General features: G+C 36.6%; 1 protein-coding gene across 1 annotated transcript; it reads right to left on the bottom strand.

Moving 5' to 3' along the window:
- Positions 1–27962: 27962 nt before the first annotated feature.
- On the bottom strand, positions 27963–70447 carry LOC141613239 (uncharacterized). Its single transcript, XM_074431980.1, has 9 exons — positions 70172–70447; positions 69586–69895; positions 31846–32123; positions 31518–31735; positions 29743–29761; positions 29550–29646; positions 28765–29153; positions 28354–28659; positions 27963–28076 (listed from the first exon to the last, which is right to left on the bottom strand). Exons 1-9 carry the CDS (start codon positions 70445–70447, stop codon positions 27963–27965), a joined length of 2007 nt encoding a protein of 668 aa, XP_074288081.1.
- Between the last annotated feature and the right edge of the window lie 1642 nt (positions 70448–72089).

Here is a 72089-nt window from a genome sequence, read left to right as displayed (position 1 = left end):
TTTGGACTGACTTTTTTGGTGTTTTGGACTTGTCGGTCTGGGATTTGGTGTGTTGGACTCGTTGGTCCTGGGCTTTGGACTTGTTGGTCCTGGACTTGGTATTTTGTTCTCACTTGTCCAGGATTTTGTGTGTTGGATGCTTTCTTTGGATTTTGGCCTTTTTGAGAAAAGGGTTTCAATCTTGTTTTGTTTTGATTTTGGCTTGGGTCTTGGCCTTGACGTTGGGTGAGTAGCCTTTGGCTTTGGCTTGTGCTTTGAGTGAATTGACTTTGGTTTTCGCTTTGACTTTGACTTTGGCTTTGACCTTGAGTGAATTGCTTTTAGCTTTGGTTTTTGCTTTGGCCTTGAGCTTTGGCTTTGGGTGAATGGATATTGGCTTGGGCCTTTGATTTTGGTCTTTCGCTTTAACTTTGGGTGAATGGCTATTGGCTTGGGCCTTTGATTTTGGCCTTTCGCTTCGGCTTCAGGTGAACGGCTATTGGCTTGGGCCTTTGATTTTGGCCTTTCGCTTTGGCTTTGCTTTCGATATATTGGTTTTTTTGTCGTCCTTCGTTCGAGGGAGGTAGAGGTGCAGACGGGGATGTACCCGTTAGCGAGAGGTTGATATTTGGTGATGGGATGTTTTTGTGGGGAATGGGCTTGCCTTCCGTCATTGACCATGAACAAAGAGAGGTTCTGGTTTGTTATCTAGGTTCGTCGTAGGATCCCTTTGATTGAGAGCTCGTTCTAGATCGGGTGCTAATGAAAGGTTTTTATTGCCAGACATGGAATATGTAAAGAGAATGGACACAGAGTTTCGAGTCCTCCGCTTACTCGGTACGGAACGTCACTCGAGTGTACTCACATTGAATTGGAACATATTGTTTGTTTTAAATCAATTCTCAAACCAATCCTCGTTGTCAACGGGAAATGGTAAAGGGGAGAATATATGATAGTTGGAAATTGTGCTTTTATTTAGATAAATAAGAGGTTAGCACAGACTCGATGGATACATGTGACTCATGGGGACAGCCCCCAATTGTCATTTAGGAATAAAAGGACAGACGCTAGGATAGATATGAGAAAGCCTAAGACTTGGACTCGAACTCGGACTCAATCATAGATACGGACTCCTAATCATCACTTTCCTCCTCGAAGGTTTCCTTCTCAGCATCCAGCGGCTTGAATGTCTGGTTTTGAGCATTGACCCATTTGAGCACTTCACTCTCGTTGTTGGGGATGATATGAGGATAAAAGTCCATGAGGCTTTCATCTCCTTGCAGAAAGAGATGTTCATTAGGGTTGTTTTCATCACTTGGTTGGCATAGGGATAAAGCTATCAGTTCATGGTTGTCGACCAAATTTTGAATAGCAGGTTTCAGTATCACGACCCTTTCCTTGATAATATTGGCAATAGGCACTGCCATCCCAGAAACGGGTTTTCCTGCTTTCAGACGGGTCCAGAGTGAGCTCGATTAGTTGTAGCTTCCCTTCAGTCACAAGCTTTTGAAGAGCTGCGGCATAGGTTGTGTTGAGGTTGGTGGATGTCCTTTGAGAACGTTCAACCTTGCTGTTTGACTTGAGACATTCGAGAGGATTGTCTTGACTGTGAGGTGCAATTATGATTTTGCCAGCTTCAATCATATCTTGAATGGCATGCTTGAGTTTGAAACAAGTTTCGGTGTCATGGCCCTTGCCTTGATGATATTGGCAATAGGCATTACCATCCCAATATCGGGCTCTTTTGTGTTCGGGTTTGTCCGGAGTCGGACCAATGGATTGGATCATTCCTTCTGAAGCAAGTATCTCCAGAGCGGTGCCATATGTGTTGGAGCTTGTGTCCTCCACAATTAGTGTGATAACATTTATAAATCTCTTATAGGTTCACAAGGGTATACTTAGTATTTTATCAGTTGATTAACGTTTACCTAATAACGGTTGGCTTGCTGGAAAGTTTGACGTTATTATCATACTGATGGCGGTGATCAACTGGTCCCTAAAAGTCACACCTAAAGGATGTGTTTGAGAGATGTGATTATGGAAATGTAATCACATTGATGCCTTATATGACTAAAAGGTTAGTTCATGTATTTGACTAAACAGTTAGTCAATGTGATGATGAGACGATTATTTAATTCAATTAAATAATATTAGTCGAGATTTAATTAATGTCAATTCGTAAATTGAACATAAACAGTTATATTTAATTAATGTATATAATGTTAGCTTAAACGAATTAAGATGTTAATTCGTAATTAAATGTAACCAGTTATATTTAATTAGCAAATTATAAATATGTTATATTTATAGTTAATGTATATATTATGCAAAATTGTCATAATAAAATGTTGACAGACCGGTATTAATAAACCGACTACAAACTAATGTGTGTAGACTTATTAATACATGTCGACATAAATAGACAATTGAGAAAATAATACACATTTATACATTTTGAGAATTACCAAAATAAGAAGATTTTCTCCTCATTTTGGTAGTTGGTAAAAACCGAAAATAAGGAGATAATTCTCCTTATTATTTTCGGTGGTCAAACAAGAAAAAGGAAGGAAAAAAATATCTCCCCTTGACTTCTCCTATTTCGGTTATAGAGGTAGAAGGGAGATCATTTTTAATAACCTAATTTTTGACCTAATATTCTCTCATCAAACAAAACACAAAAACCCTAAATTAATTAGTGAATTTAGGGATCTCATTCTAGCAATTTGAGGGACATTTCTCGGAGCATCTTGGGTGCAACGATTAGGCGAATATCGATTTCGATATTGTTCTTAGGCCATATTTTCTAGGACCGAAGGTTGATTCTTAATCTTATTCTTTTTGTTTATGCAATTTCATTTATGACTAGAAATTTCATAATGATAATTTCGTTATAATCCTAATAATTTTAAAGGAAGTATACCGATATTTCCTACAAGTGGTATCAGAGCATAGGCCACGAAATTATTTTTGATGATTTTCATAAATTGATTTAAACAAATTTGAAGAAAAAAAAAAATATATTCCGGCTGTTTTGAAAAAAAAAAAAAAATTGCCGTATGAAATTTTTTTAAGCCGTGTTGTTTTTTTGCTTTGTTGTTCTTGTTTCCATTTGATTTATTAATATTGTTGTTTTAATAGGTTAAAATTATAATAAGATAAATTTGTAGATATTTTGATTTAATAAGAATTAAATTGAAATGTAAATGGAATTGTTTTGATTAATAATGATTTTTGTTTTTGCTATATAGTTTTTGGCATACATGATTAAATTGTTGTTTAAGATCATGATTCATTAATATTGATGATAATGAAGAAAAGTAGATCTATATATACCAACATACTCATATATGTTATAATTTAATTTGTCATAAAATTAAAGATTGATCTTATGCATGCAAACTTTAAAACAAAATAAGGAAGAAGCATTATTCTTACATATGGATTTTCGGTTTATGGGCACAAGAGAGAGATCACCTTTCTCTCTTGTTCTTGAGCTTTCCAATAATGGATGAACATACAAAAATTCCAAAGTAGAGATTCTCCAATTAGTAGCACCCAAGACAATCCCTTAATCCCACAAACTAACATGTACTAGATGTTTATATTGTGGTTTACCTTAAATTTGATTACTAATACTCATATATTACTTTGATAATTTTAGTAATCTTTTGAACAAATTTTGATTAAAATCTCATCTTTTTTATGAAGATTAAAGAGAGAGAAGAGAGAAAAGCATGAACCTTTTTGCATGTTTTGTAAGAATGAATTATCATCATATGAATGTGGGTATATGGAAAATAAAATAACCAACAACCCACAATAGAGGGGGAGTGTCACGGTTGGAAGAGCCAAAATTGGCATCATTTCTTTTCCTTTTACTCTTCTCAAAAATAGTAGGTGTGTAAGAGGTGTAAGACTAGTAGTAGGTAGGCATCATTATGTTTATTTTATCAAATAAAATAAAACAACCAAAACCCACTAACACACCCTCCATTTTCGGTCCATATACTTAAAATGGACAACCATTTTATTTTGTCAATTTGTCATTTGTCACACAATATGTCACATGTAGTATGATACATGTTATAAATTAATTTAATGCATATTTATCACATAAATATCATTTTATGAATTAATTAAGTTACTTTCAACAAATTGACTAGTGATACTTGATCACGTAAATAAAATGGGTCATGTAATTATAATTCACAATGTCTTGTAATTATAATCAACCATTCATTCTTATCTTTATTGTTTCTCAAACAATAAACAATTTTAGTAATAAAGCATTTTATTTACTAAAATAAATCTTATTTAATCCCATTACAATAAGATATCAATATTCTCTCTCACAAATTGAATTTGTTCAATTTTTAAGGAATTAATTAATCAGATCGGTATACAATTAATTAACCTTTTTAATTAAGGGAATCGTCCTTTAGGTGTGACCTCAAGGGATCAACTGATCACCACCGTCGCACGACAGTAATGTTAAACTCTAGCCAGCCAATCATTACCGATATGTGTGGACCAGTTGACTATATATGTAATGTATCATCCCTTCCGTATTCTTGAAATGAGATTTAATAATGATATTTAAATCATGTGATCGCACTATTGTTGAGGACACATTTTCCAACAATCTCCCACTTGTCTTCGACAAGTGTGCGTCACCAATTCTCTTGTCCTATTACTATCTCCCACTCAATGCAAGGTGTCTTTCGGGTCGTACTTGCAAGTGATCATATCGAGAGTGGTTTCCTCGATCCTGGAGAATAATCGATTGACCGGAATTTATCCACCATGGATACCTTCCGAGCGTGGCCACGCATTTCCAGTTCATTACTCCTCGAGTGGCCCTGAGATATTGTTTTAACCCTGACAAGGGGGTGGACAATTCCTATTGCACTTATTCCCTTCGACTAGCCACAACCATCATAACCCAAAATATGCCCATTTGACCCCATTTACGAAGGTCGTAGTAACACAAATCAAAGTTAATCTGAAACTGTGCCATCTTAGGTGAACAGTCTTTAGTCAAAAGAATCGACTCATTAGAATACTATAGTAGCTCTCGCCACGACCAGGCTTTATAAAGTTGCCAGAACTCTATAAGCGGTCACTGCCCGACAAATTGTTCCTAACATTCTGCCTATGTGATCGACTAGTCATCTCACATGACTCTATGGCACTTGAACTTGCCATCAATCGCATCACACTCTAGTCACTTCGAGACGTCACCTCATACAAGTGACTATGGGCGAATACAATGCTAATCCGTGTTCACTTTAACGGGGTTCAATGTTGTCTCTACAACCCGTTTGGATGTAACAAAGTATAAAAGAAGAGTTTTAGAGTAAAACTCAAACGACAAATGCGATTATCACATATGAATAGTCAATGCTTGATTACTACTTCATATTCTATAATCTAATTTGATCTTTTATGTAGTTATTCATCTCAATTTAATTGAAATGACATGACTCATCATGTTAAGCCTATGAGAAGGCTTTGGTTAGTAGGTTTTATCAACTTCTTGTACCTTACTCAACCTTACTACATACTCGTTTTCCTTTGTAATGTATACATTTGCATTACAAAACTTTCTGAGTACGTGTCGAGATCCAATCAAGATATAGGCCCTCTAGCCTAAGAATGGCTCCCACTGTTTTCACAGTGTGCGGGACTCATCCTTCTTGCACATCTCATGATCGCAAGTGTACTCAATTTCCGTTATAAATATCTCTCATTGTTCTTTATTGCCTAGAACGATTCTAGAAAATCTACTTCTTAATTAACATTGCCACAATGGTATCTTAACCATCCTAATGTGTTTTGATTATGGTTTTGTCGAAAACCATGCGCAATCTCAATTGTCAATTGTCACTTGTGTAACACCCTTACACAATATTGCATCATAAACACTTTGCTTTACTTCCTTAATGCTTCTGCAAGCACTTAAGGGTAATATTTATAGCTTACTTGGTAAAGATTACTTAAATTCGATTTTTGAAAACAATTCATCATACTCAAAGTATATGAAGTGTTATACATCATTTCTTTTAATTGATTCGGCAGCGGAAGCAAATGAAATCAATCAAATATGTTCAATTTAATTGAACTAGTCATGAATCTTATCAACATAAGACTTCTTACTGACGCTAATATCATGTGGATTTATCTTCATAAATCCGGATATTCAAGATGTATTATAATACTCCAAAAGTCTTAAATCATTCTCAATGATCAATATGTCATCCACATATCGGACTAATTAAAAATTCCGTAACTCCCACTAAACTCCATGTATAAACACAACTTCTCGACTTATCGAGAAATGTTTTATCACATGATCAAAATGTTGATTCCAACTCATTGATGTCCTACTTAAGATTCTCTCTTAAGTTTCACATTATCTTAGGATTGCAAGAATCTATAAAACTTATGACATGTATTGAATACATTCCTTCTATTGAAGAAGTGGGTTTTAGATTCACTTGTTGTATGCATATCCTCATAATGAAACACAATCTTTAAGAAGATCCAAATAGACTTAATCATTTCAATTAGTGCAAAACCCTTTGCAACTAATCTTGCATTGAAATATCTCTTTATTAGTGCAAGACCCTTTGTCACTAATCAAGCCCTTTCGTTTCGGATTTTCATGGCTCTAAGCCTTGTATTGAGTTGTGACTTTAAACACTCTTATGTAAATCATATGTTCATTACTTTCTAGAAGTAATCAACTTAAATCAAACAATTTCTTTTGTAAGTTATAAGCTCTTTACTTTCTTAAGAGTAGCATGAATTCATCATCTTTAACAAGTGACGAATTTAACCTCCTAGGTTTTAAAGAAACAATGTATAATGTCTTACACAAAACGTCTCATGTAGCCAAGAAAGACCAGTTTCTTGCGACATAACATTCTCTGTGGCATTCTTTGTGGCTCTTGAATAATTTCTCCCACTCTGTCTTCTAAAAATAAACTTTTATTTTAGAAAGACAGCTTCACGAGCCGCAAACCCGTCGTGCTCGTGATAATTGCAAGGGAAAAATGAGCATTTGTTTCTTGTGAAAAAATTACAACCATGGTACCCTTACCATTTCATATCTCATATGATTCGATTTAGTGGAAAAATAATTTAGACAAAAATGATAAAATCCCCAAAAGGATCAAGTAACTCAAAGTAACTTGATTGAAGTCCAAACCATATCAAATAGCGTTTGATTTCTTATCCATCCACACATTATTTCATAATGCGTGCTAAGAGAGATTAACTTGGGATACTATATCACATTTCCTTTGACTTATATCAAAGTCTTCACTTTGATAATCCCATCACGACTAAATCGTGATTCCTTGAACTCTTGAACTTCTTCAAAGATTTCTGTATTTACCTTATTAAGTGAACACACTAGCGTCAACTTAAATCGTTAGTAAAAGAGAATGATCAACCTATTATGGATCAATGATTTATAACCTCGATCTCCTTTTCAACCAAAAGGCACGAGACATCTTGCTTTGAATACAAGATACGCATATACCATTAACAATCTAATGGTTTCAAGAGTACTCGTTAACTCTTTGCGTTCATTATTCCTAAATTTTAAGGTTTAATCTTGGGTTACCAATTTGAGTCTTGCATCAACTTCATGATATATTATTCTAGTTTGGTTTAGAATATAATCACCTTGATGATGGGCTAGCCATACATCAAATCATGGTGTATAGGGTCACAAAAGTGAAACCTCTTTTGTATCTATAACAAATTGTATTCTTATTTAGAGTTTATGTACTTAATAGTCACAATTAAGTACAACTCCAAACCCGAAAACTAGATTTAGTACACAATGACTCTATCTCTTGACTTCATTGTTGCTAGTCGTCATATTCTAATCATCCTATGTATCAAAAATAATGATGAAAATCACCACCGGTTTCTAATATTGACGAAGTAATACTAGCAAAATTTGTGTTTAATCAAATAAACATTTAACGAAGAAGGTCCCATTAGATGTCCCACAACTAAATTGTTGATTCTTCAATAATTTGGGGTAGTTTCCTTTCTCGTGTCCAACATTTAAGACAATGGAAACTTTATCGGTCGGGATTGATAGGTTTAGTATCGTCATTCTCAACAACTTTACCTTTAACATTACCTTGTATCAATTCCATTTACTTCTTGAACCTCGTCCTCATCTTAACAGTTTAAGAGAATGCTCCCACTTATTTCAATGAGTCTTTGCTTTGAGAAGCAAAATTGAATTCACGAAGATCACTCTTCATTTGTTCGTTTTAGTCTTAAAACTTTCATTGAAGTGGTTGCGTTATTTTGGTCAATTACGAATTCTGGACCAAACTAATTACCAAAACAATTTATCGCTTCAAGGTACTTAATTCATTTAAGTACATGGAAAAACAATCCATTGTAAGTAGATATGTTAGTCTAGAATCAAAAACCTGTTTGATAATGACTAACTTTAATCTATACTCTTTACAAGAGATCCTTACCAATGGTTCATATGAGGTTTTAGAAGCAAATTCATATTGTCTTTAGTTACGATGTTTTAATGGAGTTTTGAATCGAAATGTTATCGTATATGAATTGTGGTAAAGAAATAGAACAATATAACAACGGAATAGTGGAAAACTTAACATTTATCGTTTCATTAATACTTGTAAATAACAAGTAAAGCATTTACATAGTGACCTCTACCCAACTATGATAAATGATTCCAAGATCCAAATTCATATTAACTTGGGCACGGTAGGGCCGATTCATCCCTTATCAATATAACTCGGTAGATTAACTCTTTAATCGATTCTAGTTTTAGAACTCTTGGTCGATAATATTACATTAACAATTATTTTTAGCCCAAAACACATTCGACAAGGGCACGGTAGGGCCGATACATCCCTTATCAAAAACTTTTGTTGAGTTCAACCCAAATTTCGAATAAATGTGTCCATGATCCAAATCCACATCAACTTGGGCACGGTAGGGCCGATTCATCCCTTATCAACATGAATTCGGTGGATCAACATTCATCACCCACTTCCCCTACGTAACAAGGTTTGTACCCCGGTAGGGCCGAGTGCACTCCCTCGCGAAATAGGTTTTCATGGTTTCTACTATTTGGTAAGGCTAAGTCTCAATTGTTTATTTTAGCGAGAGGTCATGTCAATTTATTATCTATCACGTTTTAAGTGAACTAAAGCGGTGAACTACGATAATTATAATTGACACGGTAGATAAACTCGATAAGATGATAATGCATGTTTTAGTTATGGCGATTTAGCGATGCATGCAACATAAAATAAAATGCAAGCATAAAAATAAATAAATCCTAGTATGGCCTTTCCTAAAATAGAAAAACTATTTAAATATTACATATTCGGAAACCAACTCCATTGGTCCCTTGAACTTCGGTTGTGGCACGCATCTCGAGGTAACACCGTCTTTATGTATCGCCATTCTTGAAGAAATCCGTCTTTGGGAACTCCGAGATAAATTAAATTACATAACAAATTACATAATTTCCTATTATACATTTGTAACTAAAATAAAATAAAACTATTAAATTACAAAACGGTGATACGAGATCACAATAAAATTACAACCGAATCGATATTCCCATACATTTCGGGAAATACCAATTAAAATCTAAGGCCATACTAAGTAAAATTACATAATTCAAAATTACATAAATTAAAATTATGACAATCATAAAGAAAAATGCATCATTATAATATGTATGAACATGCTCAATTTTATGCTAAATCGCCTTTAATTAGCCAATATCGTATATTACTCGGTTTTTACGGATTTGCGTGATTTCAACATTTTATAATCACAAAAATTACATAAATTCATATTTATGCATAAGTTAATTACCCTAACCTCTTAGGACTCAAAATTTAGTCTTCACTAATAATTTGACCATAATTAACTCATATTTATAAAATTGTTCATTAATGGACTAAAAAATACAAAAATAAGCTATAAACTTCAAATAAATCACAAAATTTCAAATAAATTTGAAATTTGAAATTTAAACTCATGAACATTCTGGAAAAATACCATGACACTCATAATGTTCAAAATCTTAGGTTAAAAATTTCGAAATTTTTCCGGAAAAACAATATTGCGGTTTATCGGTTTTTAATAAAATAATCATAAAACATAGAAAAATTATATTCATTAACTTTTCAATTTTAGATCTGAAAAAGATAATAAAATGCAACATTAGACGTTTTTCCTAAGTCATAGATTATGTTTTTATTAATTTTACACTAATAATGTCACTATTTATGCTATTTTTCTTGAAAAATCCATAAATCATGCAAAAAGACTTATTTATAGCCAATTATTTTACACACATCTTTTAAAATTATATGTGACAACATATTAATTTTCTATGACCAGATTCTAAATTTAACTCATATTAACCTATTTTTCACTTAAATCCGAATTTAATAATGAAAAATCCATTTTTCGAGCATAACAAGTCCAAAAATTGTGAAAATTTACAGGTTATCTCAAAATAATATATTTGACAACATATCCAAAAATCAACTGAAAATTCGAAGTATAGCTAATTTGAGACCGAAAATGACATTTTTACTCATAGAATCATATTTAAATGTCATTATTGTATTATATGAACAATAAAAATCCGTAAAATTAACCAAAATACCCTAAAACATTTTAGGACCAGAAATATTAACATGCATGGATTAATTTCGTGATATCTCATAATAACACAAATTTTACAAGTTTTATATGTTATTCTTATAACTCGGAAAAACTTTTAACCGATTTGCATGCAAACAACCGTGGCTCTGATACCGATTGAAGAAAAGTAGATCTATATATACCAACATACTCATATATGTTATAATTTAATTTGTCATAAAATTAAAGATTGATCTTATGCATGCAAACTTTAAAACAAAATAAGGAAGAAGCATTATTCTTACATATGGATTTTCGGTTTATGGGCACAAGAGAGATCACCTTTCTCTCTTGTTCTTGAGCTTTCCAATAATGGATGAACATACAAAAATCCCAAAGTAGAGATTCTCCAATTAGTAGCACCCAAGACAATCCCTTAATCCCACAAACTAACATGTACTAGTTGTTTATATTGTGGTTTACCTTAAATTTGATTAATAATACTCCTATATTACTTTGATAATTTTAGTAATCTTTTGAACAAATTTTGATTAAAATCTCATCTTTTTTATGAAGATTAAAGAGAGAGAAGAGAGAAAAGCATGAACCTTTTTGCATGTTTTGTAAGAATGAATTATCATCATATGAATGTGGGTATATGGAAAATAAAATAACCAACAACCCACAATAGAGGGGGAGTGTCACGGTTGGAAGAGCCAAAATTGGCATCATTTCTTTTCCTTTTACTCTTCTCAAAAATAGTAGGTGTGTAAGAGGTGTAAGACTAGTAGTAGGTAGGCATCATTATGTTTATTTTATCAAATAAAATAAAACAACCAAAACCCACTAACACACCCTCCATTTTCGGTCCATATACTTAAAATGGACTACCATTTTATTTTGTCAATTTGTCATTTGTCACACAATATGTCACATGTAGTATGATACATGTTATAAATTAATTTAATGCATATTTATCACATAAATATCATTTTATGAATTAATTAAGTTACTTTCAACAAATTGACTAGTGATACTTGATCACGTAAATAAAATGGGTCATATAATTATAATTCACAATGTCTTGTAATTATAATCAACCATTCATTCTTATCTTTATTGTTTCTCAAACAATAAACAATTTTAGTAATAAAGCATTTTATTTACTAAAATAAATCTTATTTAATCCCATTACAATAAGATATCAATATTCTCTCTCACAAATTGAATTTGTTCAATTTTTAAGGAATTAATTAATCTGTATCGGTATACAATTAATTAACCTTTTTAATAAAGGGAATCGTCCTTTAGGTGTGACCTCAAGGGATCAACTGATCACCACCGTCGCACGACAGTAATGTCAAACTCTAGCCAGCCAATCATTACCAATATGTGTGGACCAGTTGACTATATATGTAATGTATCATCCCTTCCGTATTCTTGAAATGAGATTTAATAATGATATTTAAATCATGTGATCGCACTATTGTTGAGGACACATTTCCCAACAGATAATGCCATTCTTGTTCTAGTAGCAACTTTAAACAAACTTGTTCATTACTAATTGGGTTGTTTTCGAAAAAAGAAAATTATTTTTTGATTTTAGGGCATTATGCCGCAAGAAAAAAAAGGAAACTGTTCTTGTTTTTTTCAGCTTTGCCGAGAAAAGGAAAAAGAAAAAAAAATTATGTTTTTGTTTTTTTTTTTTTTTGCATTTGCCGAGAAGAAAAGGCAAAAGAAAAAAAAAATTTGGCAAATATGCCGATTGCAGCCGAGAATAACAAAAAAATAATTTCTGTTTTTGTTTTATTTAGGCCAATGATTATTATTGTACATCATTTCTATATTTTGTATAATTGTTTGTTGTGAAAAAGTTCACATATTAAAGATACCTAATTATTTTAAAGAGGTTTAAAATAATGTTGGATTAATTCATATTATAGCTTAATGTGAATTAAGATTGGAATTATTGTGAGTAATTGAGGAATTGTCACATAATTTGATCAATTAAATAAGTGGTTTGGATAAATTACTCTACATAATTAAGGAATTATGTCTTGAATGTTTAATTTATTAGTTGATGCATTTTGATTTAGTTGAATGTTTTTTTGAATGGTTTATTTACTTATTTTTGCAATCGGTTGTAATTTGTAATACCTAGTGTGGCCTTAGTTAATTATGTTTTCGTAATGATGGAAACATAATTTTAATGTAATTTTGAGATCTCGTATCTACGTTTGGTTTTCTTTTATATTATGGTTTTTTTAAATTAGAATGTAAATAGGTTTATTAAGTATTTTTTAAATTGTAATTTTGAGAAGACTAAAGATGGAGATTGGATTGCTCACTCCCGCTACATGGACCAAGATGGAACATCAAGACAAGCTTCTCGGGTCCAAGGATGGATTCCAAAGTTGTATTTATGTTCATTTTGGTAGATAGGACACACTAGGACTTTTTTGTTTTACGTTTTTCCATTCTTATTGCTTTTCATTGCTTGATAGTTTGTGCATCATAAAACGCCTAAACCAAACCACGTACTAATATGCATGAAAATTGACTCATATAGATTGAATGTTAGTTTTCATAGACATACAGATGTCACACATTTTAAGCCATCATCTTAGTTTATTTATTCACGCATGCTAGATATTAGTTCACTTAAAATGAATTAAAATAAAGTTGATGGTATCTTCCTCTAAAACTGAAATTGAGAATAGTCTTTATAAGGGCAAACAACTACGAATCCCTTCTTCGTCGGTAGGCATATAGGACCTTACTCTCCATATGACCCCTTCTACGTTGGGTAAGTAGTTTGTGTTGACTTAGTTTACCTCAACATTATAATCCGAAGAGTTTCTCGTGATTATGATTGGACTATAGATAGAATTTATAGAAATTTATCGACCAAGAATTCTAAAAGTAGAATTAGCCAAAAGGTTGGCTTATCAATTTACAGATAATTGAGTCTTGGAATCATTTATATAATTCTTGAGGGAGGTCAATTGTATAAATGCTTGAGTCTTCGCGTTATAACAGTATTGCATTAGACTTAAATCATAACGATGAGAATGCTTATTATATTTTTCTTCTTTTCGCAGTGTAGAATACGTTTTATTTTGATAATACTGTTACAACAAATGGCTGGAAATAACGAAATCCCAATGCCAAGTGCCACACTTGGACGCGAGTCCTGGCTAAAAGCTTTCATGGACAACATGAATCAGTTCACTTTTATAAAAAATGATGGGTCCAACTTTGCGGACTGGGAGGCATCATTACGGAATGCTGCCATTGCTGACGGTAAGCTCAAGTACTTAACTGAGCTAATACCGGTAAACCCAGGCCCCAATGCAGGAGTTAACGAGTCACTTGCTTATAGTGACTTCGTCATGGAAGCGGGTGCGATAAAGAACATACTCATCTTTGCAATGGAAACCAATTTGCAAAGACGCTTCATTGCCCAAGGTGTAAACAAGATTTTCACCACGCTCACTAATGAGTTCTCAAAAATACCGAGAATCGTTACTTATGAGCATACCTGTCGCTTCTTTGATGCGAGACTCCAGAAGGGCCAACCGGTTAGCCCACACATTCTTAACATTATTGAGAATGTCAAGAAATTGGAGGCACTTGATTGCAAAATCAGTGAGAGCATAGTCATTGACTGTATGCTTCATTCACTTCATGATGGTTTTGCCCTCTTCAGGGCAAATTACTACATGAATGACATGAAGAAAAGTCCTCATGAGCTACACTCACTTCTCGTACAGACCGAGAAGGATATGAAATTGAGTGGGAGCATGAAGCAAGATGTTCTCATGATTTCCAACAAGAATAAGGGTAAGGGCAAAGCTCCCGACGACCTAACTGTAGGAAAGCCAGAGTTTAAGAAGCCAGGAAACGGTAAGAGTGGGCCTGGTGAGACTAGTGGCTCACAAGGCAAGGCAAAGAGCAAGGGCGGTGACATTGAGTACCACCATTATCACAAGACTGGACATTGGAGGAGGAACTATCCCGTGTACCATGAGGACATAAAAGCAGGCCGTGTCACTCCTGTTGGTATGTCATCTTATATTCATATGATTGAGATTAACCATGCAAGTTTCGGAACTTGGGTACTTGATACTGGTTATGATTCTCATCTGTGTAATCATTTGCAGGGCCTAAAAAACATCACACCTCTCGGAAAGGGTGATGTGGACCTGCGAGTCGGGAATTGAGCTAGAGTTGCTGCAGTCTCAAAGGGAACATACGTAATCCAACTCCCAAGTGGTTTTGAGTTATATTTATATAACTGTTACTATGTACCCAGTTTGTCTAAGAACATTATTTCTGTTTCCGTACTTGATAAAGACGGTTTTTCATTTTCAATAAAGGATAATAGCTGTATTTTCTCTTTTAATGAAATGGTTTATGGCAAAGCAGTTTCCATGAATGGAATTTACATCTTAGATCAAACCACGGATATATTACACATGAATAATAAGAAATTAAAGGTTAGTGACAAAGATCAAACTTATATATGGCATTGTCGAATGGGACACATAAATGAAAAACGTGTAAAGAAACTCGTCGAGAATGGGACTATTCCCGCATTCGATTTTTCTACATTTGGCACGTGTGAATCATGTCTCATCGGCAAAATGAATCGAATTTCCTTCAAAGATGTTGTAATGCGTGCTAGTGACCTATTAGGACTCATACATACTGATGTATGTGGACCTATGTCAATTACCGCTAGAGATGGCTATAGATATTTTATCACTTTCACGGACGATTTGAGTAGATACGGATATGTCTACTTAATGAAGCATAAAAGTGAATCCTTTGAAAAATTCAAGGAATACCAGAATAAGGTTGAGAACCAACTGGGAAGAAAGGTTAAAGCACTCCGTTCAGATCGGGGTGGCGAATATCTTTCAAATGAGTTTGATCAACACCTTAAAGACAGTGGAATTGTTTTACAGTTAACTCCACCTGGAACACCTCAATTAAATGGTGTGTCCGAACGGAGAAATCGAACATTACTTGATATGGTTCGATCCATGATGAGTCACACGGTAGTACCTGATTCATTATGGGGTTTTGCTCTTTTGTCAGCTGCTCTTATACTTAACCGAAGTCCGACTAAAGCTGTCGACAAGACTCCATATGAAATGTGGAAAGGAACAGTCCTTAACTTGTCCTTTATTTGGGTTTGGGGCTGCGAGGCTTATGTCAAGTGGAGACACAAGGATAAGCTCGGCCCGCGATCGGTCAAGACATACTTTATTGGTTATCCTAAAGGAACGTTTGGTCATTACTTCTATTCGCCTACCGAACATCGAGTTTTTGTTGCGTCTAGTGCAAAGTTCTTAGAGAGAATTTCTCGAGAACAAGACAAGTAATAGAACCTTCGAGCTGTCGGAGATTCAAGAACCAACAACCGAGGAACAGATGGAGGAAGTTGTTCCTCCAACTAATGATACGGTTAATATTCCTCAGGAACCTAGGAGGTCGGGTAGAGTCTCTAATCCTCCAGACAGATACATTGGTATGGTCGAGGAGAATGACGTTTTTCTCCTAGAGAGTAATGAACCCGCTACCTACAAAGGTGCCATGACCTGTTCCTACTCAAAGCTATGGCTTGAAGCCATGCAATCCGAGATGGACTCCATGTATGAGAATAACATATGGGAGCTTGTTGATTTACCTAATAAGGTAAAACCTCTACAGTGCAAATGGCTTTACAAAATAAAGCATTCTGTAGACGGGAAACCAGATACCTATAAGGCACTACTAGTGGCAAAAGGTTTCACTCAAGTGCACGGATTGCATTATGATGAAATTTTTGCACCCGTAGTTATGCTGCGTTCCATTCGGATAATCTTAGCGATTGCCGCTTTTCATGACTATGAAATTTGGCAAATGGATGTGAAAACCGCCTTCTTAAACGATTATTTAGAGGAAGAGTTGTACATGGTACAACCCGAAGGTTTCATAGATCCTGAAAATCCTAAGAAAAGGTGCAAGCTTAAGCGTTCCATTTATGGACTTAAGCAAGCTTCTCGGAGTTGGAATCATCGTTTCGACCAGGTGATAAAAGAGTATGGTTTCACTCGATCGGTCGAGGAACCATGCTTATATATCAAGTCGAGTGGGAGCAAGATTGTTTTCTTGATATTGTATGTCGATGAGATACTCTTGATTGGGAATGACATTCCTCTCTTATCTTCGGTTAATGGATGGTTAAGGAACCATTTCCAGATGAAAGATCTGGGTGATGCACAACGCATATTGGGAATCCGTATCTATCGAGATAGATCACGACGGACGTTATCATTGAGTCAGGAGTCTTATTTGGATAAGATTCTTGAAAGGTTCAGCATGACCAACTCCAAGAAGGGGAACCTTTCAATGACGTCTGGGATGCATTTGAGTAAGTCTCAGTCACCCACGATGCCTGAAGGGATTGAGCGCATGAGTCGTGTTCCTTATGCATCAGCCATAGGATCAATCATGTATGCCATGATATGCACACGTCTAGACGTGGCATATGCATTGAGTATGACGAGTCGGTACCAAAAGAATCCAGGTGAAACATACTGGATAGCTGTTAAAAACATCCTTAAGTACTTACGGAGGACTAAGGATAGGGTATTAACTTATGGAGGAGACACTAAGCTATGCGCAATCGGTTACCCAGATGCTAGCTTCCAAACGGATCGAGATGATTCGAAATCTCAGTCCGGGTTCGTCTTTACTCTTAATGGTGCTGCGGTTAGCTGGAAGAGTTCCAAATAGGATGTTATAGCAGATTCTACCACTAAATCCGAGTACTATGCCGCTTCGGAAGTAGCAAAGGAAGCTATATGGATGCGTCAATTCTTACAAGGACTTACGATAGTTCCTAGTTCGAATGACCAGATCACCATCTATTGTGACAATAGAGGTGCCATCTTCCAGGCTAAGGAGCCTAAGTCTAGCAACAAGTCTAGACATGTACATCGGAAAGCTCACCTGATCCGTGATTACGTGGAGCAAGAAGAGATAGTGATTGACAAGATAGCTTCGGATGATAACATCGCGGATCCTATCACTAAACCGTTGAATTATGATAAGCATGAAGGCACGTTATTTCCATGGGAATTAAACGTGTTCCTGAGTTATAGTAGTTGATTATGAATTCGATACCTTATCTTTTTCATATGCTATTTATAACTTCATCGTTCTATTTCATATTTTGTTTTTCATGTGGATTGTACTGGCAACATTGAACGCCACAAAGTGAACTGAATTACATTATATTTGTTTTGGTACGTAATTGCCTACATGAGCTGATAACTCTGGCTATTATTTTGTGAAGTTGATTGATGGTGGGTTCAACGAGCCATAAGTCAAACAGTTGGCTGATCGATCACAGATACGAGTAACAACGATACCTCGTAGGACAATTTTTTGTGACAACGTAATGGAGTCCTAAATGTTTAAAACATTCGGTGCCAGGTCGTGGATTGGACTTCCATTGTGTTCCTAGAGTCGATTCTTTTGACTATCGACTGTCTCTTGAGATTAAGGCAGTTTTTGGGTGACTTTGGTTTCTTTCTTATGGTCTGCCGTAACAGGAGGCTAAGCATATTTTTTCTCGGTCATTTCATATTGTGCTTATATCTGCAGGATTCGAGTTGAGGAAAATATCCAACCTTTATCAAGTATAGTTATTTCTCAGGGCCACTCGAGGAGTTGTAAATTAAATGCATGGCCATGCTCGAATGATGATTCGTTTATCAGTTAAGTTACTCTCTAGTTGGGGAAACCACTCTTGATATTGATCACTTGTAAAATACGACCTTTATGAATTCGGATTTTGCAAATTGTTTTACATTGAGTGGGATAAATTTTAGGATATGAGAATCAGTTATCGCACATACACTTCTGAGGACAAGTGGGAGATTGTTGGAGCTTGTGTCCTCCACAATCTCCCACTTGTCCTCACAAGTGTATGTGCGATAACCGATTCTCATTTCCTAAAATTTCTTCCACTCAATGTAAAACAATTTGCAAAATCCGTATTCACAAAGGTCGTATTTTACAAGTGATCAATATCAAGAGTGGTTTCCCCGACTAGAGAGTAACTTAACTGATAAACGAATCATCATTCGAGCATGGTCATGCATTTCAGTTACAACTCTTCGAGTGGCCCTGAGAAATAACTATACCTGATAAATGTTGGATATTTTCCTCAACTCGAATCCTGCAGATATAAGCACGGTATAAAATGACCCAGAAAAATCTGCTTAGCCTCCTGTTACGGCAAACCATAAGAAAGAAACCAAAGTCAACCAAAAACTGCCTTAATCTCAAGAGACAGTCGATAGTCAAAAGAATCGACTCTAGGAACACAATGGAAGTACAATCCATGACCTGGCACCAAATGTTTTAAACATTTAGGACTCCATTACGTTGTCACAAAAAATTGTCCTACGAGGTATCGTTGTAACTCGTATCTGTGATCGATCAGCCAACTGTTTGACTTATGGCTCGTTGAACCCACCATCAATTAACTTCACAAAATAATAGCTAGAGTTATCAGCTCATGTAGGCGATTACGGACCAAAATAAATATAATGTAATTCAGTTCACTTTGTGGCGTTCAATGTTGTCAGTACAATCCACATGAATACCCTTTGATGTTTTCCAATGACTCCCACATTGCTTTTTTTGGGATGTTTTTGTGAGTTTTGTTTTTGTTTTTGTCAATCCTGGGCGGAAGCAGGATTTGGTCGTTGTCAATGGGAAGTTTTTGGGATGTTGATTGATATTTTTAAAGGGATTTTGGTGAGGTGATTTCTTTGTTGGTAGGTTTGTGGATGTGGGAACCATCGGATGACTCCTTATTTTCAACAGCTGTTGGTTGGTGAACCAAGGGTTGGTCTTTTCCTTGGTGGTCAGGTTCATTTTTGGTATTACCCACCCTTTTCTCCAAGTTAGCCACCTGGGTATTCAAATCATCGATAGCCACTTGCAGCTTTGAGAATATGTTGTTGATAGAGATGGAGAGCATCATTATACCGCTTTGTATGCCATCCTCATCAATTGCATGAATTTTCTCATCGTCAGGAGAGATGAGGTGAGAGCAGTCTAGGGAAGATTCTTGACTGTGTCCAATAGGGTTTTCTGGAGGGTTGTTTTTGTTGTTTGTTGAGGGAGGTAATGGTAACTTGCCCTTTTCGGTCATATCAAGGATGGCGGCTTTTAGGGGGAGACACATTTTAGTGCCATGTCCGCGACCTTGGTGATATTGACAAAACAGTTTTCCGTCCCATCTTCGACCTCGCTTGTTTGGTAGAGGGTCTGGAGTTGGACCAATTGGTTTGAGTTTTCCTTGTGAGATTAGCCTTTCCAAGGCTGTGGCATAAGGCATACCCAAATCAGGGAAGGACCTATGAGGTCGTCTGGTTTTGGTTGGTGGAACACCTAACGAATTGGCTTCAGTGGTTTTGGTAGCCTTCCAATTAGGGTTGGTTTTGTCGTTGGCATGTAGTCGGCTTTCAAGGAGCTTAACCCTTTGCTCAATATCAGAAGAGGGATTATTCACGGTTATCATTTTGTCCTCAACTTGGGAGAGACGAGTGCTCAAGTTTTCCAGAGTAGCTAGGAGTCGATGGACCATGTTGTTGGTTTTGGCAGAAGTCATGGCGGATGCAGGTTGATCAGCTTCTTGAGTTTCTGGTTGGCAATTGATGGCAACCAAGGGATTCCTGTTTGACATAACGATAGGCGTTATAACTTGTCTTGGCAAGGGATTGCACAAACAAAGGCAAGTACGACACATATGTATAAAATGCAGTTATGTCGTGAGGACGCGACGGTGTGACTAGGTTATGAGTTCATTAAAGATCGTGAATGACCTCTTGTGTTTGAACTCTTGGTGCATGACGTTGAACTTAGACTCGAGTGTCAACTTTGGCATAGTGATGCCTAGACAGACGACTTCTGACTTAGTTTGGAGGTTTGTTTATGGCGTGACGCCGTTAGACAAGACACGTACACAAACTTGACCTTTGTCCCGTAATGTAGGGGAAATGCGGGTTTAAAACCCGACAGGTTTCGACTCTGCTAACGCCATTGGAGATGTCTCGACAATTAGGCTACACGACCTAGACCATAAGGTAGGTACTAACTTCGGTAGAGGCTCGACGTTATCAAGACCACTGGACTCTAATCGACTCGAGGCTGAATCGGAAAGGTGGACTGAAATTTTCGGAAATAGAAATTTTCAAAAGAGATTCATTTGTCGTTTATGGACAGCTTCCGAAGAGTAGGGATCTTTAGAAGGTCGGCTAGTTGAAAAGGTTATCTTAGGTTTGTTTTCAAAAGACAGTTTAAGTTGAGATTGGGCGGCTCTGAAAACAATGTGTTGTTTCCAAAGACGGTTTTCGAAATTCCGAATCACGTATTTGAAAATTGATAGTTGAAGAATTTAGAATCGTCATCACAATGGCCATGAAAACGATCAAATTTGTTTTCAAATGGTTTGAAATTGGATTTGAAATATGAAAACGGTTAAATTTGTTTTCAAAGATTTGATTTTGAATTGAAATTTGAAAACGGTTAAATTTGTTTCCAAATGATTCGCAATTTGATTTGAAATCTGAAAACGGTTAAGTTTGTTTTCGAAGTTTTGATTTTGAATTAAAATTTGAAAACGGTTAAATTTGTTTTCAAAGAATTGATTTTGAATTTGAAATTTGAAAACGGTTAAATTTGTTTTCAAAGAATTGATTTTGAATTGAAATCTTAAAACGGTTAAATTTGTTTTCAAAGATTTGATTTTGAATTGAAATTTGAAAACGGTTAAATTTGTTTTCAAATGATTTGAAATTGGATTGAAATTTAAAAACGGTTAAATTGGTTTTCAAAGATTTGATTTTGAATTGAAATTTGAAAACGGTTAAATTTGTTTCCAAATTATTTGAAATTGGATTTGAAATTTGAAAACGGTTAAATTGGTTTTCAAAGATTTGATTTTTGATTTGAAATCTGAAAACGGTTAAATTGGTTTTCAAAGATTTGAAATTGGATTTGAAATTTGAAAACGGATAAATTGGTTTTCAAAGATTTGAAATTAGATTTGAAATTTGAAAACGGTTAAATTTGTTTTCAAATGATTTGAAATTGGATATTATGAGGATTGAATTCGTCATTAAGATGGGATAGAAAACCGTTTTAACCTTTGAAAGACGGTATGCAAATCGAAAATTGTGATAATTGAAATCGTCATTATGACGATTTAGAAAAGTCAAATTTGATTTCGAAAACGAGATTTAAAATTGGAAAATTGCAAGGGTTGAAATCGTCATTACGACGGTTTGAAAAAAAACGTTTTTGTTTGAAAATTGATTTCGAATTTTGAAAATTCGAGGGTAGAATTCGTCATTACGACGGCGTAAAATGGCGCTTTGAGAGTGCAACGGTCGGCGACAGACAGAGGTTTGAAATGGACATTATAACGGCATAAAAGGGTATTTTGAAATGGTTTGTGAAAACCAAGGTTTGAAATCGTCGTTACAACGACGTGAAAAGGTGCATTTGAAATGGTTATAAAAACCGGGTTTTGAAATGGCCATTATAATGGCATAAAAAGGGGTTTTGAAACGGTTATAAAAACCGGGTTTTAAAATCGTCATTACGAGGGTATAAAAAGGTATGCAACGGTCGGCGAAAGACCGAGGTTTGAAACGGCCATTATAACGGCGCGAAATATGTGTTTTGAAAAGGTTGTAGAAAACCGGTTTTGAAAGTCGTCATTAGGACGGCATAAAAAGGCGTGTTGAAATGGTTGTAGAAAACCGGGTTTGAAAATTGTCTTTACGACGGCCTAGAAAGGCGTGTTGAAATGGTTGTAGAAAACCGGGTTTGAAAATCGTCATTATGACGGCATAAAAAGGTTCCAATGGTCGGCGAAAGATCGAGGTTTGAAACGGCCATTATAACGGCGCGAAAAGGTGTTTTTGAAAGTTTGAAAATGACATGGAAGGACTTATGATCACATAGCACATAAGCACTCACAGTTTCATTATATTATGTATAATGCTAACACGGGTTTTGGCTTAAAAGGGTGGGTTACACACCAAGCGATCAAACCCCGATTTGCGAGAGGGATACCAATCAAAACAAAATGTGTAAGGAGGGTGCCCTAGACTCATGCTCGAAGGTGATGAAAGCCCTTTGACGAAATAGAAATGTGTAACGTCAATGGTATGCTTGACTCAATCGGGATTCGAAACGCGGGGATGAGAAAACTCACGCCGTTGAGACGAGCCAATTGGTCGAAAAAGGTTAGGTTGTGGGCCCGGACAAGGAACCCGACTTATGACCGTAATATCAATTAATGCACTTTAACCACGACTTCGTTCCAGTTTCACCTCTAAGGATCACAAAGACACAAGTGTCCTAGTTTTCCCCAGCGGAGTCGCCAATCTGTGGACATAGGCCACAGGCCGGCCTGCGGGCGCGATGCCGATCCGTAGTCACGGACCACCTTTTAGCATTCTATGCCTCAAATGACTCTAGTACGCCCTGGATAAGGCCATCCACTATCCAAAGGTTCTGAGTAAGGGGTGAGGGTACGTATTGGGAAGCCCTTTAATCGGACACCCAATCCCGCCCGAATTAGCGGCCTCTACTGATCGATCGTGGTTGTTTAAGTGCAAAAGTTGATAAAACGGTGTAAATGCATGAATGCGCATCCAAAGGTCTTAACCTAACATATGATTATTTGCTAAGTCGGTGTGTTTATCCACATAGCATGAAATTTATGTCAAAAGTTAGATTTATATTGATTTGCATGTGAAAATGGAAATTAAACATCCATTTAGCAAATTCGGGTCATGATGCTTAACACGATCCATTTATTTGAAAAAGTGTGTTTAAAAGACAAAGTATAAAATGCAAACTTGTCAATCTGATCCGTCACGTATTCGGATAAACCGTAATTGGGATCGCCCTAGACAAGTACCAAAATGAGACAGAACAGTGCCAGGCAACCCCATTGGGGCGCGAGCCTATTGGCGAGAGCAGGGGCTCTGCCCAGGTTTTTAAAATATGAAAACAGACGGCCTCTTGGGGCGCGAGCCATGAGCCGACCCAAGGGGGCGTCTCCTGGTTGTTAAAAAGGTTATTTAAAACGGTTTTTGCAATTAATGATTTGCAAGTATGATTTGCATGACTCGGAATAATTACTATTATATTAGTAATATTCGTTGTCGAATTTGCATGTTTGAAAACCATGGTTTACAAATAAAAATGTAAAACGTTTGATTTGAACTAAATATGTTAAGTTCATTTCTTTGTAATTAGTCAAGTTTGTCATCGTACTCGGATTAAACCGACATGGTATAAGGAACCAAGGATGATTATGAATTATGACTAATATGTTTACAAATGTAAATAAATGAGAAAAATGCTTAAATAAAAGAAAAGGGTGTTAAAATACCCATTAAAATGTAATTAACCAACAATATCACCGAGTCACGGAATAAACCGTCATGGTACAAAGAACCAAGGATGATTTTTGTAATGGTCAAAATATATTTATCATAAAAATGAATTAAAATGGTAAATAAAAAATAATAATTTCCTTTAAAATGTAATTAACCAATTAATATCACCGAGTCACGGATTAAACCGTCATGGTATAAGGAACCAAGGGTGATTATGATTTATGGTTAAAAATTTCGTCATAAAAACAATTTGAAACATTTGAAATGGTAAAAACCGATTGCAAATAAGAAATGAAATAAAGAGGAAAGACGAGAACAAACACGTTTGAATCTGACCCGAGAACCCACAAGAGGCGCGAGCCTCTTTGCATAGCAAAGGGCTTATGTCTCGGGCCAAAACTCGGTTTTGGCTCGTCTAACCTATATTTGAATCGTGTTATGCACTGTTCATGCATATAACCTCATAAAAACAGTAAATAAATGAGATATTTGCACCCTCAAACTTACGTGTATTAATGTTTGCGACGTAGACGACTTTAGAGACGGTTTTCTCGTAGCGACTACTCACGATCAAAGAAATTTAAAAGAGTGCCTTAAAAAAGGATTTTGTTTTGAAAATGTGTTGAAAATATGTTGTTGAAAAACGTGTTGATTAATGTTGAGTTGGTCGAATGGGTCGGTCGAATGCACGGCGACGGTACCAAACAAAACGTGTAAGGCTTGTGTTTACGATCGGTAGGTCGTAAACATGTGTCAATTTTGTGACTTAGGAAGTGGGGTCTAGAAGTTTAAGAGAGAGGTGAAGGGGCGGACGCTCGCGTAAGAATTGTGGTGTGTGAAGGTTGGTATTTATAGAGAAATGTGGGATGGTAGGTCGGTTGAGTTTGCTTAGAGGCTAAGCAGACACCCCATTGAGGCGCGAGCTACCTTGTGATATAAATGGGTGTATTGTCCTTTTCAATTTGGACGTGGCCTTTGCTCTATCTATTATTTGGTTGGTTTGATTTGTGGTATTGAAATGAGATGTCGTGTAAAAATATGGGCATCTAATAAGATGATTTTGGTGTTACTTGGGGTAGGTAATTTGTGTGCTTGACTCGGGTTTGACCCGTGTGAGTCGGGATTTGAATTTCGAGTCGGATTTTGGCCCGGTGTCGGTTTTGACTCTAATTAGGGTCATTTTAATGAAAATTGCAAGATAAAACCATTCATGGCATCATTTTCGACATTCGAGATTTGGTTTGACTCGAGTTGCGGGTTTCTGAGTCGGTTTTGGGTCCGAATACGGTTTTGACTCTAATTAGAATCATTTTAATGGAAATGACATGATAAAGGCATTCATGGTATTATTTTTGACATTCGGGATTTGGGTTGACTCGGGTTGACTGAGGTTGACTCGAGTTGCGGGTTTTTGAGTCGGTTTTGGGTCCGAAGACGGTTTTAACTCTAAATAGTGTTATTTTAATGCAAATGAAGTTAGAAAACTTTTGAAATCATTTTTCATATTTGAGTAGTGCATTAAATCGTCTCATGAATAGCCAATCCACGCACGCATATCAAAAACACGTTACAGTCCGATCATCATCGGGTGGTTTTTGGGAGGTGCAGATACTGGGTATCTACAGGTTTGAAAAACTAGGTTCGGGGAAACGGTGTTACTCAAGGTCCTATGGTATAATCATGAGGTTGAGAAAGCTACTTGGGAGGCGGAAGAGGCTATGAGGGAGCGGTATCCGTCTCTTTTTTTATCAGGTATGTGTGGTTACGGAAACGTAACCATGTCTCTTTTAGGGGGTAGGAGATGATCGCATAAGGTTTTCGTGTGGTTTTAAATTAGTTTTTGTACAGTTAGTAGTTGTCTTAAGTCGGTTTGAGCTATGGTTGGAGTTTTGTTTTGAGTTATTGGTTGTGTTGTTGTGTCATGGTTGAGTTAGTATGTTTGCTTTTGAGTATGGGTTTGAACTTCGGGGGCGATGTCCATTTTTAAGGAGGGAAGACTATTATACTACGGTTTTCTGTACTGTTGGGTACTCTATCGAGTAAGGCTTACTCTGTCGAGCAAGTAAGTTTTGGTGTCGAAATAGTGTACTGTCTGATGGGTACTCGATCGAGTAGGTGTCGCTCGATCAAGTAGGGGCACTCGATCGATTAAGTGACTTACTCAATCGAGTAAACCGGTCTTACAGGTTGTTTCGCCGGGTTTCGATAGCAACGTGAGAAGGTTATATAAAGTTATTTTATCAATTCCATTTTACTTTTTCACTCTTTCTAACAATTTACACAAAAGAAAGGTTACGTAGCTTCTTCTCCTCTCATTGCTATCAAATCCTAAGGGCTAGAGTTATTGGATCGTTGTGTTCTTTACGCCGTTGAGACCGTCGTATTGTGGGTAAGATCAATGTGCAGTTTTTATGTCGTTTCATTTTTTTTAGTTGAAACCCTAATTGGGTATTTTGGGGATTGTAGGAGTATTGTGATTGTTAGATAGTAATTATATGATTGTGTGATTATAGGAGGTGATTTTGTAGAAGAGCGAATTTGAATAGTTGATTGTGACGATCTTGGTGATTGCCTTTCCAGGTAGGGTTTCCCTACTCGGTTATTGATTACATTGTATTTGATGGTTCATTATTGTCGGTTGTTGGTTGTTTACTGTTGTTGATCTTATCGTGTTGGAATTGGTGATTGGTAATTGTTGGTGTATAGCTGGTTGACTGTGTTTGAATGTGGTTCGTGAGGCGCGTCCTCGTCTGAGTGGGGTCACTTGCGGGAGTGGCTTCACGCCCTTGATTCGCCCCTTGTGGTTCCCTTCATAAGGGGGATGTGCACATTAAGGAACTTGGGTTTTCGCTCGGAGTTGATGAGCGGGAATTTGGTGGGAACGACTGCGGTCCCCACTTAGCGATGTGGAATATCTGTTGCGATGGATATTCTGGCAGGACTACACACTTTAGTGTGTAGTCAGATGTGTGAAGATGTGACGGAGTTGGGTGATCTGTATATTTGTTATCTTGCTTATCTTGTATTGTGTAATCAGTAACTGACCTCGTTAATTATTTTTAAAATAGTGGTGATCCATTCGGGGATGGTGAGTAGTTATTGAGCAGGTATGAGGTGGATTGCGCGAGGGATAGCTGGTATGGAGTCACCACATGTCGTTAGAGTCTTACGCTCTCTTGTTGAACTTACTTTTCTTTTTAGTTGGTTTTGATATTTGGAACAGATGTATTTCATTTTACAGTTTTGGGATTTTGTTATATAATCAGTTAAACTTATTTATCTAAAGTATGTTTCTTTATGGTCAATTTGATATATATTGCCTCGGGTAACCGAGATGGTAGCACTTTCATGCATTCGATGATCTCGGTAAGGCACCTTGGTGTATGGGGGTGTTACAACAGATTTTTCAACTTTTTTTTAGAATTTTTGTAAAAACGTTTCAATTGCAAAATATTTTGATAGGTAGTTGGGTTAAAACCATTAGTCGGAATAAAATATTTTCATGAGAAAAAATGTAAAAAGTATGATAAAAGGGTAAAAAAAATATTCAAATTTTTCTGTTGTTCAACATTTCAAAAAAATTCACATAAATTTATGTTTTTGGTGGAACTGTGAGAATATATATTGATCATCTAACAAATCTAGCGCACCATTACAAACCGTTTACATACTTTCAAGCCATTTTCCTAGTTAACTATGGAGGAAAACTAGTACAAATTTTTGCATTTACACCATTCCAAAATATGTGGTGGTAAGTAACCTTCATAGGTTACCCTGATTTTCAATTTAATAGCCTCCCTGATGCGATGTATAAGACACTCAGGTCTTGGGACATACAGCTCCAACCTGCAAGAATTCTGCACCATCCAGATTTGGTAATATAATGCCACTACCACAGAGCTTTTCAGCATACGAACTAGAAGAGGTTATCTCCTATCATTGAGCAAGGCTTCACCAGTTTGTAGCCCACAATTTACAATGCCAGCCAAGCAAAAAGGATGTTGAAGCAAGCATTAATATAGGGACAAGTTTCAAAAAGATGCTGATGATTTTCAGGAGCCTGGTCACAAATAAAGGACATACCAGCCTCACAAATGCCCATGTTCTTCAATATGTCTAAGGTAAGCAGCCTCCTCTTTTGAACTAGCCAAATAATGAACATATATTTAGGAACATTGTACCTATTCCAGACCATAGCTTTCCAAGTAACCTTCTGATTATTACTCTTGCTCAACCAAGAATAGCCTTTAGCAATAGTATGTGCATTAGTGTCGAGTTGCCACATACCAATCTCATACGCATCCTTAAACTTCTCTTTCACATCACAGATCATTCTCCACGCCCAAGAACTATTAAGAGTAGGTGTATACATCAACCATGGTCGGCCTTTAAGATATATGCTATCTATCCATCTTATCCAGAGCATATATTTCTTCATTTGTATCCACCAAGCCAGTTTCCCTATGGCAGCCAGGTTCCAAACTCTGCTGTCAGTAAGCCCTAAACCTCCTAGGTCCTTACCTTTGCAAAGAATATTCCAGCCAACTAAAGGTGCTTTGGGATAAGACTACCCCCCTTCCCATAGGAAGTTCCTGCACAGAGCTTGTATCCTATCCATTACCCCAACATGTAAAACAAAAATTTGTGCCCAGTAGGTATGTATTGTAGCCAGCACAGCTTTAACAAGGACCAATCTGGCATAATAGGAGAGTTTCCTCTTGTTCCAACCACGAATTCTAGCTAGCATCTTATCCATCAAAATGTTACAGTCAATCTTGGATAATTTCTTATGAGAAATACCGACCCCTAGGTATTTAAAAGGAAGCACACCTCTTTTGAATCCAGTAGCATCTAGAATAGCCTTAGCCTCATCACTGTCCACACCATTCAGGTAAATATTATACTTCTCACTGCTTATGTTCAGACCAGTAGTGGCAGTGAACACCTTAAAATCTTCCATAAGTATAGTAACAGACCTGACATCACCTTTACAAAAAAGTAAAAGGTCATCTGCAAACATTAGATAAGTCATCTTTAACTGCTTACACAATGGATGATAGGAGAAACTAGGATGCTCCACCACTCTCTCTATTAGTCTGGACAAGTAGTCCATACATATAGTGAAAAGCAAAGGAGAAATAAGATCTCCTTGTCTAAGCCCTCGTTTACCCTTGAAGTATCCATGACTCTAGCCATTTAAACAAATAGAAATGGAAGGTGAGCTGATACACTACATTATAAGCTCTCTTAAGTTAGGAGGGAAGTTTAAATATTCAAGCATTTGATGCACACTCTTCCACTCAATTGAGTCATATGCTTTCCTGAGATCTATATTTATCAAGCACCTAGGGAACACACATTTCCTAGTGTAAAGCCTTACCAAATCTTGAGTAATCAGGATATTACCTAGAATAGTTCTCCCCTGAATGAAAGCACTTTGTGCAGCATTGATTACTTCAGGCAGAGAGCTAGCAATTCTCTCACACAACAATTTGGAGATGATCTTGTACAACACATTACAACAAGCTATTAGTCAGAATTCTTTAACATGTATAGGCTCATCTACTTTAGGAATGAGGATGAGCTTAGTAGAATTAACCTGCTGAAGGAGTTGACCACTGTGAAAAAAAATCCTAGACAGCATGGAAGATATCTTTTTTCAGGATAGACCACACTACTACAGATACAGGCTATAACAACGGTTAAAAACCGTTGTTATATAAAAAAGTGGACGTTGTTAAAGCGTCCGTTGTAGTAGGTTTTAACAACGGTTGGTTTTTCTAAGAAACCCGTTGTAAAAACTATTAACAACGTTTTAAAGTAGAAAAAACCGTTTTGGAAAGGGTGACTAAATTTTGGTGGAAAAGTTATAACAACGGTTACAGTATAAAAAACCGTTGTTATAACTAAAGACAATGGGTTTTTGTTAAATAACCGTTGTTGTTTATTTACCTCCAAAAAAAAATTAAATTAAATATTACTAGATGCATGCATTATTACGGCGGCCCGTTATAATTCCGATGCATGCATTATTACTGCCAATCCCTGCATATGAATGGACAATATATGGAATGAGAAGGGTTATAAGATTTGAAGCAGAGATATGATGGCACAACTTCCTAAACATATATTAATTAAAAAAACAACTCAAAAGACACATTACTTAGTATAAATACATGCATTTTCTCAACTAACATTCCATTATCTCACTATATATCTCCAAACCCTAACTGCTAAAACTAACTCCAAACCCTAAATCTTTCAAACAAACTCCAAACTTCATCAACAATGAATGATACCATCCATAAGATTGTTACTATGACCGAGCACAACAGGAGTTTCATCCGCCGTTTGCTAGACATCGAGGACAGGTACAGGAGCTACCTTGAGGACGCTTGGACCACACTCAAGGACGCCAAAAAAAATGGCTTGACAGAGCAGCAGTTGTTGCAGCTATATGACGATATAGCAACTACTGAACGAAACCTCCAAATAGCTAAGGAAGAGAGGATGGATATCATATAAGAGAATGAGACTCTCTATGCATTTCTACGAATTGCATTTTTATCAATGTAATTCGTTTTTTAATTTATGTATTTATATATATATATATATATATATATATATATATATATATATATATATATATATATATATATATATATATATATATATATATATATATATTAATTAAGTTTATCATGCATTCCTCTCTATCATCTTGCTTCTTCTTTGTTTTATTTTATTTAATTTTTTTTACAAGCTAATAAACAAAGAAAAACAACAGTGACAAAACACATGCAAATGAAATAATTAGAGAAAGAAAATGACTGAGATGACAAAACCCAAATTAAATCATGCATATTTACTTGATAATTAGAGAAAGTAAGAGACGATGAAACCAACAGTGACGGCGAGATGATAAAGCGACGATGAGGAAGAGAAGAGACGATGAGAAAGTGTGTTTGTGTTTGTGTATGTTTATTGTGTTTTTGTTAGGGTTTGTGTGGTGTGGTTGTAGCTGATCTGTGTTTGTGTGGTTTATAGTATGGAAAGTATTGACAACGGTTGTTAAATATAAACCCGTTGTCATTACAGAAAATATTAACAACGGGTCTATAGTAAACCGTTGTTAAAAAGTATAAACAACGGGTTTATAAATAACCGTTGTAATTACTTTTCACTAACTTTGCGCCAATTTTGCACCAAATTATTAACAACGGTTGTGCATGTTTGACCCGTTGTTAAAACCTATAACAACGGTTATGGAACTATAACCGTTGTAATTAGTTTTAGTAAAATTCGCGCCATCCGTTCTACAACGTCTATGGTGATTTTCGTGGATAAGCGTTGTTAAAGGGGCGTTGTAGTTGCCTGGATTTGTAGTAGTGCCAGATAGCTTTGTAAAATTTGCTGGTATATCCATTTGGACCTGGGCGTTTTTCATCAGGGATAGCAAAGATAATAGTCCTGATATCCTCCTCAGAAGGGATTCTACACATGGCAGCCCACGTATCCCTACTTATTTGCGTCCTTGTCATTACAACATGTTTCAGAACATCAGTAGTTGGTAAGGAACTCCCTAGCAGATTCTGATAATATTCCACAAGGCTCTCAAAATCTCATCAGGCTCCTTGCAATTCACTCCTTCTGCATTTTGGATTTGGAGAACCTTATTATGGAATTGTCTCTTCCTTATTACTTGGTGGAATATAGCAGTATTTGCATCACCCTCTTTTGCCCAGGCACACTTTGCTTTTTGCCTCATAAATTCTTCCCTTGAAGCAGCTAAAAGATGATAAGAATCTCTTGCTTGTTTCTCATTATCCATCATCTTAAAATTATAAGGATCCTTTTGCAATTGAACTTCGGCATCAATCATAATCTTATAAGCTACATCTGCATTTCTTTCAATGTCAGAGAAGAGGGAGCAATTTAATTCTTCAGAGTTGGTTTCAGCAACTTCAACTTCTTGCAGACCTGGACCATAGGAGTTCCATAGTGTAGATACCTCATTTCTGCACCTCCCGCAAACCACACGATGATGATTGGGCCGCATGTTTCGTACACAGAACGATTTATGACAATTCGTAAGTTTATCATCAATTGATAGCTCAAACACTTGTGTCTACCTCATAGTTGTCATCTAGGTGTCATTACGGTTGTTTTGGCAGTAATTAGAGTATATTTGGAGTCCGGGTCAAAAACGGTCTTCATTTCCTAAAACCGTCAAATCCCGAGTCAAAGCAATGTGCTTGTCTACCTAAGGTTAGGATGTCATAAAATGTCATGATTATATCTCATTTTGAGTCCCATGTCACTTCATTAGGCTAAACTTAAAGTTTACATTACAAAATGTGCATTTCATTTAGTCAAAATGATAACCCAACCTTTAGGCCCGTTTTACGAGGTGATAACGACTTTGTTGGTTCAGGCCTATTTCAAAGAAAGTTCTAGATCTTTCTTTTAGCTTTCCAACGCCACCAAAATCACCTAATTCCGAGTCTTGTAGAGAAAGTTATGCCTAAAATATGACAGGCTGTCAAACGCACTTTCTTGCGTAGGAGGAAACCGTTGGGGAAAGGATGCAGCAAGTGCTGCGCCTCTTCCAAGGGACGCAGCATCTGCTGCGCCTTTTCTCCAGGCTTTCTTTTTGTCCAGGTTTCCGTGTTTAACCTAAGTCGGTTGTTTCCGGACCTTTCTCTCCTTTACTAAACCCTAATTATGTGATTAGTATAAATAGGAGCATTCGTTCCTCATATTTCTCACGCAAGTGTCCGCCCTTCTCTTCTTCCTTTGCATTCTAAAACCAAGCTGTTGCTTTTTGGCGTCTACGTGCTTGAACTTTCGACCACGTAAGCTCGGATCCTTCTAAGTACCAGCCTCGTTTTGCATGACCGACCAATTTGACCAACTCCACATCAATCAACTTAATCAATCTTGTTTAATTTCCTCTTAGAGGGCACTTTCGTCGTACATTCGAGTCGAGCATCACTAAGCGTTAACTTAGTCAATCTTGTTTCGTTAAACATGTAAGTCTGAGGCTGTAAATCCCATATTTTATTATTGTACTTTATTTTTGTAATCATTATTGTAAGGTTTACGTCGAAAACACATTCAAAACCGATTTATAAAACCTTGTTTCAAACCCTTTTTTTGGATTAACAGGAGACAAATGCCGAGAAAGGACGCAGCAACTGCTGCGCCTCTTCCTGAGGCTGCCGCTGTTCCTGCATCCTTTCTTCTTCCTTCGTCTTTTGTTCGTCTGTTTGTTTTGTTTTCTCTTTGTTTGTTCATGTTTCATTGACACGATAATTCTAGTATAATATCTTTAACATGTAATTCGTTATTAATTAATTCATCTTTTAAATCCCGACTTCAATCCCTTATAATTCATATTTGCGGGTTTTCATCATTAAAATCTATTCGGATTTTTCAGAGGTTTGATTTATCAATATTGAGTCTCTGAAATTCATTCATTGATATATTTTCGTCTGTTTATTATCATTGCCATCAATAGTTTAGCATTAATAATCTTTTTATTAATTCGTTCTAATTAATTTTATCCATGTTTTATTGTTTTTATGACCCAATCATATGTGAATAATATGTTAAATCACTTCTTTCGGAGTCAAATGTCTATAATCGATCCTTAAATCACCAATGAATATTAACAATTTGCAATTCCGGCTTCTGAGCCAGAACTGAACTCAGGAACAGACGCAGCGTTTGTTGCGCCTCTTCCAAAGGACGCAGCTTTGTTGCGCCTGTTCCGGGTTAAGTTCTGTCTCTGAACTCCCGTTTCTGCCTTGACCTAGTTTATTAATTACGTATTAATTAACTATTACTTGTAATATCGCTGATAATCTGTTCGTAAATTTAGTTTTCCTTTCCTTTTCTCAAACCATCCGTTTTAAATGTATTTTCGACGTAAATCAATTAATCAATTGTAATTATTGTAATTTTAATTATTGCATTTATTTATTTATCGTATTGTATGATTATTTACTTGCGCTCACATGAAATTAATTCTAAATCATGTTTCGACCTAATAAGTGCTAAATTAATTGTTAACCGACTTAGTTAATTCTCACATGCTAGGATTAATCTAATGGATGTTGCATTGCATGCATATAACCGACAACATATCGAGTATAGATAATTTTCTCTAATCATTAGTAGAGGCCGCTATCGAGGCGGGCGGGATTAGGTGTTCGATCAAAAGAGCTTCTTAATATGTACCCTCACCCCTTACTCCAGATCTCTGTGAACATCCGTGTTCATTGGCATCCACGAGAGTCATTCTAGACATAGAATGCTAAGGGTAACGAGTTCTTGGTGTTCATGTCACTACTTTGTGTCTTGACATGGCACGAGGTATTCGAACAGTTTCCAATTTTCCACACTAAATTGGTGGCGACTCCATAAATGCAAAAGCTTGCTCGCTTTCTACCCGAGTGACCCCCGTGGGCCCGCGTCCGCAATTTGGCGACTCCGCTGGGGATTAATACACTTACGTGTAGCCAAGGGTGAAACTTGAACAAGGTTAGGGAATAGTTTGTACGAGACAGTTGTTGGTTTTCATAACTCGGTGTTCCTAGATCGTTTATTCGGCCTTCCTAGGCCCAACCCAACCTATTCGACCAATCGTCCCGTCTAGACGGTCCAAATTCTTATTTGGGCCTAAGGATGGATAGCGATTGACGTCAACCATACCATGGTGTTTACTATTGTTTGTAACAAGGGCTTTCATTAGTCGAGGAAATGGACTAGGAATCGACCTTACTCCTATTTTGTACGAGCCTCTCCACAGACCCCGTGGTTTGATTGTTAGGTATGGCAACCCACCCTTAAACCAAAACCCTTTTAAATGCACTCAGCATCCTGTTATAATGCCTGTATAAATGCTTGTATTATATGTGATCACCATTTTCTAAACGAAACCATGACGAAATTTGGTAAAAGCAAAACCTCTTTTAAAAATGTAAATATTTTCAAAATAGCGCAAAATAAGCCGAAACTCTATCCAAATGTTGAGCCAAACTTCGGGCCTCAAACCCATTTCAAAACCAAACAAAAAAAACGTAAAAAAAAAAAACAGTCCAAAAAAAAACGTTTTATTCAAAATATTTTTCCAACCATGTAAATGTAAATATGTAAATTCAATTGGGCTAAGTTAGAGTCAAAATTCAAACCGACTATGTCCTAGTCGGAACTCTGTCGAGTCATAAACCCGTCTTCCTTTACATTTTGGATCTTTTCAAATTCGAGTCAAGTCCTAAGGCATCACGCCGTCATTTTGGACCCCCTACCCCAATTCAGTTAGGATCTAAGCATTTCCACACCTCGACTCACACACTCGAGGCTAACACATCGAGTCAATCCAATATCCGTTTCTTGAATTCTCCTAATGACACGTTCGGGACACACATACCCGAACCTCGAGTCAAGTCTGTCTTAAACACACGTCTTAGAATCAACACGTGTCATCAATCCCGTCAATAAGGTCAATCGTATAAGGACCACTTAGTCAAAGTTAACACTCGAGTCTAAAATTAAAGTCAAGCACCGAGAAGTCGCTCACGACGTTTCACGAATTCACAAGTCAAGTCTAGATTTGTCATCCTGTCCTTTCCTTTGTTTGTTGCCTTGGTATGCGTGATCCCATGTCGAATCGAGTTGTAACGCGCGTCATTTCTGTCAACTAGGAATCCAACAAGTTCCGTCAGTCAGCAAGGTCACGAAGCAGCTCAAGCCACAATCACCGTGTCTCTCCAAGACGTTTACGCCATGGTCCTATGAGTTCAAGCTACAGTGGAAAAATTGAGCATTTGCGTCCTCACCCTCGAGAATGGAATGGTGGAAAAGAACACGCCACCTAGAGAAACTTCTAGCCTAGGCCGTCCAAAGCCTACCTCTTGAAATAACCATCGTCCTAGAAAGCCAAAAACAGCCGAAAGGAAACCTGGGAGGCATCAAAGGGTACTTACCAATTTAGGCATGTCTTATACCGGTGCTTTGAAGAGACTCTCTGCCCAAGGCAAGCTATATCCAATAGGTCCGACTCCGGATCCACCTTTAGAGAAGCAAGTGAACCTATGGAAGGGCAACAAATACTGCTTATATCACCAAGGTAAAGGTCATGATATTGAAGAGTGTTTTCTCTTGAAACACACCATCCAAGATATGATCGAAGAGGGCAAGCTTCCTAAGCCACCTTCTGTCGAGCGATCCAAGAATACCGACCCTCTTGGGTCTAATATCATTAAACATGACCATAAAGAATCATTCCTAGACTGTTCTCACCTCATCGCTCCTCATGATAGCGAAGAGATCAATGTCCTTAAAGACGATGATATCCAAAGTGGAATGCTCATGCTTTCAATTGCCTTCAATAATAAATTTTCCAAAATAGAGGGGGTTATTGATAATCTAAACTAACGACTTTCCAACATGGAGAACCAGTTTGCTGAAATGGGTAAGAAGCTTGATGCCCAACCTCTCAAAATGAAAAGTGTCCAAACAAACCCTCAACTTGACAGTCGTAAGGAGAAAGCAACAAGTGGACAATCCATTCCTAGTTCTTCATATCCAAGAATCAAAATCAACAAAGGCAACCTCATGGAGCCTTCGTCAAAGAAACCTAACAACTCTTCAAGGTCATTCACAAAGGCTTCCGAGAAGAAGGATATGCCTCCTAGGAAATTAACCAACATTGGTATTACATACACGGATGCCCTTCATAGACTCATGGAGCGACGAATGTTGAAACCTATCGGTCCTACACCTGATCCAGAAAAGAAGGCTAAATTCTGGGATAAGAATGCCTACTGCAAGTACCATAGAGGCAAAGGACATGATACAGAGAAATGTTTCAAATTAAAACATGTCATTCAGGATATGATCGAAAGCGGGAAGTTGTCTGTTGGAAATCTAGATCTCTTTACTAACATATTCATATATGTTTTATGTTAATTTAATCATAAAATTAATTTGTGATCTTATGCATGCAAACAATAATAAAATTAGAGAAGAAATCGAATTCTCACCATATGAATTTCGGTCATCATATGGGCACCAACAAGATCTCCTTCTTGTTAGTTCTTGAGCTTTCCAATAATGGATGAACATTCAAAAATCCCAAAGTAGAGATTCTCCTCTTGATTGCACCCAAGACTATCCCATATCTCTACTAAACAATATGTGCTAGATATTTATTTAATAGTATACCTTAAAATTGATTACTAATACTCATATATTACATTAATAATTTTAGTAATCTTTTATGAACAATTTGGATCAAAAATCTCATGTTTTGATGAAGATAAAGAGAGAAAAAGAATAATGGATGAACTTGCATGTGGTAATGAATGAATGAAAATAAGAGAACTCATATTCTCAAATAAGAGGAGGAGGAGCACGGTTGGAGGAGACAAAATGCCAAGGATGGCATCTTTTCTTTATGCTTTTTCACTTCTCCAAATTGTAGGCATGTAAGTCTACTTAGTGTAGGTGTGTAAGTTAGTATAGGTTAGCCATGATTAGGTCATTTTATCTCATAAAATAATTCACCCACTAACACCTTCCACCTCCATTATTTCGGTCCATATACATAAAATGGACTACCATTTTATTTTGTCAATTTGTCATTTGTCACACAATATGTCACATGTAGTATGATACATGTTATTAATTAATTAAATGCATATTTATCACATAAATATCATTTTATAAATTAATTAAATTACATTCAACAAATTGACTAGTGATACTTGATCACATAAATAAAATGGGTCATTTGATTATAATTCACAATACCTTGTAACTATAATTAACCATTCATTCCTATCTCTATTGTTTCTCAAACAATAAATAATTTTAGTAACAAAGCATTTTATTACTAAAATAAATCTTATTTAATCCCATTACAATAAGATATTTATTCTCTCTCACAAATCGAATTGTTCAATTTTAAGGAATTGATCAACTTGCATCGTCATACAATTAATCAACTTTATAGATAAGGGCATCATCCTTTAGGTGTGACCTTAAGGGATCAACTGACCACCACCGTCCCACGACAGTAACGTCAAACTCTAGCAAGCCAATCGTTACCGATTAATGTTGATCAGTTGACTATATAATTGAATCATCCCTTACGTATTCTTTATATGAGATTTAATAATGATATTTAAATCATGTGATCGCACTATTGTTGAGGACACATTTCCCAACAATCTCCCACTTGTCCTCGACAAGTGTGCGTCACCAATTCTCTTGTCCTATTACTATCTCCCACTCAATGCAAGGTGTCTTTCGGGTCGTACTTGCAAGTGATCATATCAAGAGTGGTTTCCTCGATCTAGAGAATAACTGATTGACCGGATTTATCTATCATAGATACCTTCCGAGCGTGGCCACGCATTTCCAAATCATTACTCCTCGAGTGGCCCTGAGATATTGTTTTAACCCTGACAAGGGGGTGGACAATTCTTATCGCACTTATTCCCTTCGACTAGCCACAGCCATCATAACCCAAAATATGCCCATTTGACCCCATTTACGAAGGTCGTAGTAACACAAATCAAAGTTAATCTGAAACTGTGCCATCTTAGGCGAACAGTGTTTAGTCAAAAGAATCGACTCATCAGAATACTATAGTAGCTCTTGCCACGACCAGGCTTTATGAATTTACCAGAACTCTATAAGCGGTCACTGCCCGACAAGGTGTTCCTAACAGTCTTCCTATGTGATCGACTAGTCATCTCACATGACTCTATGGCACTTGAACTTGCCATCAATCGCATCACACTCTAGTCACTTCGAGACGTCACCTCATACAAGTGACTATGGGCGAATACAATGCTAATCCGTGTTCACTTTAACGGGGTTCAATGTTGTCTCTACAACCCGTTTGGATGTAACAAAGTATAATAAAAGAGTTTTAAAGTAAAACTCGAACGACAAATGCGATTATCACATATGAATAGTCAATGCCTGATTACTATTTCATGTTCTATAATCTAATTTGATCTTGTATGTAGTTGTTCATTTCAATTCAATTGAAATGACATGACTCATCATGTTTAGCCTTTGAGAAGGCTTTGGTTAGTAGGTTTTATCAACTTCTTGTACCTTACTCAACCTTACTACATACTCGTTTTCCTTTGTAATGTATACATTTGCATAACAAAATTTTCTGAGTACGTGTCGAGATCCAATCAAGACATAGGCCCTCTAGCCTAAGAATAGCTCCCACTTTGTTTTCACGATTGTAAAGGGACTCATCTTCTTGCACATCTCATGATTGCAAGTGTACTCAATTTCTGTTATAAATATCTCTCATTGTTCTTTATTGCCTAGAACGATTCTAGAAAATCTATTTCTTTAATAACATAGCCATAATGGTATCTTAACCATCCTAATGTGTTTTGATTATGGTTTTGTCGGAAACCATGCGCAATCTCAATTGTCAATTGTCACTTGTGTAACGCCCTTACACAAAATTGCATCATAAACACTTTGCTTCACTTCCTTAATGTTTCTGCAAACACTTAAGGGTAATCTTTATGGCTTACTTGATAAAGATTACTTAAATTCGATTTTGAAAACAATTCATCATACTCAAAGTATATGAAGTGTTATACATCATCACTTATTTAATTGATCCGAATGAAGCAAATGTAATCAATCAAATATGTTCAATTTAATTGAACTAGTCATGAATCTTATCAACGTAAGACTTCTTATTGACGCTAATATCATGTGGATTTACTTCATAAATCTGGATATTAAAGATGTATTATAATACTCCAAAAGTCTTAAATCATTCCCAATGATCAATATGTCATCCACATATAAGACTAATTAAAATTTCTGTAACTCCCACTAAACTTCATGTATAAAAACAACTTCTCGACTTATCGAGAAATGTTTTATCACATGATCAAAATGTTGATTCCAACTCATTGATGTCCTACTTAAGACCATCTCTTAAGTTATACATTATCTTAGGATTGCAAGAATCTACAAAACTCAAGAGATGTATTGAATACATTCCTTCTAATTGAAGAAGTGGGTTTTAGATTCACTCGCTGTGTATTTCATAATAATGAAACACAATCCCTAAGAAGATCCAAATAGACTTAAGCATTTCAACCAGTGCAAAACTCTTTGCCACCAATCTTGCTACGAAATTTCTCTTTATTAGTGCAAAACCCTTTGTCACTAATCAAGCCTTTTTATTTCGGATTTTCATGGCTCTAAGCCTTGTATTGAGTTGTGACTTAAATATTCTCATGTAAGTGATATGTTCATTACTTTCTAGAAGTAATCAACTTGAATCAAACAATTTCTTTTGTAAGTTATAAGCTCTTTACTTTGTTAAAAAGTAGCATGAATTCATCATTTTTAACAAGTGACGAATTTAACCTCCTAGGTTTTGAAGAAACAATGTCTTACACAAAACGTCTCATGTAGCCAAGAAAGACTAGTTTCTTGCGACATAACATTCTCTGTGGCATTCATTGTGGCTCTTGAATAATTTCTCCCATTCTGTCTTCTAGAAATAAACTTGTATTTTAGAAAGACAGCTTCACGAGCCGCAAACCCGTCGTACTCGTATTAATTGAAAAGGGAAAAATGAGCATTTGTTTCCTGTGAAAACTTACAAACATGGTACCCTCACCATTTCATATCTCATATGATTCGATTTAGTGGAAAAAATAATTTAGACAAAAATGATAAAATCCCCAAAAGGATCAAGTAACTCAAAGTAACTTGATCGAAGTCCAAACCATATCGAATAGCGTTTGATTTCTTATTCAACCACACATTATCCCATAATGCGTGCTAAGAGAGATTAACTTGTGATACTATATCACATTTCTTTTGGCTTATATCAAAGTCTTCACTTTGATAATCCCATCACGACTAAATCGTGATTCCTTGAACTCTTTGAAATTCATCAAAGATTTACCTTATTAAGTGAATATATTAGCGTCAACTTAAATCGTTGGTAAAAGAAAATGATCAACCTATTATGGATCAATGATTTATAACCTCGATCTCCTTTTCAACCAAAAGTCACGAGACATCTTGCTTTGAATACAAGATACGCATATACCATTAACAATCTAATGGTTTCAAGATTACTCGATAACTCTTTGCGTTCATCATTCCAAAATTTAAGGTTTAATCTTGGGTTACCAATTTGAGTCTTGCATAATCTTCATGATATATAATGGGCTAGCCATACATCAAACTGTGGTGTATAGGGTCACAAAAGTGAAACCTCTTTTGTTTCTTAACAAGTTTGTATTCTTATTTAGAGTTTATGTACTTAATAGTCACAATTAAGTACAACTCCAAACCCGAAAAATAGATTTAGTACACAATGACTCTATCTCTCGACTTCGTTGTTGCTAGTCGTCATATTCTAATCATCCTATGTATCAAACATAATGATGAAAACCTCCACTGGTTTCTAATATTGACGAAGTGGTACTAGCAAAATTTATGTTTAATCAAATAAACATTTAAAGAAGAAGGTCCCATTAGATGTCTTACAACTAACTTGTTGATTCTTCAATAATTTGGGGTAGTTTCCTTTCTAGTGTCCAACATTTAAGACAGTGGAAACTTTATCGGTCGGGATTGATAGGTTTAGTATAGCTATTCTCAACAACTTTACTTTTAACATTACCTTGTATCAATTCCATTATTATCTTTACTTCTTGAACCTCGTCCTCATCTTAACGGTTTAAGAGAATGCTCCCACTCATTTCAATGAGTCTTTGCTTTGAGAAGCAAAATTGAATTCATGAAGATTACTCTTCATTTGTTCGTTTTAGTCTTAAAACTTTCATTGAAGTGGTTGCGTTATTTTGGTCAATTACGAATTCTGACAAATCTAATTACCAAACTATTTTATCGCTTCAAGGTACTTAATTCAATTAATTATATGAATAACAATCCATTGTAAGTAGATGTGTTAGTCAAGAATCAAAAACCTGTTTGATAATGAATAACTTTAATCTATACTCTTTACAAGAGATCCTTAGCAATGGTTCTTTTGAGGTTTTAGAAGCAAATTCATATTTGTCTTTAGTTACGATGTTTTAATGGAGATTTGAAAAATCGAAATGATATCGTATATGAATTGTGGTAAAGAAATAGAACAATATGATAACGGAATAGTGGAAAACTTAACATTTATCGTTTTAATAATACTTGTAAATAATTTAACAAGTAAAGCATTTATAAAGTGACCTCTACCCAACTATTATAAATGATTCCAAGATCCAAATTCATATTAACTTGGGCACGGTAAGGCCGATTCATCCCTTATCAATATAACTCGGTGGATTAACTCCTTAATCGATTCTACTTTTAGAACTCTTGGTCGATAAAATTACATTAACATTTATCTTTAGCCCGGAACACATGCGACTACGGTCACGAATACTTCTGTTGAGCTCAATCCAAATTTCGAATAAATGTGTCCATGAATCCAAATCCACATCAACTTGGGCACGGTAGGGCCGATTCATCCCTTATCAACATGAATTCGGTGGATAGACATTTATCACCCACTTCCCCTACGTAACAAGGTTTGTACCCCGGTAGGGCCGAGTGCACTCCCTCGCGAAATAGATTTTCATGGTTTCTACTATTTGGTAAGGCTATGTCTCAATTGTTTATTTTAGCGAGAGGTCATGTCAATTTATTATCTATCACGTTTTAAGTGAACTAAAGCGGTGAACTATGATAATTATAATTGACACGGTCGATATACTCGATTAAAAGATGATGCATGTTTTAGTTATGGCGATTTAGCGATGCATGCGACATATAAATAAAATGCAAAGCATAAATTAAATCCTAGTATGGCCTTCCTAAAATAGAAAAACTATTTAACTATTACAAATTCGGAAACCAACTCCATTGGTCCCTTGAACTTCAGTTGTGGCACGCATCTCGAGGTAACACCGTCTTTATGTATCGCCATCTTGAAGAAATCTCTCTTTGGGAACTCCGAAATGAATAAAATTACATAATAAATTACATAATTTCCTATTATACATTTATAACTTTAATAAAATAAATCCATTAAATTACAAGACGGTGATACGAGATCACAATAAAATTACAACCGAATCGATATTCCCATACATTTCGGGTAATACCAATTAAACACTAAGGCCATACTAAGTAAAATTAACATAATTCAAAATTACATAAAATAAAATTATGACAATCATAAATAAAATGTAGCATTATAATATGTATAAACATGCCCAATTTTATGCTAAATCGCCTTTAAGGAGCCAATATCTTTTATTACACGGTTTTTACGGATTTGCGTGATTCAACATTTTATAATCACAAAAATTACATAAATTCATATTTATGCATAAGTTAATTACCCTAACCTCTTAGGACTCAAAATTTAGTCTTCACAAATAGTTTGACCATAATTAACTCATATTACTAAAATTTGTTCATAAATGGACTTAAAATTATAATAAAAATAAGCTATAAACTACAAATAAAACACAAAAATATCAAATAAATTCAAAATTTGAAATTTAAACTCATGAACATTCTGAAAAAATACCATGACACTCATAATGTTCAAAAACTTAGGTTAAAAATTTCGAATTTTATCCGGAAAAACAATGTTGCGGTTTATCGGTTTTAACTAAAATAATCATAAAAACATGTGAAAAATTATATACATAAACTTTTCAATTTTAGATCTGAAAAAGATAATAAAATGCAACATATAATGTTTTTCCTTAGTCATAGAGTATGTTTTATCAATATTTCACTAATAAAGTCACTATTCATGCTATTTTCTTCAAAAATCCATAAATCATGCAAAAATACTTCACTATAGCCTATTATTTTACACACATCTTTTAAAATTGCATATGACAACATAATAAATTTCTATGACCAGATTCGAAATTTATCTCATATTAACCTATTTTTCACCTAAATCCGAATTTAATAATGAAAAATCCATTTTTCGAGCATAAGAAGTCCACAAATTATGAAAATTTACAAGTCATCTCAAAATAATATATGTGACAACATATCCAAAAATCACTGGAAAATTCGAAGTTTAGCTAATTTTAGTCCGAAAATGACATTTTTACTCATAAAATCATATTTTAATGCCATTATTGTATAGTATGAACAATAAAAATCCGTAAATTAACCCAAATATCCTAAAAACATTTCAGGACCATAAATTTTAACATGCATGATGATTTTCGTGATATATCATAATAACACAAATTTATGAGTTTTATATGTTAATCGTATAACTCGGAAAAACAATAACCGATTTGCATGCAAACAACCTTGTGCTCTTGATACCGCTTGTTGAAAATCTAGATCTCTTTACTAACATATTCATATATGTTTTATGTTAATTTAATCATAAAATTAATTTGTGATCTTATGCATGCAAACAATAATAAAATTAGAGAAGAAATCGAATTCTCACCATATGAATTTCGGTCATCATATGGGCACCAACAAGATCTCCTTCTTTTTAGTTCTTGAGCTTTCCAATAATGGATGAACATTCAAAAATCCCAAAGTAGAGATTCTCCTCTTGATTGCACCCAAGACTATCCCATATCTCTACTAAACAATATTTGCTAGATATTTATTTAATAGTATACCTTAAAATTGATTACTAATACACATATATTACATTAATAATTTTAGTAATCTTTTATGAACAATTTGGATCAAAAATCTCATGTTTTGATGAAGATAAAGAGAGAAAAAGAATAATGCATGAACTTGCATGTGGTAATGAATGAATGAAAATAAGAGAACTCATATTCTCAAATAAGAGGAGGAGGAGCACGGTTGGAGGAGACAAAATGCCAAGGATGGCATCTTTTCTTTATGCTTTTTCACTTCTCCAAATTGTAGGCATGTAAGTCTACTTAGTGTAGGTGTGTAAGCTAGTATAGGTTAGCCATGATTAGGTCATTTTATCTCATAAAATAATTCACCCACTAACACCTTCCACCTCCATTATTTCGGTCCATGTACATAAAATGGACTACCATTTTATTTTGTCAATTTTTCATTTGTCACACAATATGTCACATGTAGTATGATACATGTTATTAATTAATTAAATGCATATTTATCACTTAAATATCATTTTATAAATTAATTAAATTACATTCAACAAATTGACTAGTGATACTTGATCACATAAATAAAATGGGTCATTTGATTATAATTCACAATACCTTGTAACTATAATTAACCATTCATTCCTATCTCTATTGTTTCTCAAACAATAAATAATTTTAGTAACAAAGCATTTTATTACTAAAATAAATCTTATTTAATCCCATTACAATAAGATATTTATTCTCTCTCACAAATCGAATTGTTCAATTTTAAGGAATTGATCAACTTGCATCGGCATACAATTAATCAACTTTATAGATAAGGGCATCATCCTTTAGGTGTGACCTTAAGGGATCAACTGACCACCACCGTCCCACGACAGTAACGTCAAACTCTAGCAAGCCAATCGTTACCGATTAATGTTGATCAGTTGACTATATAATTGAATCATCCCTTACATATTCTTTATGTGAGATTTAATAATGATATTTAAATCATGTGATCGCACTATTGTTGAGGACACATTTCCCAACAATCTCCCACTTGTCCTCGACAAGTGTGCGTCACCAATTCTCTTGTGCTATTACTATCTCCCACTCAATGCAAGGTGTCTTTCGGGTCATACTTGCAAGTGATCATATCGAGAGTGGTTTCCTCGATCTGGAGAATAACTGATTGACCGGATTTATCTATCATAGATACCTTCCGAGCGTGGCCACGCATTTCCAGTTCATTACTCCTCGAGTGGCCCTGAGATATTGTTTTAACCCTGACAAGGGGGTGGACAATTCCTATCGCACTTATTCCCTTCGACTAGCCACAGCCATCATAACCCAAAATATGCCCATTTGACCCCATTTACGAAGGTCGTAGTAACACAAATCAAAGTTAATCTGAAACTGTGCCATCTTAGGCGAACAGTCTTTAGTCAAAAGAATCGACTCATCAGAATACTATAGTAGCTCTTGCCACGACCAGGCTTTATGAATTTACCAGAACTCTATAAGCGGTCACTGCCCGACAAGGTGTTCCTAACAGTCTGCCTATGTGATCGACTAGTCATCTCACATGACTCTATGGCACTTGAACTTGCCATCAATCGCATCACACTAGTCACTTCGAGACGTCACCTCATACAAGTGACTATGGGTGAATACAATGCTAATCCGTGTTCACTTTAACGGGGTTCAATGTTGTCTCTACGACCCGTTTGGATGTAACAAAGTATAATAAAAGAGTTTTAAAGTAAAACTCGAACGACAAATGCGATTATCACATATGAATAGTCAATGCCTGATTACTATTTCATGTTCTATAATCTAATTTGATCTTGTATGTAGTTGTTCATTTCAATTCAATTGAAATGACATGACTCATCATGTTTAGCCTTTGAGAAGGCTTTGGTTAGTAGGTTTTATCAACTTCTTGTACCTTACTCAACCTTACTACATACTCGTTTTCCTTTGTATTGTATACATTTGCATAACAAAATTTTCTGAGTACGTGTCGAGATCCAATCAAGACATAGGCCCTCTAGCCTAAGAATAGCTCCCACTGTTTTCACAGTGTGCGGGACTCATCTTCTTGCACATCTCATGATTGCAAGTGTACTCAATTTCCGTTATAAATATCTCTCATTGTTCTTTATTGCCTAGAACGATTCTAGAAAATCTATTTCTTTAATAACATAGCGATAATGGTATCTTAACCATCCTAATGTGTTTTGATTATGGTTTTGTCGGAAACCATGCGCAATCTCAATTGTCAATTGTCACTTGTGTAACACCCTTACACAAAATTGCATCATAAACACTTTGCTTCTCTTCCTTAATGTTTCTGCAAGCACTTAAGGGTAATCTTTATGGCTTACTTGATAAAGATTACTTAAATTCGATTTTGAAAACAATTCATCATACTCAAAGTATATGAAGTGTTATACATCATCACTTATTTAATTGATCCGGCAGCGGAAGCAAATGTAATCAATCAAATATGTTCAATTTAATTGAACTAGTCATGAATCTTATCAACGTAAGACTTCTTATTGACGCTAATATCATGTGGATTTATCTTCATAAATCTGGATATTAAAGATGTATTATAATACTCCAAAAGTCTTAAATCATTCTCAATGATCAATATGTCATCCACATATAAGACTAATTAAAATTTCCGTAACTCCCACTAAACTTCATGTATAAAAACAACTTCTCGACTTATCGAGAAATGTTTTATCACATGATCAAAATGTTGATTCCAACTCATTGATGTCCTACTTAAGACCATCTCTTAAGTTGTACATTATCTTAGGATTGCAAGAATCTACAAAACTCAAGACATGTATTGAATACATTCCTTCTAATTGAAGAAGTGGGTTTTAGATTCACTCGCTGTGTATTTCATAATAATGAAACACAATCCCTAAGAAGATCCAAATAGACTTAAGCATTTCAACCAGTGCAAAACTCTTTGCCACCAATCTTGCTACGAAATTTCTCTTTATTAGTGCAAAACCCTTTGTCACTAATTGACACGTCTGTCGCGTACCTGTCAAAAATAACCAACTGGCTCTAACTAATATAGCTAGGGAAGTCGGGTCGAATCCACAGAGAGGTAGGAAATTGTCTGCTAAAACTAGGTTCGCCAAGGTAACCAATTTGGGGGTTTATAAAATGTGATTTCTAAACTAAGAGAATAAGGAAAAGAGAAATAAAAGGAAGGAGTTTAACAGATAAAAGAGAATAGCTAAGACAAGCGGTTCACCATAATCATCTGGTCGAGTAATCTAGGTCCCAGATCAATGCAGTACGGTCTAAGGGGTAGCGAACGTCACCTTTCGGTCCTTAATTCACCCTAAAGTGTAAACAGTTTAACTTTCGCCCTCGCTGCAATACTCTATTGTTCGCTACTAGTCTGCCTCTTCCAACCTTTCGGTCCAGGTCAAGGTCCACTAAGAATAAGGGTCTAATTGCGTCGACTCAATTAGGCAATTACAATTATTTGTAGCATTTAAACAACAAAGACGGTACTGGTATTAACCTAGTAAATCGATTACTCTCCCTTCAAATTATGGATCCCCTATAGTCTTAGCATAGGGAAATTAGTTACTCATAATCGTCGGATTAACAATTACAATAACCAAATAATTAAAACTAAGCATGATGAATAAACTATTAAGAGACTGATTGAACAATTATAAAGCAAGGAGAAAAAGGATTTAAAGCAGTAAATACGATTAATAAATAAATTAGATTGATAATACCGAATCCGAGTGACAAATGTAGAGAATAGAAATCCAAAGAACAGTGACAGAAGTAGCAGTCGAAATGTACGTAGTGAAGAGATAGGAGTAACGTGATGTTCTCCTCAGTCTTATACTGCAAAATCGTCTTAAACCTAATCTATGGACTGATTACAAAAGCCCATAAAAGATTAGGCGGAAATAAACCAAAAGCACACGAAAACCCCTCGATCGAGTAGAAAGATCACTCGATCGAACGCCAAATCACTCGATCGAGTTAGAACAACCTCTCGATCGAGCACTGCTTGCAGAACTCCCTTGATCGACTCCTTAAACTGGTCGATCGACCAATCTTGAGTGTGTAAAGCATTCTATCGAGCAGCAAACCACTCGATCGAGCTATATAAGCATGTTAGGACTTTGAAATGCTTTCCAAACTCAACTCACGCGTCTTCCAATTGTTAGATTTCCAAGCTCCAGCTCCTTCTTTCCATGAATGCGTGCAATTGGGACAGTTAAGGCTCGAATTAGCTCCTCTTTGGTCAATTCCTGCAAATTACAATAAACGGACCAAAGTAGAATATTCGGGGGCATTTGTAGCCAGATGCTACATAAAAGCACAGAAATGCGTGTAAAAATGAGGTGAAAACCTTATATAAAAGACACGCATCAAATCTCCCCAAACCAAACCTTTGCTTGTCCCCAAGCAAATATGAATGCAACTAATTTGAACAATGGAACAGGACCAACGCATCGCTACAAATCATCCACTAGAACCAATTTAATGCAACAAAATGACAAAATGGCAACTGAAAAGTGCAAACGAGTTAAATTAATGTTTCAAGCTTTCTTTGAACCGTCGACCTTGCAAGATTCAAAGATGTCGGACTCTCACGGGTCGCTCGTCACTCAAAATCAGGCACAAGGTGAGTATATATGTGAAAGATAGGAAGAAGCAAGACACTCACCTAACTCGACCTATAAGAACATGCATGCAGTTAACATGAATAAAGTCTCTACAACCGTACATATGCATTCCAACCATACTAATGACCAAGACACGTGCCGAGGACTTACATTTGGGTTAGTGAGGTAATGGGTAAGAAGGGGCTAAAATGAATTTGGATATGTGGGGTTAATAGCCAGGCTAGCAACAACGGATCCAAATATAGACTGCATCCCAACTTCGTACTCATAACAGCAAGATGAAACGGTGCAAAATTATGCACTAAACTCACAAAACCAAAAGTCGTCAACTCCCCATAAAATATAAATAAGGCATGGGAGTGTGAAACATTGTGCAATTCTCATTCTTTTTTTCTTTTTTTTTCAAATTTTTTCATTTTCCATTTTTCGTTCTTCTTTTTTTTTCAATTCAACATATTTTTTTTTTTCTTTCCCTTCAATCTTTCCACCATCTTCTGAAATCAGATAAAATAACCATATTGCAATAAAACATTCCAAGAACTACTCGTTACTAGCTCAGCTAGGGTAGGAAATATTATAGAAAGTAGTTGATAGGACAAAAAGGCAATTTGGCTATGTGAGACTCATGGGTAGAATGAAATAAGGGGGACTGCCTCTCCTAACATGTGTCACCATCCACAGACCGAATGCATACAGGTATTAAGAAGATTGGACTCATGCTTATGCAAATTGATGTTACATGTCTTAAAGAGAGTACTACTCACATCCTAGATGAAACCGGTCATGAATGTCACCAGTTTATAAAGCTCTAACCTCAGAGTATAATGTAGCTTGCCGACATAATGGATCAAGTCTATTCGTTCAGATAAAGAAGAAACAAAAACTCGTAGATTATGCACATAATCATGCCAATTAAATGTCAAGAAAATGCAGGGCTCAAATAAGGGTTCAAAGCAGCGTCAGTGTTCAAACGTTCTGACTCAAATTAAACATGGAATTTTTTTTTTTTTTTTTATGATTTTTTTTTAAATTAATTAAAACAACAATGCATGCGAAAATAAATAAACGTGCAAGCAAAAATGCAAGAAACATGCAGACACAGATATGGATGCATACCTCCCCAAACCAAACCGTACAATGCCCTCATTGTACCAAAAATAGGGAAAGAAATGCAAACTGAAAAGAAAAGGAGAAGTGGAGTCGGAAAACTTACAAAACGTCATATAGCGGGACCTCCCCAAACCGACCATGAACATGGGAGGTCAAGGAAAGTCAATAAATGGCTTCATAGACGTAAAACAGCAGCTGTGTGTCATAACTGCTCGATCGAGCGCCTGGGACAGCTCGATAGAGTGGACCGGTGTATTGTAAGAGCTCGATCGAATGACAACCCACTCGTTCGAGTAAGCACGGGTTGGGATCTGGTCGATCGAGGAGCACATCACTCGATCGAGCAACAGCTGCATCAGAAAGTGCTCGATCGAACACAGAATCATTCGATCGAGTACTTTAACCTGCAAAAGACGCATAAAAGCAAGGAAAGTACGAAAAAGGTTCATAAAACAGTGTCCAAAGTTCAACGTAAAGCTAAAGAAAAACAAATAGTTCAACAAAAGTACAATTAAAACTGTCCGGGCTGCCTCCCGGAGAGCGCTGGTTTAGGAGGTCCCGCACGACCTTTCTGGTATCAATTAACTGGCGCGTCGAGCTCGTCGAAGCGCAAGACTTCAACGCGGTTGTCCGCTTCATTCGCCTCGTGGTAATGCTTCACATATTGGCCATTCACCTTGAATCTATGACCCTCGGAATCTTCAAGCTCCACGGATCCAAATTTGGTAACAGCTGTCACCGTGTATGGACCACTCCACGGACTTGACTTGCCAGAAACAGATCTAAACCGGGCATTAAATAGCAACACCTTCTGCCCCACATGAAACTCCCGAGGTAGGATTCTCTTGTCATGCCATCTCTTCGTCTTTTCCTTGTAAATGCGCGAGCTGTCATAGGCATTAAGCCTAAACTCCTCTAATTCATCTAGCTGCAAAAGACGATTCTGACCACACAATTTAGGATCATAATTAAGCTCACGGATTGCCCACCAGGCCTTACATTCCAGCTCAACAGGTAAGTGACACGATTTCCCATAAACTAACCTATAAGGTGATGCACCAATTGGTGTCTTAAAGGCAGTTCTATAAGCCCATAATGTGTCATCTAGCTTAAGACTCCAGTCTTTCCGTGATTTAGAAACTACTTTAGACAAGATCTCTTTCAACTCACGATTAGAGACCTCTACCTGACCACTAGTTTGGGGATGATACCCCAAACCACGCCGGTGTTGGACACCAACTCTAGACAGTATGGAAGTGAGTTTCTTTTCCTTAAAATGCATCCCCCCATCACTAATGACGACCCTAGGGACACCAAAACGGGGGAATATGATCTTTTTGAACATTTTTATCACGGTCTTACCATCACAATGAGGTGAAGCAATTGCCTCAACCCATTTTGACACATAGTCTACTGCTACTAAGATGTACTGTTACCTTTTTTGGACGGGAACGGTCCTTGGAAATCAATGCCCCAGACATCGAAAACCTCAACCTCTAGGATGCCGTTTTGTGGCATCTCATGTCTCTTCGAAATGTTCCCTGATCGTTGGCAAGCATCACAAGCTGAAACAAAAGACTTGGCGTCAGCAAACAAAGAGGGCCAGTAAAAACCAGACTGAAGTACCTTAGCCACGGTGCGCGATGGACCGTGGTGACCACCATACGAAGAGGAGTGATAGCCTTCCAGGACTATTTTGGTCTCCCACTGCGGAATACACCGTCTGTAGAGACCGTCTGCACATTCCTTAAACAAGTAAGGGTCATCCCAGAAGTACTGCTTAGCGTTATACAGAAAACGCTTCTTTTCTTTGATGAGAAAGGTCGGCGGCGACTTGCCACCGACAACGAAGTTAGCTATATCTGCATACCAAGGTTCTTGGTCAACAATAGACGATATAACAGCAATTAAAGTATCGTCAGGAAAAGAATCATCAATAGGTAGAGAATCTTCCCCTTCTTGTCGCATCAGTCGCGACAAGTGATCAGCTACCACGTTCTCAGCTCCTTTCTTGTCCTTAATCTGCAAATCAAACTCCTGAAGGAAGAGTATCCATCTCAGTAGCCGTGGTTTTGCCTCCTTCTTAGCGAGGAGATGCCTCAAAGCTGCATGGTCAGTAAAAACAGGGACTTCTGACCCAACTAAATAAGTACGAAACTTCTCTAAGGCATAAACTACAGCTAACAGCTCCTTCTCAGTGGTAGTGTACTTCACTTGAGCCTCATCCAGAGTTCGGCTCGCATAGTAAATACTTCCTCCATTTCATTCAATTCCATACATTTACTTTATACACGTATATCAATGCTCATTTTCTTTTGTTCATATCTTTAGTTACATATTAGTAAAAATTATAAAAATTTGTTATTTACAATGTACTCGGTAAGACAATTAAAACAAGATCTCACATGACTATATTTTTTGCTATATATTAGAAGTTGTATCGAAAATTCTCCCTACTTGTGAATAGTGTTCAAAAAGGCAAATGTATGGAATTGAATGAAATGGAGGAAGTAGCATTCAAGGCTTTGTCTTTCCTCTGGCCTAGCACCGCTCCTAATGCATAGTCACTCGCGTCACACATGATCTCAAACGGCAAGTCCCAGTTGGGAGGCTGTATGATCGGCGCGGAGATTAAGGCCTGCTTTAACCTGTTAAAAGCAGAAAGACAAGCATCAGTAAACACAAAAGGGGCATCCTTAAGCAACAGATGTGTAAGTGGTTTAGCAATTTTGGAGAAATCCTTGATAAACCGGCGATAAAAGCCAGCGTGACCAAGGAAGCTCCTCACCCCTTTAACATTAACAGGAGGTGGTAATTGCTGAATCACTTCCACCTTTGCTTTGTCAACTTCTATTCCCCTATCAGAAACTAAGTGCCCTAAGACAACTCCCTCGTTAACCATAAAGTGGCACTTCTCCCAGTTCAGCACAAGATTGACCTCAATACAGCGCTGCAACACTTTCTCAAGGTTAGACAGACAGTGAGAAAAATCACTTCCATAAACACTGAAATCGTCCATAAAAACTTCCATGATAGACTCAATGTACTCTGAAAATATCCCCATCATACACCTTTGGAAGGTGGCAGGGGCATTGCACAAACCAAAAGGCATTCTGCGATACGCAAAAACGCCCTTAGGACAGGTAAATGTAGTCTTAGCACGATCGTGCGGGTGGATAGGGATCCGAAAGAACCAGAATACCCATCTAAATAGCAGAAAAACTTATGAGAAGCTAACCTTTCTACCATTTGATCAATAAAAGGAAGGGGAAAGTGATCTTTCTTAGTGGCGGCATTCAGCTGTCTGTAGTCTATGCACATCCGCCAACCAGTCACTACTCGGGTAGGTATTAATTCATTCTTCTCATTCTTAACTACAGTTGTCCCTCCTTTCTTCGGGACTACCTGTACTGGGCTTACCCATCTAGAATTACCTACAGAATAAATAATACCTGCATCCAGCAGCTTCATTACCTCAGCCATCACAACATCCTGCATCTTCTGGTTCAGCCGACGCTGACCCTGTCTGCAAGGTTTGTGATCCTCCTCCAGCTCTATCCTGTGCATACAAATATCGGGACTAATCCCCGTGATATCATCCAGTGAATAGCCCATTGCTTTCCTGTTTTTGTTAAGTACAACTAACAAGGAGGTCAGTTGATCATCACTAAGCTTAGCGCTAACAATGACTGGATACTGCTCTGTATCGTCTAGAAAAGCATATTTAAGATGAGAAGGGAGAGGCTTACGTTCCGGTACCTTTACCTCAATGGAGCAAAGTGTGCTAATCATTTGTTCCACCTGCTCTCCCTCATGCTCATCTAAATCATCAACAAGCAAATCCAACGCAGCGTCATCGTAAATGCGGGCTATCTCGCACACTCATCAAAGAGCATAAGAGCTTCTAGTGGGTCCTTCATAAAAGAACCCGACCAGAAGTCATAAATAGACTCATCAATGATATCGACCGAATAGCAAGTGTCCTCTATCATTGGGTGGGCTAAAGTACTGGGCAAACTAAATGTGATAGTGTCATCTCCTATCGCAAGAGTCGACGCCCTTGTATCGACATCAATAACGGACGGTTGTACAAAGGAATGGTCTTCCTAAGATAATTTGGGTCCGGGTGTCCTCATCTATATCCAAAACAATGAAATCTCTTTGGGATGTAAAGCTTGCCTATTTTCACAGGCACATCCTCCAAGACACCTAAGGGTCTCCTAACGAGATCTATCACCATCTCGTAGGGTAATGTTAGTCACTTTGAAATGACTCATCTTGATTTCTTGCGGACGGGAAGGGGCATGACACGACACGGCATCTAAATCACAGAGGGCCTTATCAATAACCATATTGCCTATGACACAGGTAATAGAAAAGCTGCCCGGGTCTTTCATTTTTGGAGGGGCCTTATTTAACAGCAGGTTACTAGACTCTTCCATAAATGAAATCGTCTCAAATTCACTCAAATTTCTCTTACGCATCACAATATCTTTCATAAACTTAGCGTAAGTGGGTACCTGAGTAACAAGTTCAGAAAAAGGGACAGTTACCTGAAGGTTCTTCACGATGTCCACAAACTTACCGTATTGTTGCTCGATCCTTGCGTCCTTCAGACGACTTGGGAAGGGTACCCTGGTGGCGATGAGCGGTCCCGCAACATTTCCTTTACCCTTATCAATGCGTGACGTCTCCACAGCAGGGGAAGATGACACGGTGGCGGTATTAGATACTGAATTAGGATTTCCGCCACTTAATGCACTGGATCGAGTACTTTGATCGCTCGATCGACCATGTTCTTCACTCGATCGAGTGATTTCTTCAGCTGAGTTCCTCGATCGAGTAGTACTATCGCTCGATCGACCAACTTGGAATTCTGCGCTTCTCGATCGACCGCCATTGTCACTCGATCGAGTGACTGGATGATTAGAACCGCTCGATCGAGTAGATGAGTTGCTCGATCAGTGGTTCTTTGCACACGCAGCAAGTATTTCTGCAAAAACTCGTCTAGATCATCATCCGAGTCACCATTAGCTGCCAAAACCTCGTCTTCTTCATGAGGAGGGTCATTTTGAAAGTTCATTGCACCGTTGGATCGCAAATTGGAAGAAACTTGGCTTGATCCGTCGCGTGTGTCAACTGCGCGACTTGTTCTTTCAATTCTGATATAACAGTTTCAGATTTCTGTGACATACTCATCATAATGGATTTAAACTCGGCAATTTCTTCTCTTGCAGTGGGAGAGACCGGTTGTGGTACTGGCGTAGAAGGGGCAGAGACGCTCTTTATCTCTTCATAAAGCTGAGAAAAAGGAACCCCTTGCTTGTACTTCTTGTAAGCAAGAGCACGCTCTATACTTGCTACACATTCGTAAAGGTCATATCCTTCCTCGCCACATCTACCACATGGCTCTGTATGCTCTGTAATCGTAGGCATATTGTCAACCAACTTTAGAAGCAACAGCTAATCTGCAAAACTGATCAAAACTTTGCAGAAAATGAGATCAGCCTCAAGGAATAAATTCCTTGAGACAAAAGACAAACTTAATTAAAGCAACAAAATTGCGCCACCTCCCAACAACGGCGCAAAAATTTGACACGTCGTCGCGTACTGTCAAAAATAACCAAGCGGCTCTAACTAATATAGCTAGGGAAGTCGGGTCGAATCCACAGAGAGGTAGGAAATTGTCTGCTAAAACTAGGTTCGCCAAGGTAACCAATTTGGGGGTTTATAAAATGTGATTTCTAAACTAAGAGAATAAGGAAAAGAGAAATAAAAGGAAGGAGTTTAACAGATAAAAGAGAATAGCTAAGACAAGCGGTTCACCATAATCATCTGGTCGAGTAATCTAGGTCCCGGATCAATGCGATGACGGTCTAAGGGGTAGCGAACGTCACCTTTCGGTCCTTAATTCACCCTAAAGTGTAAACAGTTTAACTTTCGCCCTCGCTGCAATACTCTATTGTTCGCTACTAGTCTGCCTCTTCCAACCTTTCGGTCCAGGTCAAGGTCCACTAAGAATAAGGGTCTAATTGCGTCGACTCAATTAGGCAATTACAATTATTTGTAGCATTTAAACAACAAAGACGTGTGATCTTGGTATTAACCTAGTAAATCGATTACTCTCCCTTCAAATTATGGATCCCCTATAGTCTTAGCATAGGGAAATTAGTTACTCATAATCGTCGGATTAACAATTACAATAACCAAATAATTAAAACTAAGCATGATGAATAAACTATTAAGAGACTGATTGAACAATTATAAAGCAAGGAGAAAAAGGATTTAAAGCAGTAAATACGATTAAGAAATAAATTAGATTGATAATACCGAATCCGAGTGACAAATGTAGAGAATAGAAATCCAAAGAACAGTGACAGAAGTAGCAGTCGAAATGTACGTAGTGAAGAGATAGGAGTAACGTGATGTTCTCCTCGGTCTTATCTTTGCAAAATCGTCTTAAACCTAATCTATGGACTGATTACAAAAGCCCATAAAAGATTAGGCGGAAATAAACCAAAAGCACACGAAAACCCCTCGATCGAGTAGAAAGATCACTCGATCGAACGCCAAATCACTCGATCGAGTTAGAACAACCTCTCGATCGAGCACTGCTTGCAGAACTCCCTTGATCGACTCCTTAAACTGGTCGATCGACCAATCTTGAGTGTGTAAAGCATTCGATCGAGCAGCAAACCACTCGATCGAGCTATATAAGCATGTTAGGACTTTGAAATGCTTTCCAAACTCAACTCACGCGTCTTCCAATTGTTAGATTTCCAAGCTTCAGCTTCTTCTTTCCATGAATGCGTGCAATTGGGACAGTTAAGGCTCGAATTAGCTCCTCTTTGGTCAATTCCTGCAAATTACAATAAACGGACCAAAGTAGAATATTCGGGGGCATTTGTAGCCAGATGCTACATAAAAAGCACAGAAATGCGTGTAAAAATGAGGTGAAAACCTTATATAAAAGACACGCATCACTAATCAAGCCTTTTTATTTCGGATTTTCATGGCTCTAAGCCTTGTATTGAGTTGTGACTTAAATATTCTCATGTAAGTCATATGTTCATTACTTTCTAGAAGTAATCAACTTGAATCAAACAATTTCTTTTGTAAGTTATAAGCTCTTTACTTTGTTAAAAAGTAGCATGAATTCATCATTTTTAACAAGTGACGAATTTAACCTCCTAGGTTTTGAAGAAACAATGTCTTACACAAAACGTCTCATGTAGCCAAGAAAGACCAGTTTCTTGCGACATAACATTCTCTGTGGCATTCATTGTGGCTCTTGAATAATTTCTCCCATTCTGTCTTCTAGAAATAAACTTGTATTTTAGAAAGACAGCTTCACGAGCCGCAAACCCGTCGTACTCGTGATAATTGAAAAGGGAAAAATGAGCATTTGTTTCTTGTGAAAACTTACAAACATGGTACCCTCACCATTTCATATCTCATATGATTCGATTTAGTGGAAAAAATAATTTAGACAAAAATGATAAAATCCCCAAAAGGATCAAGTAACTCAAAGTAACTTGATCGAAGTCCAAACCATATCGAATAGCGTTTGATTTCTTATCCAACCACACATTATCCCATAATGCGTGCTAAGAGAGATTAACTTGTGATACTATATCACATTTCTTTTGGCTTATATCAAAGTCTTCACTTTGATAATCCCATCACGACTAAATCGTGATTCCTTGAACTCTTTGAAATTCATCAAAGATTTACCTTATTAAGTGAACATATTAGCGTCAACTTAAATCGTTGGTAAAAGAAAATGATCAACCTATTATGGATCAATGATTTATAACCTCGATCTCCTTTTCAACCAAAAGGCACGAGACATCTTGCTTTGAATACAAGATACGCATATACCATTAACAATCTAATGGTTTCAAGAGTACTCGATAACTCTTTGCGTTCTTCATTCCAAAATTTAAGGTTTAATCTTGGGTTACCAATTTGAGTCTTGCATCATCTTCATGATATATTATTCTAGTTTGGTTTAGAATATTATCACCTTGATAATGGGCTAGCCATACATCAAACTGTGGTGTATAGGGTCACAAAAGTGAAACCTCTTTTGTTTCTTAACAAGTTTGTATTCTAATTTAGAGTTTATGTACTTAATAGTCACAATTAAGTACAACTCCAAACCCGAAAACTAGATTTAGTACACAATGACTATCTCTCGACTTCGTTGTTGCTAGTCGTCATATTCTAATCATCCTATGTATCAAACATAATGATGAAAACCTCCACTGGTTTCTAATATTGACGAAGTGGTACTAGCAAAATTTATGTTTAATCAAATAAACATTTAAAGAAGAAGGTCCCATTAGATGTCTTACAACTAACTTGTTGATTCTTCAATAATTTGGGGTAGTTTCCTTTCTAGTGTCCAACATTTAAGACAGTGGAAACTTTATCGGTCGGGATTGATAGGTTTAGTATAGCTATTCTCAACAACTTTACTTTTAACATTACCTTGTATCAATTCCATTATTATCTTTACTTCTTGAACCTCGTCCTCATCTTAACGGTTTAAGAAAATGCTCCCACTCATTTCAATGAGTCTTTGCTTTGAGAAGCAAAATTGAATTCATGAAGATTACTCTTCATTTGTTCGTTTTAGTCTTAAAACTTTCATTGAAGTGGTTGCGTTATTTTGGTCAATTACGAATTCTGACAAATATAATTACCAAAATATTTTATCGCTTCAAGGTACTTAATTCAATTAAGTATATGAATAACAATCCATTGTAAGTAGATGTGTTAGTCAAGAATCAAAAACCTGTTTGATAATGAATAACTTTAATCTATACTCTTTACAAGAGATCCTTAGCAATGGTTCTTTTGAGGTTTTAGAAGCAAATTCATATTTGTCTTTAGTTACGATGTTTTAATGGAGATTTGAAAAATCGAAATGATATCGTATATGAATTGTGGTAAAGAAATAGAACAATATGATAACGGAATAGTGGAAAACTTAGCATTTATCGTTTTTATAATACTTGTAAATAATTTAACAAGTAAAGCATTTATATAGTGACCTCTACCCAACTATTATAAATGATTCCAAGATCCAAATTCATATTAACTTGGGCACGGTAGGGCCGATTCATCCCTTATCAATATAACTCGGTGGATTAACTCCTTAATCGATTCTACTTTTAGAACTCTTGGTCGATAAAATTACATTAACATTTATCTTTAGCCCGGAACACATGCGACTACGGTCACGAATACTTCCGTTGAGCTCAATCCAAATTTCGAATAAATGTGTCCATGAATCCAAATCCACATCAACTTGGGCACGGTAGGGCCGATTCATCCCTTATCAACATGAATTCGGTGGATAGACATTTATCATCCACTTCCCCTACGTAACAAGGTTTGTACCCCGGTAGGGCCGAGTGCACTCCCTCGCGAAATAGATTTTCATGGTTTCTACTATTTGGTAAGGCTATGTCTCAATTGTTTATTTTAGCGAGAGGTCATGTCAATTTATCATCTATCACGTTTTAAGTGAACTAAAGCGGTGAACTATGATAATTATAATTGACACGGTCGATATACTCGATTAAAAGATGATGCATGTTTTAGTTATGGCGATTTAGCGATGCATGCGACATATAAATAAAATGCAAAGCATAAATTAAATCCTAGTATGGCCTTCCTAAAATAGAAAAACTATTTAACTATTACAAATTCGGAAACCAACTCCATTGGTCCCTTGAACTTCGGTTGTGGCACGCATCTCGAGGTAACACCGTCTTTATGTATCGCCATCTTGAAGAAATCCGTCTTTGGGAACTCCGAAATGAATAAAATTACATAATAAATTACATAATTTGGTATTATACATTTGTAACTTTAATAAAATAAATCTATTAAATTACAAGACGGTGATACGAGATCACAATAAAATTACAACCGAATTGATATTCCCATACATTTCGGGTAATACCAATTAAAAACTAAGGCCATACTAAGTAAAATTTACATAATTCAAAATTACATAAAATAAAATTATTACAATCATAAATAAAATGCAGCATTATAATATGTATGAACATGCCCAATTTTATGCTAAATCGCCTTTAAGGAGCCAATATCTTATATTACACGGTTTTTACGGATTTGCGTGATTCAACATTTTATAATCACAAAAATTACATAAATTCATATTTATGCATAAGTTAATTACCCTAACCTCTTAGGACTCAAATTTAGTCTTCACTAATAGTTTGACCATAATTAACTCATATTACTAAAATTTGTTCATAAATGGACTTAAAATTATAATAAAAATAAGCTATAAACTTCAAATAAAACACAAAAATATCAAATAAATTTAAAATTTGAAATTTAAACTCATGAACATTCTGGAAAAATACCATGACACTCATAATGTTCAAAAACTTAGGTTAAAAATTTCGAATTTTATCCGGAAAAACAATGTTGCGGTTTATCGGTTTTAACTAAAATAATCATAAAAACATGTGAAAAATTATATACATCAACTTTTCAATTTTAGATCTGAAAAAGATAATAAAATGCAATATATAATGTTTTTCCTTAGTCATAGAGTATGTTTTATCAATATTTCACTAATAAAGTCACTATTCATGCTATTTTCTTCAAAAATCCATAAATCATGCAAAAAGACTTCACTATAGCCTATTATTTTACACACATCTTGTAAAATTTCATGTGACAACATACTAAATTTATATGACCAGATTCGAAATTTATCTCATATTAACCTATTTTTCACCTAAATCCGAATTTAATAATGAAAAATCCATTTTTCGAGCATAAGAAGTCCAAAAATTATGAAAATTTACAGGTCATCTCAAAATAATATATGTGACAACATTTCCAAAAATCACTGGAAAATTCGAAGTTTAGCTAATTTTAGTCCGAAAATGACATTTTTACTCATAAAATCATATTTTAATGCCATTATTTTATAGTATGAACAATAAAAATCCGTAAATCAACCAAAATATCCTAAAAACATTTTAGGAACAGAAATTTTAACATGCATGATGATTTTCGTGATATATCATAATAACACAAATTTATGAGTTTTATATGTTAATCGTATAACTCGGAAAAACAATAACCGATTTGCATGCAAACAACCTTGTGCTCTTGATACCGCTTGTTGGAAATCTAGATCTCTTTACTAACATATTCATATATGTTTTATGTTAATTTAATCATAAAATTAATTTGTGATCTTATGCATGCAAACAATAATAAAATTAGAGAAGAAATCGAATTCTCACCATATGAATTTCGGTCATCATATGGGCACCAACAAGATCTCCTTCTTGTTAGTTCTTGAGCTTTCCAATAATGGATGAACATTCAAAAATCCCAAAGTAGAGATTCTCCTCTTGATTGCACCCAAGACTATCCCATATCTCTACTAAACAATATGTGCTAGATATTTATTTAATAGTATACCTTAAAATTGATTACTAATACTCATATATTACATTAATAATTTTAGTAATCTTTTATGAACAATTTGGATCAAAAATCTCATGTTTTGATGAAGATAAAGAGAGAAAAAGAATAATGCATGAACTTGCATGTGGTAATGAATGAATGAAAATAAGAGAACTCATATTCTCAAATAAGAGGAGGAGGAGCAAGGTTGGAGGAGACAAAATGCCAAGGATGGCATCTTTTATTTATGCTTTTTCACTTCTCCAAATTGTAGGCATATAAGTCTACTTAGTGTAGGTGTGTAAGCTAGTATAGGTTAGCCATGATTAGGTCATTTTATCTCATAAAATAATTCACCCACTAACACCTTCCACCTCCATTATTTCGGTCCATATACATAAAATGGACTACCATTTTATTTTGTCAATTTGTCATTTGTCACACAATATGTCACATGTAGTATGATACATGTTATTAATTAATTAAATTCATATTTATCACATAAACATCATTTTATAAATTAATTAAATTACATTCAACAAATTGACTAGTGATACTTGATCACATAAATAAAATGGGTCATTTGATTATAATTCACAATACCTTGTAATTATAATTAACCATTCATTTCTATCTCTATTGTTTCTCAAACAATAAATAATTTTAGTAACAAAGCATTTTATTACTAAAATAAATCTTATTTAATCCCATTACAATAAGATATTTATTCTCTCTCACAAATCGAATTGTTCAATTTTAAGGAATTGATCAACTTGCATCGTCATACAATTAATCAACTTTATAGATAAGGGCATCATCCTTTAGGTGTGACCTTAAGGGATCAACTGACCACCACCGTCCCACACGATAACGTCAAACTCTAGCAAGCCAATCGTTACCGATTAATGTTGATCAGTTGACTATATAATTGAATCATCCCTTACGTATTCTTTATATGAGATTTAATAATGATATTTAAATCATGTGATCGCACTATTGTTGAGGACACATTTCCCAACATTGTCCCTCTCAACCTTTAGCCCACATGGCAAGTTAGGCAATCCTCATGGATATGCCACTTATCAGGAAACTCTTCTTGACTATTATCCTTCCAGTGTTCCCAATGATGAGGATGAGGTGCTCAAATGGGTGAATGCTCAAAGTCAGATGCCCAAGCCAGTTGCTGAAAGAGTAAATGTTCAAGCATGGGCCGATGATTACGAGTCTAGATCTAAGATCGAGTCAAAGTCTGGGTCCGAGTCCGAGTCTTAGGCTTTCTTTCCCCAATTGTTCTAGTATCTTTCTCCACTTCCATTTCTAGTGACAACCTGGGGCTGTCCCACGAGTCACATGTCTCTTCGAGTCTATGTTTAAAACATTTATTATTCATTTCAATAAAAATACACTTTTCAATCCACATATTCTATCCTATCTCTTCCATTATCCTTTTCCTGTGACAACAAGAATTGGTTTTTTTTAAATGAACAAACAACAACAACGCATGTCAGTCGATGTGAGTGCACTTAGATGATGTTCCATTCCAAGTTGTAGAGGACTTGAAACTCCGTGTTCTTTTCTTACCTATTCCATGTCTGGCAATAGAAGCCTCACACTAACCCCAGTTTAGGACGAGCCTATCTCAAGAGATTCTAGGACGAATCCAGACCATCTCCCTTGTTGACGATTCATGACGGAAGGCAAGCCTATTCCACACAATAAACAACCCATGTTTACTAAAGACCAACCCATTTCACACCAAAGGTGCTAGTCTGACCCAAATCCATGGTAGCAAGAAAATCCAAGACGATACGAGCCATGATCAAAGACAAAGGCTCAATCAAGAGAAACTGGTCAATATCCAAGGCAGCAGTTATGCCCGTAATCCAAGACAAAAGAGTCAAAAGAAGAAGGCTCAGTCAAGCAAGCCATGTCAATATCCAAAGTCAAAGTTATCTTCAAAAACCTGAATCAAGAATCCGAGCAAAAAGCCGAGATATATTCTAGACCAAGAATCTGAGTCTGAATTAAGAACAAGCCTAAAACCAAATACGGAATACTGCTGAATTATATACAGAATCAAGACATCGATGAAGATGGTCAGCTAGCACCCTCACTTAGCCTTTCACATATCACACACCCTAATTCCTTCTCGAGACCGTTATAGAGAGATAGTTGGGAATTTTGAGAATCCTCTCAAGCTCGTCAAGTATACCCATCCTTTAGGGCCAAGACATGGAAACTTAATCCAACATCAATTAACCTACCTTTGTGTGCTCAGGCTACATCAAGCCAAGAGACTCTATTTCCAAGCCACATTACAAGCCATAATCTCATCAAGCCTTAACTCCACAAAATCAAGCTCCAGAGAGTTGCTCATCAAAGCCTCTTATTTCCGAGCTCCACATTCCAAATATCCAATCAAGTTTCACCTTAACCCAGATACGGAGTCTTCAGATACTTTGCTACCTAGAACGGGATATACCCAATATCCTTAGGGTCCACTTTTTAAGTGCGCTCACACGACAAGGAAATTTTTACAAACTTAGTTATACCTCTTTGATCTATGATTAGAGAGAGTTACCTCAAATCGATTCTTCGAGTCACCAAAGGAATATGCTCTCGTGACCCATACACTTTAAGGTCCTGATAACATAAGCATAGGCACACACCTGAACTACGATCTGGTTTGATTTCACCTTTTCAGGTGGATACGTAGGCAGTCCTTTCTTACACAAGAAGGATACAACCGCAACACCCAAATAAAATTAGCCAAACCTCAGAACTACGATCTGGTTTGATTTCACTTCACGTGGATACGTAGGCAGTCCTCATGGACACAACCATCCCAACTTTCAACCTCAATTATCAACCATCCCAATTTTAAACCTTCCAACCTCAATTAACATCCCTTCCACAACCAACACCTCTTTACTGGGGGCTCCTTTTTGTCGCCCAGTCTCCTTTTTCACCAAATTCCAGAGTCATCTTCTCATCCTAGGGGCTTCTTTTCCGAGATGCCACCCTTCTTTTATTCTCCTCTCTAATTTGAGTCTAGCTAGTGCTCGGTCCGGACGATGACAAAGGTCTTAGATCGATTCTCGAAGTTATTGTGCCTCAAGAGGAGTCTCTTTTATAGCAAACGATGTCAAAAGATGTCCAAGTAGACAGATGATCCATGGCTCATGCCTTGCCTTTTTATGTACCCATTGCAATTCTTCTACCCTTTGGAACTGATACGCGTTGTCACCCACACTTGGCTAGGGGTTGCGCATACGTAGGCAAAGTCTGTCAAGGTCATCCCCTGTGTCGCGTCAAATCTATGTTAGTGTCGCGTCAGTCAAACCTAAGTCTATCATCTTGAATCCTAGTGAGTCGATGTTGTGTCAAGTTCTGTGACTAAAGCTCATTGAATATGCATAACGCATTACAAACGACAAATTTATTTGAGCAAGTTTTAAGTAACTTTTATAAAGAGACAACTTTTGCAAAACCTATGTGTTTCCTCATGCGTATGTGTTATTTTTTCAATTAGATTACGTTCTTGTGTGGCCACTAACCATGCAGGTAAGTATCAAAAGCAGATTCAACCTCAAGACTTCGCTTGCATCAACGAGCGAATATTCTCTGACAGGTGTTTTGACACGCCTCAATTATGTTCCCCCAGCGAGAGTTCAGGACAGCCAATTGTTCCTCTCAACACATAGAGTTTGTCATCAATCTCAAGTTTTTACCGAAGTTTGTTTGAAAAACCAACCTAAGCAGATTCCCCAGCAGTTTCTACCAACATCCTGCTACCCTCGATATTATTGTTTCCTCACAGAGTTCGGCAGAGGTGTCGTTCTCCAGAAGTTCCCAAACTAGCGCTCCTTCCTTAGGTTCGTAAACCCAAAATTAGGATTCTTACCCCTAGATTCTTAGATCCCAAAATGGCTGCCTTTAGGTTCATAAACCTTTAAGCTCCCACACCAACATCCTTAGGTGTATAAACCCATAAATCCTTTTGGAGTTCTCATACCTCAGAAAGCTTAAGCGCGCACGTTTAAAACAAGAATTAGTAACCCAGTAGTTCCTAAACTTAACCATAGGATCCCCATTCCTCTTAGGTTCATAATCATTTAAGTTCCCATACCAGACGTCCTTTTAGGTTCGTACACCCAGGTTCATACGCCTAGCTCTTTAGGTTCCCAAAGTTCCTAGAGTTCATACACTTCTATCCTTAGGATCATAATCCTTTAGGATCACCTTTTCCATTTAGGATCATAATCCTTTAAGATCACCTTTTCCCTTTAGGATCATATTCCTTTAGGATCACCTTTTCCCTTTAGGATCACCTTTTCTTAGAGTTCCTATACCTAAACCTTGGTTACCCTTAGGTTGAACTTATATTTGGTCTCCTTCCCGTCGATGCGTTCCTTTAGGGTCCCACACCCTAGCACAATCCTTACATATCTTTTAGGTCTTAACCTTAGCTCCTACGCTTAACCTTAGCTCCTACGCTTAACCTTAGATCCTATGCACCTCCGGAAACATCTCGGGAAAGAAGTCTCAGGTATGATCTCTTTTTATGGCTGGCGAGCTTCCTTATGTAGACTAAATGACTTTAAACGACCCTTCCCGGAAGTCGACAGACTCTAAAATGTTCCCGACGACAGCTCCTTGGCTCAGACCCCTTGAACCGCCTCGCGTCGCCATAGTCGTCAGGTTGTAATCTTCGATTGACCTGATGTCTATACTTTGACTTTCGCCTTGTCCAAGCCTCAGTCAAAGTGGCGGCTCTGTAGATACCTCATTTCTGCACCTCCCACAAACCACCCGGTAATGATTGGGCCGCATGTTTGGTACACGGAACGATTTATGACAATTCGTAAGTTTATCGTCAAGTGATAGCTCAAACACTTGTGTCTACCTCATAGTTGTCATCTAGGTGTCATTACGGTTGTTTTGGCAGTAAATAGAGTACATTTGGAGTCCAGGTCAAAAACGGTCTTCATTTCCTAAAACCGTCAAATCCCGAGTCAAAGCAATGTGCTTGTCTACCTAAGGGTAGGATGTCATAAAATGTCATGATTATATCTCATTTTGAGTCCCATGTCACTTCATTAAGCTAAACTTAAAGTTTACATTACAAAATGTGCATTTCATTTAGTCAAAATGATAACCCCGCCTTTAGGCCAGTTTTACGAGGTGATAACGACTTTGTTGGGTCAGGCCTATTTGAAAGAAAGTTCTAGATCTTTCTTTTAGCTTTCCAACGCCACCGAAATCACCTAATTCCGAGTCTTGTAGAGAAAGTTATGCCTAAAATACGAAAGGCTGTCAAATGCGCTTTCTTGCGCAGGAGGAAACCGCTGGGGAAAGGACGCAGCAAGTGCTGCGCCTCTTACAAGGACCGCAGCACCTGCTGCGCCTTTTCTCCAGGCTTTCTTTTTGTCCAAGTCTCCGTGTTTAACTTAAGTCGGTTGTTTCCGGATCTTTCTCTCCTTTCCTAAACCCTAATTCCGTGATTAGTATAAATAGGAGCATTTGTTCCTCATATTTCTCACGCGAGTGTCCGCCCTTCTCTTCTCCCTTTGCATTCTAAGACCACGCTCTTGCTTTTTGGCGTCTACGTGCTTGAACTTTCGACCATGTAAGCTCGGATCCTTCTGACTATCAGCCTCGTTTTGCATGACCGACCAATTTGACCAACTCCACATCAATCAACTTAATCAATCTTGTTTAATTTTCTCTTAGAGGGCACTTTCGTCGTACATTCGAGTCGAGCATCACTAAACTTTAACATAGTCAATCTCGTTTCGTCAAACATGTAAGTCTGAGGGTGTAAATCCCATATTTTATTATTGTACTTTATTTTTGTAATCATTATTGTAAGGTTTACGTCGAAAACACATTCAAAACCGATTTATAAAACCTTGTTTCAAACCCTTTTTACGGATTAACAGTTGACAAACGTCAAAAAAGGACGCAGCAAATGCTGCGCCTCTTCAAAGGGACGCAACACCTGCTGCGCCTCTTCCTGAGGCTGCCGCAGTTCCTGCATCCTTTCTTCTTCCTTCGTCTTTTGTTCGTCTGTTTGTTTTGTTTTATCTTTGTTTGTTTATGTTTCATTGACACGATAATTCTAGTATAATATCTTTAATATATAATTCGTTATTAATTAATTCATCTTTTAAATCCCGACTTAAATACCTTATATCTCATATTTGTGGGTTTTCGTCATTAAAATCAATTCGGGTTTTTTAGAGGTTTGATTTATCAATATTGAGTCTCTGAAATTCATTCATTGATATATTTTCGTCTGTTTATTATCATTGCCATCAATAGTTTAGCATTAATAACCTTTTTATTAATTCGTTCTAATTAATTTTATCCATGTTTTATTGTTTTTATGACCCAATCATATGTGAATAATATGTTAAATCACTTATATCCGAGTCAAATGTCCATAATCGATCCTTAAATAACCTATGAATATTAACAATTTGCTATTCCGGCTTCACAGCCAGAACTGAACTCAGGAACAGACGCAGCGTTTGCTGCGCCTCTTCCAAAGGACGCAGCTCTGATGCGCCTGTTCCGGGTTGAGTTCTATCTCTGAACTCCCGTTTCTGCCTTGACCTAGTTTATTAATTACGTATTAATTAACTATTACTTGTAATATCGCTGATAATCTGTTCGTTAATTTTGTTTTCCTTTTCTTTTCTCAAACCATCCGTTTTAAATGTATTTTCGACGTAAATCAATTAATCAATTGTAATTATTGTAATTTTAATTATTGCATTTATTTATTTATCGTATTGTATGATTATTTACTTGCTCTCACATAAAATTAATTCTAAATCATGTTTCGACCTAATAAGTGCTAAATTAATTGTTAACCGACTTAGTTAATTCTCACATGCTAGGATTAATCTAATGGATGTTGCATTGCATGCATATAACCGACAACATATCGAGTATAGATGATTTTCCCTAATCATTAGTAGAGGCCGCTATCGAGGCGGGCGGGATTAGGTGTTCGATCAAAAGATCTTCCTAATACGTACCCTCACCCCTTACTCCAGATCTCTGTGAACATCCGTGTTCATTGGCATCCACGAGAGTCATTTTAGACATAGAATACTAAGGGTAACGAGTTCTTGGTGTTCATGTCACTACTTTGTGTCTTGACATGGCACGAGGTATTCGAACGGTTTCCAATTTTCCATAATAAATTGGTGGCGACTCCACAAATGTAAAAGCTTGCTCGCTTTCTACCCGAGCGACCCCCGTGGGCCCGCGTCCGCACATAGATATATAAATCCCAATTCTCCTGAACATTCTGAGAAAATTCTGGGGCTCTACACCACATATTAAAGAATTTAAATGCTCTTTTATTCACACCCCCTTGGGTTCCAGCAGTCACCAAACAAGGGCAGTGATCAAATTCTCCTTCAGGATTAAATTGTGCATAGTATTCACTCCATTCGGTGCATCACCATTGATTCCCCAAAGCTCTATCAATCCTACTAAAAACCCTAGTCTCACTTGGTTGTTTATTATTCCAGGTAAAGATGGCTCCATAAGATTTGATATCCTGCAAGTCACATTCATCAGCAGTGTCCTGGAAGGGAAGCATTTCCTGATCCTTAACAATTCCTCCTATTCTTTCATTAGCATACATAACATTATTGAAATCACCCAAAACGATCCAAGGCTCTTGAACTTGTATTCTGATCAGGTCATTCCACAAAGGTACCCCTTCGACAACTTTATTAAAACCATAAACGAAAGTAGCATAGAAACTTCTATTATTTATTCTCTCCTTCACCTTAACATGGATAATTTGGTCAGTCATCTGAATAATGTCCACATACACTATTTTAGGCTGCCAGAGAAGCCAAATTCTCCCACCAGGGTGACAGGAAATATTAGTAACATAGTCCCAATTATAACAAACATTATCAGCTACTTTATTTTGAGACTGGGCTTTGACTCTAGTCTCCAGGAGTCCAAACAAGAAAATGTCATGTTGGTGGAGAAACCACTTCACATCCTTTTGCTTATTCTAGCTGTTTAGACCCCTTACATTCCATGCACCAAAATTAATCATTAGGAGTGAGAGCTACCTCACCTCCCCCCTCCCTTCTTTATCAACCATTTCAGCACAGCCTGACATCTCTTTATTATAATCAACCAAAAAATTCCCCTCCTTACTTCCAAGCAACCTAGATTCATGCCTAGTAATTCTGGTTAGAATCCTAGCTGGAGTGAAAATAGAAGTAGGACGGGTTGGCGTTGGGGTGACCAAGGGAGCAACAGGAATAACTAGAGGTGCATCTGGTGTGTTGCCCCATGTATTACCCCCTGTATCTCCTTTTTGGCCACCTAACACTGGGAATTCAGTCATATCAACATTAACCACCTCCACAGTTTTAGCCTTAGGAACTCAAGCTTGCTTTGGTTTAGGTTTAACAAGCAGGTTTCACATAAAATTGTTAATTTTTTTTATTTTTCAAAAAATCATACGGAGTTACATACGTATGTAAAAAAAACTGATTTTAGAATGTCATACGTATGATTTAGTATGTTATACGTATATGTGTTCGTATAGTTGTTGATATATAATGAGATTTTTTATTTTGGTGCTATTTATTTTAGGAAAAATTACAAATAACCGGCATGTATTTACATATTTTCACAAATTATCACCACGTATTTACATTTTTACAGATAACACTCAACCTTTCATGTATTCCCCAGTCACCACCGTATATTTTTCCAAAACTCATTTTTCTTATTTTCCGACTCATTAAGTAACAATTTATGTGAAATACCCATATTACCCTTATCAATTACTCCACGCCAAACTAAATAAATTCATCAGGATACAACACTTGATTATTCATAATACGACTCTTAAAACCCTGACACAAATCCAGCATTTCCCTTAAAAATTGGAAATAATTTTCAGCAACAGTTGATTTGCATCATTATCATCATCATTATAAAAAAAAAAAAAAAAAAAAAAAAAAAAAAAAGAAGAAGAAGATAGGGGCGCAAACAGTTTTAGCAACAGTTGAAAAAGAAGAAACCGTCTGGGAGGGAAATCCTATTTCTTTGATTTGAATTTAGAAAATCTAGAAAAGGTGTAATATTAATCGTATGATATGAGAAATATGAATGATGTTTATTATTCGAAATCTTAGTTGTTTACAAAGAGGTCTATTCTATTTATAATACACTTAGAGAATCATGTATATATGGTAATAATTACAATATCTACAAAATAGGAAGGAAGATTATTTGTGGCCTTGATTGAGATATCTTCGGGCATGCGCAAGTTGGAACGTGAAGAGTCGAAACGCCCAATTTGGAGAGAAGATTATCAAAGGTAGTGCGCCCGAGAGGTTTAGCGAGGAGGTCCGCAAGTTGATCTTTTGTGTGGACATGGCTCTTGGAAATAGTGCCTTGTAAAATTGTGTCCCGAAAAAAATGGCAATCAACTTCTATATGTTTGGTTCTTTTATGGAAGACGGGATTGCGAGCAATGTGCATGACCGATTGGCTATCACTGAAGAGGCATATGGAACTGTCGTGTGAAATACCGAGGGAGTGAAAGAGTCCTTTTAGCCACTTAAGTTCACAAGTCGTATGAGTAATGGCACGATATGCCGATTCCGCATATGATAGGGAGACGGTAGCTAGTTTCTTGGTTTTCCAAGATATAGGTGAAGGCCGAAGAATACAATATATGCGGAAAGGGATCATCTTGTCGTGGGGCAGGTTGCGTAATTTGTGTCACAATAAGCATGTAAGCAAAGATCATTGTCTGAGCGTAGGAGAATCTCTTGGCCATGACTGCCTTTAATATAGCGGACGACTTGGAGTGCAGCTTGCCAATGATCACGTCGAGTTGCGTGCATAAATTGAGCTAGAATATGGACGGAGTATGTGAGTTTCGGTCGAGTAATGGTGAGGTAAACGAGGCATACCACTAGTCGCCTATACGGTTGAGGATCCGTGATCAAAGGAGAGTCGGTTTGTGGCCA

Source organism: Silene latifolia, chromosome 11, assembly GCF_048544455.1.
Source record: "Silene latifolia isolate original U9 population chromosome 11, ASM4854445v1, whole genome shotgun sequence".
Lineage (NCBI taxonomy): Eukaryota > Viridiplantae > Streptophyta > Magnoliopsida > Caryophyllales > Caryophyllaceae > Silene > Silene latifolia.
The sequence above is the reverse complement of the archived record's forward strand: the minus strand, read 5'-3'. Positions and strand labels throughout refer to the sequence as shown.

Excerpts from the sequence above, each read along its gene's own strand:
- LOC141613239 (XM_074431980.1), bottom strand. The coding sequence starts at position 70,447 with ATGACTGAATTCCCAGTGTTAGGTGGCCAAAAAGGAGATACAGGGGGT. Across the intron at positions 69,896-70,171 it reads ATAAAGAAGGGAGGGGGGAG|ATGACTGACCAAATTATCCA; the intron begins GTGAGGTAGCTC and ends GACATTATTCAG. Across the intron at positions 32,124-69,585 it reads CTGGAATAATAAACAACCAA|GTCTGCAAGAAGTTGAAGTT; the intron begins GTGAGACTAGGG and ends CCTATGGTCCAG.